The sequence below is a fragment of the Pyrus communis genome, chromosome 15, assembly GCF_041283825.1.
Source record: "Pyrus communis isolate YQ-2024b chromosome 15, ASM4128382v1, whole genome shotgun sequence".
Lineage (NCBI taxonomy): Eukaryota > Viridiplantae > Streptophyta > Magnoliopsida > Rosales > Rosaceae > Pyrus > Pyrus communis.
In genome coordinates, this window is record NC_142579.1 from 36,453,347 (window position 1) to 36,522,187 (window position 68,841).

At 37.5% G+C, this 68,841-nt stretch overlaps 11 protein-coding genes and 1 pseudogene across 14 annotated transcripts in view; 7 read left to right on the forward strand and 5 right to left on the reverse strand.

The window, feature by feature from the left end:
- Nucleotides 1-4,499: 4,499 nt before the first annotated feature.
- Nucleotides 4,500-12,081, forward strand: LOC137735999 (plasma membrane ATPase 4). Its single transcript, XM_068475351.2, has 17 exons — nt 4,500-4,634; nt 4,780-4,874; nt 7,126-7,245; nt 7,334-7,570; nt 7,663-8,424; nt 8,518-8,640; nt 8,731-8,835; nt 8,919-9,063; nt 9,194-9,358; nt 9,746-9,984; nt 10,137-10,169; nt 10,258-10,339; nt 10,422-10,582; nt 10,695-10,868; nt 11,109-11,291; nt 11,390-11,571; nt 11,750-12,081. The coding sequence occupies exons 2-17, from the start codon at nt 4,818-4,820 to the stop codon at nt 11,844-11,846; spliced, it is 2,865 nt and encodes a 954-aa protein (XP_068331452.1). The 5' UTR covers nt 4,500-4,634; nt 4,780-4,817; the 3' UTR covers nt 11,847-12,081.
- Nucleotides 12,082-12,776: 695 nt separating this feature from the next.
- On the reverse strand, nt 12,777-14,758 carry LOC137736005 (peroxidase 16). The gene is made up of 4 exons (XM_068475357.2): nt 14,474-14,758; nt 14,164-14,361; nt 13,448-13,613; nt 12,777-13,344 (listed from the first exon to the last, which is right to left on the reverse strand). The coding sequence occupies exons 1-4, from the start codon at nt 14,741-14,743 to the stop codon at nt 12,938-12,940; spliced, it is 1,041 nt and encodes a 346-aa protein (XP_068331458.2). The 5' UTR covers nt 14,744-14,758; the 3' UTR covers nt 12,777-12,937.
- Nucleotides 14,759-17,262: 2,504 nt separating this feature from the next.
- On the forward strand, nt 17,263-18,369 carry LOC137716995 (uncharacterized). Its single transcript, XM_068456321.2, has one exon. It carries the CDS (start codon nt 17,311-17,313, stop codon nt 18,367-18,369), a length of 1,059 nt encoding a protein of 352 aa, XP_068312422.2. The 5' UTR covers nt 17,263-17,310.
- Nucleotides 18,370-23,121: 4,752 nt separating this feature from the next.
- Nucleotides 23,122-24,593, forward strand: LOC137715600 (uncharacterized). Its single transcript, XM_068454943.2, has 3 exons — nt 23,122-23,598; nt 23,921-24,053; nt 24,157-24,593. The coding sequence occupies exons 1-3, from the start codon at nt 23,435-23,437 to the stop codon at nt 24,211-24,213; spliced, it is 354 nt and encodes a 117-aa protein (XP_068311044.1). The 5' UTR covers nt 23,122-23,434; the 3' UTR covers nt 24,214-24,593.
- A 343-nt stretch (nt 24,594-24,936) lies between these two features.
- On the reverse strand, nt 24,937-30,891 carry LOC137715585 (uncharacterized). Of its 2 annotated transcripts, none has more exons than XM_068454928.2 (13): nt 30,737-30,891; nt 30,553-30,597; nt 30,310-30,358; nt 30,149-30,197; nt 28,960-29,030; nt 27,827-27,885; nt 27,572-27,661; nt 27,192-27,249; nt 26,689-26,825; nt 26,548-26,604; nt 26,197-26,294; nt 25,550-25,752; nt 24,937-25,205 (listed from the first exon to the last, which is right to left on the reverse strand). In XM_068454928.2, exons 1-13 carry the CDS (start codon nt 30,815-30,817, stop codon nt 25,138-25,140), a joined length of 1,065 nt encoding a protein of 354 aa, XP_068311029.2. In that variant the 5' UTR covers nt 30,818-30,891; the 3' UTR covers nt 24,937-25,137. The 2 variants fall into 2 exon arrangements, with proteins under 2 accessions (XP_068311029.2, XP_068311034.2); XM_068454933.2 differs by having other exon boundaries at nt 30,553-30,594; nt 30,737-30,883.
- A 1,659-nt stretch (nt 30,892-32,550) lies between these two features.
- On the forward strand, nt 32,551-35,377 carry LOC137744992 (uncharacterized). The gene has a single exon (XM_068484836.2). It carries the CDS (start codon nt 33,576-33,578, stop codon nt 34,824-34,826), a length of 1,251 nt encoding a protein of 416 aa, XP_068340937.2. The 5' UTR covers nt 32,551-33,575; the 3' UTR covers nt 34,827-35,377.
- Nucleotides 35,378-37,447: 2,070 nt separating this feature from the next.
- On the reverse strand, nt 37,448-42,111 carry LOC137741572 (uncharacterized). The gene is made up of 6 exons (XM_068481269.2): nt 41,878-42,111; nt 38,922-40,124; nt 38,741-38,791; nt 38,562-38,660; nt 38,153-38,314; nt 37,448-37,817 (listed from the first exon to the last, which is right to left on the reverse strand). Exons 2-6 carry the CDS (start codon nt 40,098-40,100, stop codon nt 37,656-37,658), a joined length of 1,653 nt encoding a protein of 550 aa, XP_068337370.2. The 5' UTR covers nt 40,101-40,124; nt 41,878-42,111; the 3' UTR covers nt 37,448-37,655.
- An 8,041-nt stretch (nt 42,112-50,152) lies between these two features.
- Nucleotides 50,153-53,326, forward strand: LOC137725606 (uncharacterized). 2 transcript variants are annotated; one of them, XM_088685431.1, is made up of 2 exons: nt 50,153-50,416; nt 51,692-53,326. In XM_088685431.1, the coding sequence occupies exon 2, from the start codon at nt 51,780-51,782 to the stop codon at nt 53,097-53,099; it is 1,320 nt and encodes a 439-aa protein (XP_088541557.1). In that variant the 5' UTR covers nt 50,153-50,416; nt 51,692-51,779; the 3' UTR covers nt 53,100-53,326. The 2 variants fall into 2 exon arrangements, with proteins under 2 accessions (XP_088541557.1, XP_068320455.2); XM_068464354.2 differs by having other exon boundaries at nt 50,179-50,416; nt 51,701-53,326.
- A 482-nt stretch (nt 53,327-53,808) lies between these two features.
- Nucleotides 53,809-54,222, reverse strand: LOC137732083 (uncharacterized). Its single transcript, XM_068471412.2, has one exon. The coding sequence runs from the start codon at nt 54,220-54,222 to the stop codon at nt 53,809-53,811; it is 414 nt and encodes a 137-aa protein (XP_068327513.2).
- A 1,142-nt stretch (nt 54,223-55,364) lies between these two features.
- On the reverse strand, nt 55,365-57,135 carry LOC137715623 (uncharacterized). Its single transcript, XM_068454969.2, has 2 exons — nt 56,754-57,135; nt 55,365-56,097 (listed from the first exon to the last, which is right to left on the reverse strand). Exons 1-2 carry the CDS (start codon nt 57,011-57,013, stop codon nt 55,641-55,643), a joined length of 717 nt encoding a protein of 238 aa, XP_068311070.2. The 5' UTR covers nt 57,014-57,135; the 3' UTR covers nt 55,365-55,640.
- Nucleotides 57,136-65,566: 8,431 nt separating this feature from the next.
- Nucleotides 65,567-67,840, forward strand: LOC137738274 (F-box protein AFR pseudogene; annotated as a pseudogene). The gene has a single exon (XR_015956476.1). The product of XR_015956476.1 is annotated as an F-box protein AFR pseudogene (transcript).
- A 953-nt stretch (nt 67,841-68,793) lies between these two features.
- LOC137738289 (uncharacterized) overlaps nt 68,794-68,841 on the forward strand; it is a 603-nt gene continuing 555 nt past the window's right edge. Inside the window, exon 1 of the mRNA XM_068477929.2 lies at nt 68,794-68,841. This exon is cut by the window's right edge and continues 555 nt beyond it. The gene's annotated coding sequence lies outside the window, so the exon portion shown is untranslated.

A 68,841-nucleotide genomic window follows, 5' to 3' on the forward strand; every position in this document is an offset into this window, starting at 1 on the left:
CCATTGAAACTAATCCATTTGCAGCCAAGCTTTGTTTAGGAGCAAGAGAGGAATTTGGCTTTCTTGTTCACAATAATAGTAGAAGCATATCAAGGGAATCTTATTAGTTTGGGGTCGCCTTGTTCACAACAGGTCTCCTTGACCCTCGCAAACCGAAGAGAAATTTGGTCCCGATCCTCGCAAAGCGGGAAGCTTTGTTAGGTTGGGGTTGCCTTTTTATAGTAGAAGCATATCTATGCAAAGAAAAACCAAACAGATGTTTCATAATTGGTATTAAACCATAATAAATTGGAAAAAAACTACAATGACGATAATCTGGCCCTTTAGGATACATAATTTTGTGAATTAACCTTCAAATAATGCTCAAGTTTTGTATGGTCAAATTGGCTAAAGTATTATTTTTATCTAGAAAATAGCCGAATAACTCCGAAACCCCTATTCTGTAACGCACATAATGCAAGGGTATTCGCACACCATTTTTACCCTCCACACACCCTTGTTAATTTTTGTTCATTAATCTTCTTCAATCAATTCGATATGACGGAAAAAAAAATTAAGAGGGGATGTGTGAAAGATAAAAATGAGTGTCTGGATAGTACTACCCAGAATTAAATTGTTAAAAAAATACACATATAAACTAATAAATTAATATGAAAAATCTTTTGTGATTGTCTTTTGAGGATTAGGAGGATAAATTTTTCATTGTGATCGGAATACGACATAAGTGGTACACCACGTGTTTTTATATAAATGATGGAAAATTTTATATTTTAATTTATTAACTTTTTAATACACATATCTCACCATTTGTATAATGACAAATAGTGTACTATCTCGTGTCTCGGTTACATTAAAAAAAATCTCTCGACCGGGAGGGCATGGAAGCTTCCAGCCTTGAGCAACCGCATTGGACACGTAGTCCCACTAAAAAGGCCGGATTAGAGGATTAATTGACGGATTACGATCGAGATAGATTTCCGTTAGGCGCAACATATGTCACCCACGCGGGCAGGTTGGGCGCGTCCTCGTCACGATCCAGTCCGAGTCACACATTAAGGCGTGCAGGGCCTAATTTCTTATATGACAAAGAAAATAAGAGTAAATTGCCCAAATACTTCCTAATTTGGTATTTAAACTTCCCAATTTTTATTGTAAATTAATGATTCAAACCCTTTTTTTTTTAGCAAATTTCTCTTTAACTGTCCATTATTTTATATTTCTTTCCAATATAGTTACGCGCATAACATAATTTTTTTTTATAATTAATCATCAATATACGTGTTTTCATAATATAAGTGTAGTTGTAACACTTTTATGTATTTAAAAAAAAGTGTACTTGTAACACCTATTAATATTCTACATATGTACACCTATATTATGATAACACATATATTGTCACATCCTAATTAATACAATATTGTCCGCTTTGGGCCCCAACCACGCCCTCATGAATTTGTTCTGGGAACTCCCACGAGAACTTCTCAGTGCGTCACCCATCCTAGGAATGCTCTTGCCCGAACTCGCTTAACTTCGGAGTTCCGATGGAACCTGAAGCCAGTGAGTTCCTAAAAGGCCTCCGAAACCAGTGAGTTTCCAAAATGCCTCGTGCTATATAGAAGTGGGCATGTACATATAAGGCTCATCACCCCTTCTCTGTTGGTCGATGTGGGATGTTACAATCCACTCCCCTTAAAGGGCCCGACATACTCATCGGCACACTCGCACCACATGGCAGAGTGGTTTTGATACCATTCTGTCACATCCCAGTCTCGACTCCGCCGTAGCATGATATTGTCCGCTTTAGGGCCCGACCACGCCCTCATGATTTTGTTTCTGGGAACTCACACTAGAACTTCCCAGTGGGTCACCCATCCTAGAAATGCTCTCGCCCGAACTCGCTTAACTTCGGAGTTCCGATGGAACCCGAAGCTAGTAAGTTCCTAAAAGGCCTTGTGATATATGGAGGTGGGCATGTACATAAAAGGCACATCACCCCCTCTTCGTTGGTTGATGTGAGATGTTACATATACTATATAGGCACATCACTCCCTTCTCCGTTGATCGATGTGGAATGTTACATATACTATATATTACTCGTATTTCGTTGAGGGATTCTTCAAATAAATTTATTTGAGAAACAGCAAGTGATGCTCAATCTATAATGAATTCTAATAATTTAACCGTTGAACATACATTTCTGATGCATAAATCACCTTGCAAAAATTCATCAAAATCGAAAAGCATTTTGACAACTCAAAATGAACTCCTTGATCTGACTAATATTGATGGTACGAGGTATTTTATGTTGATAGATGATATTTCTCTAGTTTAACTTTAGAAGTATCTTTCTTTTAACATTAGTTGATGTCTAAAATGTACGCTGGTTAACAAATATTTTTTTAGTACATCAATAACATCAGTTTGTTAGATATTTAATCGTTAGAAAGAAGAAGAATCGGTGATGATTGATCAATACAAAGTCGCATATTTCGTCACTGCAAAAGATTCATCTGTCTCATTAACTAATATTATTCTCCAAATAATATATATGTTAAATTTGACCTTTCTTCTTCGATTTTAAAACCTGCCACCATCTTTTTGGGAAGAATAATGCGTAAAGAAACTCTCTTCAAGACGAAGAGGAAAAGAAAAAAAATATTTCTGAAAATTGTCGGCCACTTTCCAATTCCCATGCTTCTTGCATACGTTAGTGATTAAATTATATGCTTATTTGTTTTCGAAAACAAATTTTATTCCTTTTTTTTTTGTTGAGCACTACTGTTTTTGAGGTGTGATTTCTGCATGTTTTTTCATTTCATTTGCTCTTCTATTCAATGTAGTTGGTAATTAGAAGCCAAAAAAAAGTGTGGAAGGTGAAAAGAGAGTTAAAATCACTTGTTTTTAGACAATGCTGATACATTCTAAGGTTGACTAGGAAGAGGGTTTCAACCCGAGACAAATGAGATCAAGAAGAAAGTTCTCCCCACCAAGAGAATACATCACTTACAGAAGAGTAGCATCATAGAAAAAAGTTTGGATGTCAATTTTCACACTTTTTTCGTTTTCTCTACTCGCTCTCGTATTTTTAAATTTCGGCAGTTGAACGGATCAAATGAGCATAAAGACATAAAAGCAATGTAAATACACAATATAAGAATATGAAAATAACTTTCCAATTAATTTTGGTAAGCAAAGAAATAAATGTTCAAAAGCTACCTAACATGATTGCAATTAGATCTCTACATAGCTTGGTTTAATTAAAAGAAAAGTAAATTGTATAAGAGTTTTGTGATGACTGTGTCACTTAATTAACGCTCGGAAGCTGCGCCTTTCATAGTGGAACACTAGAACCACAAATGGATGATGATGCGGTTTTTCGATTTGGATTTTGTGATATTTTAATTGTCCATTGGTAGTACATATGAGTCAATTTCTAAATGAAAGACCAAATTATTTTGTGATAGCAATTTATAACATATTGGATGACCTAAAAAATGAAAAATTATTTTGTGGTATTGGAATATTATTTTGTGTATAGTCCATTCATGTTATAAACTTATAATATGGATAAATTACGATTTAAAAAAGGTGACCAACTATTATCTGCCGCATCATGCGGTCTTCAAAAAATAATTTAAAATTTTAGTCTCCCCAACTTATCTTAAAAATAAAAATAAAAAGTTGGGTTGAAAAAACCAGAACAAAAATTGGGACATGTTTATGCTTGACTATTTTCAGCATAGAGACGGCATGCAATAAGCTCGTAACGAGCACCATATGCTGACATGATGGAAAACCTTCAACATGTTGGCATTATGTTTGCAAATTAACTTTGAGCATATTATCACCACAAATTATTGGCATCCATCGATCAATGTTTGTTCCCCCAATGCATGGGGAAAAAACTCAAAACCCCTTTTTACTTTACGATTAAGCAGTGAACTTTTTTTTGGCAAACATCAACGTTGACACCAGGGGCGGCGCCTCATGAACGCCACAATAGCCATGGCTCATATGGAATTTCACCCATTTACGTATATTGTACGCTAATTTTTACAATAAATAGTATATGGTATCAACAGTCATGTGAGCATCTCTAAAGTAGGCAATTAAATCTCTTAGATCGTGTGAGTTCCATCTTTAATAAAGAGCATAGATAATAATTTACCACTCACTCATAAGGTTAGAGAGATTAAATTTTTTAAAATTAAATTTACAAATAAAATGATATGGTTGTAGATAATTGAATTATTATTTAAGTATCAATTAATATGTTTGTTTCTGATGATGAGACATCATTTAATTTAAAATTTTGATATCTTTAACATTATCGCGGCTCAACAAATAAAAAGATAACAAAACAAAAACAGAAGAAAAATGACCGTCACGGACTCCCCCACACTATTCCTCCACGCGCCGCATTGCGCAAAGGGGTGGCAGGTCAAAGACGCTCGAATATGGGCCCACTCGTGGATCCCCACCTACAACCAAACTCAGATGTATATAAATCAAGCCAGTGTGGACTCCCTAGCTCTCCTTCATTCATTCATTCACTCCCACCATTTCACCCGCCCCAGCCGCGGGCTTCGAGACCGGAAAACCCTCCTCGCCTCATCCTCTGTAAACTTTTCATGGTAGGTGGCCTTACGTCTTCTCTCACCAGGACTCTCTCTCTTTCTCTCTCTAGACTCTAGGGCTTTATATTTTTCAGACTACATATACTCCGCCTCCTTTCTCCGATTTTTGCTCAAAAACTAATCAAGTCCTCTCTCACTGCAGCTCTGACCTCCTCCGAGCTCCCCAGCGACTCCTCCACCATGGGCAGCGATAAGGCCATCAGCCTCGAAGAGATCAAAAACGAGTCCGTCGATCTGGTATATACATATATCCATATCTATATCCTGTCCTTTTCTCTCTTGAACTCTGCTGCATGTGTTTGGTTTCCGGGGAAAAAAGCTAAAAGGAAAGCAAAATTCCGATCTAATAGAATTTTTGGGGAATTTTGTTCTCTGTAACAGTATAGTGAGTTCATCTCACTCGCTTCGAAGATTTTTTTTTTTTTTTTAAATTTTTTCTGCTTTCTTTCTCAATTTTTCTCGGCATTTTGCTTTTATTTATTTATTTCGCTAATTTTCTCGCCTGCCAAACGGTTGTTGATATTTGACGATCAGAGTTTGGGTAGCAGGAGATTTCGCATCGTCCTTTCAATTCTTCGAAAATAAAATATTTATATTATAAAAATTTATAAATTATCTCTTATTTTTCGTGGTTAAATCGGCGGCGTGACTTATCTGGTTTTTTTAGTCTGTCATTCCGGCGATGATCTTGGAGAGACGACACACCAAACTTTCAGCCCATCTGAATCGTTGGGGCCGTTTGGTCTCCCCTTCCGGTGGGACCAGACCAGAGCCCAGAACGAACGGCTCAGATGTTTCCCTACCATATCTCAAGCACTTTTTATTTGTTTATAATTTTTTAAAAGAATTATTATTAGTACTGTCAAAATCTCATTCTATAATCCTAACTTTCTATATTAAGAAGAAAAAAAAAACAGAATGAGATAAGTTTTTTGAAATGCGAAAAACATTTTTTTTTTTTTAACACTTTTTCCGTTTTTGCTTTCGGAGGATGTTGTTAAAAAATTTATGTGGTCTGCGCTTTTTGGGGAGTGTGTGTGAGATACGCACCCGAAAATCACATGAAATCAGCGGCTTGACAACGCAACGCTGATGTACCAGAGAACATGGCTGGCAACCGAATATTAAATTACCCTCACGGGCCCTATTTGACGCGTGTTTGATACGCACCTCTTTTTTTGGTGATGCTTAAATAGTTTTATATAAAGAAAAGAATAATTTTTGATTTATCAGATTGAACAATTCCATATGAAGACCTGTGTTGATTTTATTCTATACTTGGGGCGTATTTTATTTGCTTTTTTGATTTGGGATTTGGGCGTTTTGACTGCATTCCTTGTACTACATATTTGATATTTGCTTGGATCTCTCATTTATAATTTAATATATTTCTTTAATTTTTGTTTTTGTTTGGTCAAACGTTAAATGTCTATTGAGGAATAGCTAAATTGTTTAGTAAATGATAATCTCACATTATTTTTTTTCTGGTCGGTGAATAAATAAAGGTTATTGTTATCTGTCACTTAGTATTACGATCTAGTGGTATTCCTCTTCACTTATAAGTTAGAGGTCTTATATTCGATTATTGTCACTTGCCAATTTGAACCGCATTAAGGCTAAGTTCATCCCTTGCTTCTTAGTGTAGATGATTAAATTAAAGGAACTGAAGAAGATTAACGATAAAAAAATTAACACAAAGATGTGTGAGAAATAAAAATAAACATATGAATAACACTATCATAAATATAAAAACAAGTGACATAAACATGGGTGCGTGTGCATAGGGTAAAAAGAGCGTGTTTTTATTATTCATGATTGTATTTGTACCTGTGTTCTGGTTTGGTTTAAGCTGCATAAGGTCAAAAGTGTGTTCATAAGCAGTCGAAATATCATTGTTAACTGTTTTAATTATTTTAATTTACTATTTCTCGAAGTCAACAAGGGAGACAGAAGTGTTTGACTTTTTGTCCTTGAAACAATTGTCTTTTTTGTTTTTTTTTCTTTTTTTTGCCCTTCGGGGAACCTGCGTGTTTTTTATGGTTCACATGAGGCAGTGAGCTAAAGCAGATCCCATCTGTCCACACATGTATTTCGTGAATCTATTGACTATTAATCCGTGAAGCCTAACTGTTGAGGATTTTGTTGACTGAAGAAAAATCTTAAAATATCATCAACTGTGTTTTTGCTAATTACAAGTAAACTATGGTGCATTGGTGAATTCTTACAGTAAGTTTTTAGTTTGAAATAATTGTATGTGTGTAGCACCGAACGTATCATGACAGATGCGATTTAAATATCGGAGCTGCATTCAAACGATTCAGATAAATTTTGAAATGGAAATGTTTTTGTTATAGGAATCATCTGAAAATTTCATGTAAAGAAAATAGGTATTGTTTGAATTTCATATTGTAGAAAACAGTTGGTTGCGTGCAGTTACCCCTAAGAAGTGAGCTGTTGATTCATGTGTATTTGTTCACTTTGTTCACAGGAACGGATTCCAATAGAGGAAGTCTTTGAGCAGCTGAAATGTACAAGAGAAGGTCTGACTGCAGACGAAGGAGCCAACAGGCTTCAAGTCTTTGGACCAAACAAATTAGAAGAGAAAAAGGTTTGTTACAGTTTCTGACATATTGAAATCTTTTGTTCCAAGTTTTTTTTTTGGTATGACATGTGATGATTTTGTCTTCTGTAAACAGGAGAGCAAACTGCTCAAGTTCTTGGGATTTATGTGGAATCCTTTGTCATGGGTTATGGAAGCTGCTGCTTTGATGGCTATTGTCTTGGCAAATGGTGATGGAAGGCCTCCTGATTGGCAGGACTTTGTTGGCATTGTTGTTCTTTTGGTCATTAACTCTACTATCAGTTTCATCGAAGAAAACAATGCGGGTAATGCTGCCGCAGCCCTTATGGCCGGTCTAGCTCCCAAGACTAAGGTGAAGAAGTAAAATTGTGGAACAATGCTTATATTGGTACTGCCAATATTCTTATGAATAGTTTCCTGATTTTTTATGGTCACCTGATGTAGGTTCTTAGAGATGGTCGATGGACTGAGCAAGATGCTTCAATTTTGGTGCCTGGAGACATAATCAGTATCAAATTGGGGGATATCGTTCCTGCTGATGCCCGCCTTCTCGAGGGTGATCCTCTGAAAATTGATCAATCTGCCCTTACTGGCGAGTCCCTTCCTGTTACTAAGAATCCTTCAGATGAAGTCTTTTCTGGCTCAACATGTAAACAGGGTGAAATTGAAGCAGTTGTTATTGCTACTGGTGTGCACACCTTCTTCGGTAAGGCCGCACATCTGGTGGACAGCACCAATCAAGTTGGGCACTTCCAGAAAGTTCTCACTGCCATTGGGAACTTCTGCATTTGTTCAATTGCCCTGGGGATACTAATTGAGATAATAGTAATGTACCCAATACAGAGGCGCAAGTACAGGCAAGGGATTGATAATTTGCTGGTTCTCTTGATTGGAGGAATCCCAATTGCCATGCCAACTGTTTTATCTGTCACTATGGCTATTGGCTCCCACAGGCTTTCTCAGCAAGGAGCTATCACCAAGAGAATGACTGCCATTGAGGAAATGGCTGGCATGGACGTCCTCTGCAGTGATAAGACTGGGACTTTGACCCTGAACAAGCTCACAGTTGATAGAAATCTGATTGAAGTGTTTGCCAAGGGTGTGGAGAAAGAGCATGTTATGCTTCTTGCAGCAAGGGCTTCTAGGACTGAAAATCAGGATGCTATTGATGCTGCAATTGTAGGAATGCTTGCTGATCCTAAGGAGGTAATTGGTCTCTCGCTTTTCTTTACTTTATCATTACTTTATGGTCCAAGCTTTCATAATCTAATCTTCTGTGTCGTATAATAAATTGGGTAGGCACGAGCTGGTATAAGAGAAATCCATTTCCTACCATTCAACCCCGTAGACAAGAGAACTGCTCTGACCTACATCGATTCTGATGGAAATTGGCATCGGGCTAGCAAAGGTGCCCCCGAGCAGGTAACCTTGTCTTAGCTCAATTCTAGCCATTAATTTGGGGAAGAATGTCCCTCTCCGGACATAACAAATGCAGATATTTCTTATCCTCAGATATTAACCCTTTGCAACTGCAAGGAAGATTTCAAGAAAAGGGTGCATGCGGTGATTGATAAGTTTGCTGAACGTGGACTTCGTTCTCTAGCTGTTGCAAGACAGGTTTGAAAGGCAACATTTATCATATGCTTATTGTTGTGTCAACTGAATTCTTGATATCATTTCTGTCATTAATTTATCTCCAGCAAGTACCAGAGAAAACAAAAGAGAGTCAAGGGGCACCATGGCAGTTTGTTGGTTTATTGCCGTTATTTGATCCTCCTAGGCATGACAGTGCGGAAACAATTCGCAGAGCTCTCAATCTCGGTGTGAATGTGAAAATGATTACAGGTAAGCTTCATTGCCCCTTTAAACTGTGTATTAAACTATGACTACATGTAGTCCCTCCTCCCTTTTTTCTCCTGCCTGGGGAATTTCAATGCTTTATTCATTCTGTATAATTTGTCTCCCTATTGTGTAGGGGACCAGCTTGCCATTGGCAAGGAAACTGGAAGGAGGCTTGGTATGGGAACAAACATGTACCCGTCTTCCGCATTACTTGGCCAAGACAAGGATGCAGCAATAGCTTCCCTCCCTGTGGACGAGTTGATTGAGAAGGCTGATGGATTTGCTGGAGTGTTTCCTGGTGGGTTCTACCGGAACTTCTTTGTTCTTTCTGCTTTCTAATTAAACAAGCAACCTGTTTAATGAGAAGCTTTCTTGGTAGTAGTTTGCATTTCCAAAGCACTTGTTATTGGTTTAAATTCAGCCTAGACTCATGATGGTTCATAGCATTCATAATGATTTATAATTTAAACCAATACCAAGTACTTTGGAAATACTCCAGTACCGAGGATAATTGTGAGTGCCGCCAACAAGTAATGAGGACAGAGCAACATTTAATTCAGTACTTGTTGGCGACACAGACACAATTGTCCACTATTTTTTTCATTATTAATTAAATGTGCACAGTATATGAATGTTCTGAACTTGATATTGACCCCTGTTCTAAAACATCTTTTTAATATTATAGAACACAAATACGAAATTGTAAAGAGGCTGCAAGAGAGGAAGCACATCTGTGGAATGACTGGAGATGGTGTCAATGATGCTCCTGCTTTGAAAAAAGCAGATATTGGTATTGCCGTAGCTGATGCTACTGATGCTGCAAGAGGTGCTTCAGATATTGTTCTCACTGAACCAGGATTAAGTGTGATCATAAGCGCAGTACTGACAAGCAGAGCAATATTCCAGAGGATGAAGAACTATACTGTAAGTTACATTTATGTTTATTGAGTGGATATAGTGGTAAATCTTCATGAATATACGTATAGTTGTAAATCTTCATGAATATATGTATAGTGCTAAATCTAGTGTTTTATAAATCTTCCCAGGCCATTCTAATTATTTTGTTCCATTTGCAGATCTATGCTGTTTCAATTACCATACGTATAGTGGTAAGTGAAGCAATGATCGGTATTTAGATGCTAGTGTTTTCCTATTTTAGGCTGTGTGTTGGTTCTCACGTTGCTAAGATTTGTGCAGTTTGGATTTATGTTCATTGCTTTGATATGGAAGTTTGACTTTGCACCCTTCATGGTATTGATCATTGCCATCCTAAATGACGGTAAGATCATCCGCCTATCTGTTTGTATAGGTTACCATTAGAACACTATAGCTCTAAATGAGTCTGATTTTGTTTCTGCTAGGAACTATCATGACAATATCAAAGGATCGAGTGAAGCCATCTCCACAGCCAGACAGCTGGAAACTGAGGGAGATCTTTGCTACTGGCATTGTCCTCGGAGGTTACATGGCACTAATGACTGTAGTCTTCTTCTGGCTTATGAGAGATACCGACTTCTTTTCGGTAGGAATATAATCTTTCTATTTTCCATTAATATATAAGGTATTCAGGTCACAGTTGTTTTGGCAAGTGTGTTCATTCTTCTGATTTTATTTACTTTTTTTTCATAATGCAGGATAAGTTTCATGTGAGATCTTTGAGTAATAGGCCTGAGCAAATGATGGCAGCGTTGTACTTACAAGTGAGTATTGTGAGCCAAGCCCTTATTTTCGTCACAAGGTCTCGCAGCTGGTCGTTTGTTGAACGCCCTGGACTTCTCTTACTTGGAGCTTTCATGATTGCTCAACTGGTAAGCGTTTGTGCCAACCGATTACCTTGATAATGTTACCTAATTGCGCTACTGGATGCAAAGGTTTTATAATTCGTAGTAATTTCCAATAATGTTAAGAAATTTGTGCCTTTTCAAAGTAAAAGTTCCTCTGTTAGCAAGCTTAATACCTGTATGATGTTTCACTTGGTCGCAGCTTTACGCATAGGACCAAAAAGAATTTTCCCTTTTCTTATATTAGCTCATTCTGCAAAATGGCAGGTTGCAACTCTCATAGCAGTGTATGCAAACTGGGGTTTTGCACGGATAGAGGGAGCTGGCTGGGGGTGGGCTGGTGTCATCTGGCTTTACAGTATAGTGACATATGTCCCTCTTGACTTGCTTAAATTTGCAATCCGATACATTCAAAGCGGGAAAGCGTGGAATAATCTTTTGGAGAACAAGGTATGTTGCATTCCACTAGATTGTAAGCGCTACTCTACATTATATAAGTTAGATTCATGTTTCTTGCCACAATTTACCTTATTGTGCCTTCCCAACAGACTGCCTTCACTACAAAGAAAGATTATGGAAAAGAGGAAAGAGAAGCACAGTGGGCTGCAGCACAGAGGACCCTTCATGGTCTTCAGCCACCTGAGACGAACAACCTTTTCAATGAGAAGAACAGTTACAGGGAACTTTCCGAGATTGCAGAACAAGCCAAGCGGAGGGCTGAGGTTGCAAGGTAAGGACCAGTTGTACTCGTACATAGATAAAGAAGCGCACGTGCCTGGATAATGATATCTGCCGGTTCTATGTCTTGTTCCCGTGAAAATGCTTCATCTTGCATCATTTCCCTTTGCTGGTTTGACTTGTTCTTAATTGAAGTCAAGTTCTAAGAGAGTTTTCCATTTTTCCTGCAGGCTTCGGGAGTTGCATACTCTGAAGGGTCACGTCGAGTCAGTTGTGAAGCTCAAAGGACTCGACATCGATACAATCCAACAACATTATACGGTTTGATGAGCCTTCCAAAAGGGAAACACAGAGTGGCTTAAGCTTCTACCTTGGAAGAGCGAGAAGCAAAAATTAATGACGATGATGATGAAGCGCATATCAATAACCTTGTGTCTATAGATTAGGTTGCAACTAGTTTACTTGATGTTAAATATTGGGCAGAGGATTCTCCTCTTTCGTAGCCTAAAAACATGAATTTTACAGCTTCGTTGCTTTTAATCAAATATCGCCCTTTTCTTGTGACTGCTGCTTGCTTTTGCATTATTACTGCACAGAGTAGGAGCATACAAAGCAAGTAATAAGGAAGGATCCAATATTTTATGGGTAGGCCATAAATCTTAGCTTTCACTTTTTTGATGGTCGATATGAAATTTGCAAAATCCGTGTTGGAATTTTACGAGTTTGATACTAAATTATTACAGCATTGTGAGTTACCCAAAAATTGCATATTTCATCTCTTGGAAGCTTTTCTCAAAGCTGTAGAAGAAAATTGTGTTTTAGAGTCGGTATTAATTATCTTATTGGGCAAAGCATGATTTTGGTTCATGTAGTTTAGTGAAATTTTACTTTGTTCAATTGTTGCAGCTTAATTCATGTTGTTTACTAAATTTTGCAATCCAAGGACAATAATTTCAATTTCACAACGTTTGTAATGGAATTAGCAAGTGAGGGGCATGCACGTAACACTATACCTTATAAAATTTGTGGTTTATTAACGTAATAATTATGTTATAAATAAGACGATGGTATACAAAGATGAGCATTAGAGGTCTCGAGTTCAAATATTTTGTCCTCGATATTGCTTGGATTAAAGAAAACAAAAACAAGGGAATGCTATAGTTTATGACAGCCAATGAAAGGGTGCAGCTTTTTCATGGGTTTTACTAATTTATTTATATTGTTTTTTTTCGTGGCAAGGGAAGGGACACAAAAAGGGGAGAGAAATTTGAACCTAGTAGTCGTCGGATAAATGCTCTCTCCCACTAGAGCTACAATCACGGGTAAACCTATAACGATGATTATTATGATAAGCAACTAGTACTTATGGAACTCAGTGGATTAGCCTAGCAAACAAAACCATAAATATACGGAATAATCTAGTTCACTGCAGCGCAATTATGCCTAATCTCACCCTGCTTTCCAGTCTTGATCCCTACTCGTCCAAGCTTTGTCATAGCTGCCACAAAAGCTCGTTCAAAGGCGGCGGCATCCGCTGCGAATTTGTTGACAATTTTTCTTGATTTGGTGTCAGTGAACAAGGACTGATCAGAAGTGAACAACCCTTTCCCTTGCTGAAGGTTCTTGTAGTACACATTGTCGAATCTCTGCGGTGTGGTTGGGTCCATAGTAACTGCAATTCTCGGATCTACATTTTTGGGACACTCTTTTCTGAGCTCCCTTGCATATGCGATGCTCATCGTTGGATCGATTCTGTTCTTGCTCTTGAAGTTGTAGATCCGGTGAGTGAATCTGTTGCAATGTGAGAATCCAATTGTATGTGCTCCTGTTACACATAGATTTTTTATTTTAACTACGCTCTGGCCACGAAAAAATGAAGTGAAAATATTTTTTTCGGATTCAGGGCGTGACAACTTTTCTTTATGTACCTGAGAGCGCGACGAGGTCAGTTAGAGAGAGACCGTGTTTGGCGAACAATGAATCAAGCTCTTCTACCTTAAAATCAGGATGGGGAAGATGTTGTCTCACGCTTGCTTTTGTAGAAGTCCTCCCATCAAGTCTTCCCAATTCAACTTTGTAGAATGGTCCCCCAGTCTGCACCCAAAGAATATATGCTAACCTTTCTCTAATTCTCTACTTAGTATTATTTGATTAGTAAAAACACGCATAACTTTTGACTTAATCAGTGACTTATAGGAAAAAGATATTCCTTTTTCAAGCAGTAAAAAGGGACAAATTGCTTTTGAACTTGATTAGCATAGAGGTTAAACGTTCATAAAAAAGAGGCGACTCTAGACCAACAAGGCTCTCCGCTTTGCAAGAGTCAGGAGGGGGAGTGTGGGAAAGAACATCTATCGTACGCAGCCTTACCCTTGCTTTGCAAAGAGGCTGTTTCCACAATTCAAACATGTGACCTTTTAGTCACAAATGAACAACCTTCGCGTTGCGCCAAGGTTCAACCTCTGAGGTTAAAAGTTCATAATTCACAAAAACAAACCCCACATTGAGGTGAAAATGGATTGTGCACTGAACAGCAGTAGTTGTGGATTTTTACAGTGTATGAACAGATTCTCATTTTTCTCAGTAAAACTGTAAAATTGTGAAGCTTTAAAGCGTTGAAGAGACAATATTGTGCTTATTTTACCAGTCTTATGACATCCCTTGTGGCCAAGGCCAGAATGTCAGCACAAGAAACCTTGTTCCTGCAATTAGGCACTCTATCAACAGCAGCCTTGGCTTTGATCACCGTGTCAAACCCGTCTCCGGCGAGTGAAAGGTTATCCGAATTATCCTTCTCCGCTGAGTTGTTCCGAAACGCTAGCATGATTGAAGCATCACATCCCTATCCAAAAAACAAAATACTTCACACACATTGCACATACATCTTTGATAGCACAAAAGAACTTCGAAGCAACGAAAAAATGTAAGTTTTATGTATGAAAGATCAAAGTTACCTGAACAAAACAATCGTGGAAGAAGAGCCGGAGAGTGGCTGGGGCTGTCACAAAAGTCTGCTCAAACTTCTGCCTGACTGCAGCATGAACAATTGATTCAACATTAGGGCATGATTTTCTGTAGTGCTCTACATGAAGTTGAGCAAAAGTGCTTTTGAGGAGGAGGGGGAGAAGAAAGAGTAAAGGAAGATAGAAGGTGCTTTTAGAATTCATTTGAAATTTTGAATACAGTAGGTTCTTGATTGTGTTAGTGTTATGCATGTGAAGCATGTCTATATAAAGGTTAATTAACGTGAGGTGGCTTTGTCTGTGAAGAATATTCAAAGAAAATAATGAGAAATTAAGTTTAAAGAATAATAAGATAAAAAATTTAAATAAGTAAATATATAAAAACTTATAAAGGAGTTGGATTTAAAAAAAATGATGTGACAAAATGGCAAGCACGCTAGCATGCTGATAAAGATGTTTGGATTTTTGGATGTTTAGGGTTTTCAATTTTAGATTCTTCCATACAATCGTACATATTGTTCTATATTATAATTTTCTTATAGTCCTCATGAAGATCAAGAGGTGATGAGTGCTATAAGTTTATAGGATGATCATGTAACTGAGTGCTATAGGAAAAGAGAAAATATTTCTCGGAATAACTGTCTTTCTCGTTTCATAAAATCTTTAATGGTGGGATAATAAGTATGACAGTTACTTTTACAAATAAAAAAGTTCATGCATATTGAAAGTTGTACTTACGTGTGCTAGGATGGTACCCAAATAAAGTAAAACCCGTTCTTTTGTAAGATTATATGACCATTTAAATAATCAAACTGCCTTATTAAAGTTTTTATTTCAGAATTATGAAAGATTAAAGTAAAGTAATTGGGTTCTGTGGGAGTGTCATTGTCCAATCTATGTGCTATTTGGCACATGAAGCAGACAGTACTCAGAAAAATGCATATAAGGCCATAACTGCTGTAGAGAATATGTGCTAAATCCAAATTTGCTGTCTTTCATTCCTGTTGCCATATGGCCTTTGAGGAACAACAAATGATGTGTATAAAGATTATAAAAATAAAGCTTTAAAGTAAGTTATAAAGAATGGTTTATAATTGGTGTAATTGTATAAAGTAGAAGGAATTCTATCGGATTTAGAAGATTTTTTTTTTTTTTTTGTATTATTTGAATAATACAACAAGATTTACCCATCAAATCTCTCTTCTATAGCCGGCCTCTCTCTCTCTCTCTCTCTCTCTCTCTCTCTCTCTCTCTCTCTCTCTCTCTCTCTCTCTCTCCCCCCCCCCCAATAGTTAGTTTTACAACAAGATTTACCCAACAATTAAAATCGTAGTGAGAAATGTTGTAGTGCTTTTTTTAGAGTGAGATTGTTTATGGGTACAAGAATATAAGTCACATAATATATTATTTCATGTGTTATAATAAAAATAGACAATACTGTTGATATATCATACTTTTGGAGTATATTAATAAAAAAATAAATTTATATATTGTAATTTAAGTGAAACAATAAAACTACGTGATAATATGAATACAACAAAAATTACTCGTTTCTACAATACCAACCTTCAAACATTGCCACATGGATAACCCAGAAAATAAAATATTAGTTACAATGGAATATTATCTTTGTTTGAATATAGGGCAGCCCACGTGGTTCAATAAGTAATATTGTTGAATCAAAGTAAAAAAGCAACCTTTGTTGAAAAGTCTAATGTCTGATGGCAATGAATGCCCACAAAGCAAAAGTCTTCTGCATGGGCAAAGTTTTCAATGCCCATGCAAAGTGAAATTGGAAAGTGAATTGTAATGTCAGAGGATACGTTTTAAATTTCAGGATGCATTAACTGCATCAGTTTGGAGACGCTCTATAAATAGAGCACTCCGCATGTTTGTAAGTAACAAGAAAATAAGAAGAAGAAAGAAAACTAGAGAAAAATATCAGTAACATCATCTACTCCTCTGCCTTTTTATTTGTTATCTGCCTGTGCTATAATTTTAGTGTGGCATTTTACATCTACCTTGCACCAACCACTTAAAAGGTTATCTCTCAAACTTTAATCCTTTTATAACACGTTATCAGCACGAGTCTCTATATATAATTATTCTCTCATCTCTCTTCGCCGAACGAACGAAAGAAAGAAAAAAAAAATGTTTCCTTTAAGGTTTTTACTGTTCATCTTCTTCCTCTGCCTCAACTGCGCCGTGTACCCTCGCGACGAATTGTTTGCTCCGTGCCTGCTCATAGTCCTCCAACTAACGGTTACATACATCTTTGATTACTTGTTTGGTGTAGAGATTGATTATTAACCCAGTATTTATTTATGTTAATTCTACTGCAATCTAAGATGGTGCGGTACAATCGCCCATCTTGAACTGCAAATTTATTCTTACTGCGATCCAAGACGGTGCGGTATCATCGCCTATCTTGGACTGCAGATTTAATTTTACTGCAATTTTTAGGTGGAGCGGTATAATCGCACACCCTACCCTGCATATTTGAATTTACCTGCTGTTTAATTTCATTGCAATTTTATGTGGTGCGGTATAATCGCCCACGCTGCTCTGCATATTTAATTTTCCTGTTACTTGAGTGGTGCGGAATAATCGCACATTCTATATTACATTATTTCAATGAGAATGGTGCGGTACGATCGCCCTTCTCATTCACCCTGAAAATCTCGAGCCAGAAGTTTCGAGTGCTTATCATTTTGGCCTGAAGATCAAAATGAAAAATTTGTAAGAACCAGAAGTTCTAACATCATATTCCTTCAGGAATACATATTATTGCAAGTTCTTACACATCTCATTTTCTTTCAGAAAAGAAAATGGCGAACTTGGCAAAGCTTGAATTTGTTGCCCTGGATATTACCGGGAAGAATTACCTGACCTGGGTACTGGATACCAAGATCCATCTGGAAGCAGGGAATCTTGGAGATACCATCAGGGAAGAGAGCAACTCATCCTCTCAAGATCGGGCAAAGGCCATGATTTTCATTCGCCGCCATCTTGATGAGGCGCTAAAGAGCGAGTACTTAACGGTTGAAGATCCGTTAGCTCTCTGGAATGCCTTGAGAAACAGATACAATCACCAGACAACGGTGATTCTTCCAAGGGCCCGCTATGAGTGGACTCATCTGAGGATCCAAGACTTCAAGTCAGTGGCAGAATACAATTCTGCATTGTTCAGAATTACCTCTCAGATGAAGCTCTGTGGGGATATTATTACTGAGGAGCATATGCTGGAAAAGACTCTCAGCACATTTCATGCCTCCAACGTGCTCCTGCAGCAGCAGTATAGAGCGCGAGGCTATACTGAGTACAACCAGCTGATATCTGTGCTCTTAGTAGCTGAACAGAATGATGAGCTCCTGATGAAAAACCATCATTCCCGACCTACTGGATCTGCACCATTCCCAGAAGTGAATGCTGCTTCCCTTGAAATGAACGCCACATCCTCTGGTGGTGATAATCATAAACGAGGACGTGGCCACAAGCGAGGTCGATGGAATAGGAAAGGCAAGAACCATGGAGTTCAGTTTCACCACCAGGTTCCGAGGCATAATTCAAGCCCGAGCTTCAAAAATGCGAATCGCCACAAAGGCAAAGCTGATATGAATAATGCTCCTAGAAACCCTGAAGGAGCCTGCCATAGGTGTGGTGGCAATGGGCATTGGGCGCGTACTTGTCGTACCCCAAAACATCTAGTGGATCTGTATCAAGCCTCCCTCAAGGAGAAGGGTGTTGAGACCAACTTTCTCGACCAGGCTAGACCAATGGATATACCTGATCCAGTGTTTGACTTATCAGGGCAGTTGAACACAACTCATCTAGATGTTTCAGACTATATTGTGGAAAGGGGAAATGAAGTATATCGGTCTGATTGAATCATTAATGTACTTTTATTATGCTGAACTTGTAATATTTTCAGATTCAATAAAAGTGGCATGTAAATTTCTTGTTATAACTTGCTTTTAATTCTGATTCTCTTACTCAGAGAGCATGGATAAAAATTGTGGTTATTCTCAGAACATGAGAAATGGCGGAGATATTTGTCTTGCAGACAGTGCAACCACACATACAATACTTCGTGATCGAAAGTATTTCTCAAGCTTAATACCTACAAGAGTAGGGGTAACAACAATATCAGGACCTTCAGATGTAATTCAAGGTTCAGGGCAAGCCCAGATTATGTTACCAAATGGAACAATATTGTCCATACAGAATGCATTGTATGCTACTCGATCTACTCGAAATTTGTTGAGTTTCAAAGACATACGTCTAAATGGATACCACATTGAAACAAAAAGTGCAGAAAATGTGGAGTATCTATGCATTACCTCCAATGATACCCAGAAGCGTATATTGGAAAAGTTGCATGGTATGTCGAGTGGATTATATTATACATACATAAGGACAATTGAATCACATACTGTCATGAACCAGAAGTTCATTGATTCAAAGGTTTACATGCTTTGGCATGACCGTCTGGGTCATCCAGGATCTACCATGATGCGTAGGATCATTACCAACTCTAATGGACATCCATTAGTGAGCAGACACATTGCTGCCTTAAATGATAACCCTTGCAAAGCTTGTTCTCAAGGGAAGTTGGTAATTAGACCATCTCAACTAAAGGTTGATGCTGAATCCCCATCATTTCTGCAAAGAATTCAAGGGGATATTTGTGGGCCTATTCAACCATTATGTGGACCATTTCGATATTTTATGGTTTTGGTTGATGCATCTACCCGATGGTCACATGTTTGTCTCTTGTCTACTCGGAATGTAGCCTTTGCGAGACTTCTTGCTCAAATAATTAAGTTACGAGCACAGTTCCCAGATTATCCCATTAAGTCAATCCGACTTGATAATGCTGGTGAATTTACGTCTCAAACCTTTGATGATTATTGCATGACATTGGGCATTGATGTTGAACACCCTGTTCCTCATGTCCATACTCAAAATGGTTTAGCAGAAGCATTGATCAAGCGGCTTCAGTTAATAGCTCGCACTCTGCTTATGAAAACCAAATTGCCAGTCTCTGCATGGGGACATGTCATCTTACATGCTGCATCATTGGTTCGATTGAGACCTGTAGCCAACCATCAATACTCTTCAGTACAACTCGTGTTTGGACATCAGCCAAACATTTCCCATTTACGAGTTTTTGGTTGTGCTGTTTATGTGCCTATTGCACCCCTGCAACGCACTAAAATGGGACCTCAGCGTAGACTGGGAATTTACGTGGGTTTTGATTCACCATCTATCATTAGATATTTGGAACCCTTGACAGGTGATATGTTTACAGCTCGTTTTGCTGATTGTCACTTTGATGAGACAATTTTCCCGTCGTTAGGGGAAGAAAAGACCGTTCCAGAAGAACGGAAAGAGCTGACATGGGTTGTTCCCACCTTGTCTCATTTTGATCCTCGCAGCATTCAATGTGAAAATGAAGTGAGAAGGATCGTTCATCTTCAAAGCATTGCCAATCAAATGCCAGATGCATTTAATGATGCTATGAAAGTGACAAAATCACATATACCAGCTGCAAATGCACCTGCAAAAATTGATGTCCCTGTTGGACAAAATAAAGTGGCAGCAAATGATTCATCTGGTGCACGCCTGAAGCGTGGTAGACCCCAAGGTTCAAAAGATTCAGCTCCTCGAAAGAGAAAGTCGAGGGCACAACTGAATCCAAATGAAATCATTCAGGAAGAGAAAATGAATGATACATCCACAATTCATCATTCTGGACTTCCAGAAAAAGAAAATGTCCTTGATGAGACATCTGTCCCTGAAGAGACAGAAGTACATGAAAGCAAAGAAATCTCCATAAATTATGCATGTACAAATGAATTGTGGGATCGAAATGAAATAATCATCGATGATATGTTTGCATTTGCAGTAGCCACTGAAATCATCTTAAGTGATGATATTGAGCCCCGTTCTGTTGATGAATGCAAACAGAGACAGGATTGGCCTAAGTGGAAAGATGCAATCCAGGCAGAATTAAATTCCTTGGAAAAGCGGAATGTTTTTGGACCAGTAGTCCAAACCCCGCCTAGTGTAAACCCCGTAGGTTACAAATGGGTATTCACAAGGAAACGCAATGAGAAAAACGAGATCGCAAGATACAAAGCACGACTCGTTGCACAAGGTTTTTCTCAAAGACCTGGAATTGATTATGAGGAGACATACTCTCCTGTAATGGACGCAATTACGTTCCGTTACTTAATAAGTTTAGTGGTTTCAGAAAGACTTGACATGCGACTTATGGATGTCATCACTGCGTATCTATATGGAGAATTAGATACTGACATCTATATGAAAGTCCCTGAAGGACTTAAGTTGCCTGAAACAAGTAATAAACCACGAGGTATGCTCTCGATCAAATTAAAGCGATCATTGTATGGTCTGAAGCAATCTGGACGAATGTGGTATAATCGTCTCAGTGAGTATTTGATCAAAGAAGGGTATATTAACAATGTTATTTGCCCTTGTGTGTTCATTAAGAAATCCAATTCTGGATTCGCTATAGTGGCAGTATATGTTGATGATATGAATCTAGTTGGGACTCCTGAAGAGCTCAATAAAACTGCTGAATATCTGAAAAGCGAATTTGAAATGAAAGACCTTGGAAAAACAAAATATTGTCTCGGCCTGCAGATCGAGCATTGTGCTAGTGGAATTTTGGTCCACCAATCAGCTTACATTGAAAAAATTCTGAAGCGATTTGGTATGGACAAGGCTTATCCACTAAGCACGCCAATGGTCGTTCGTTCTTTGGACATTAAGAAAGATCCATTTCGTCCAAAAGAAGATGATGAGCTGGTCCTTGGTCCAGAAGTACCATATCTGAGTGCAGTAGGTGCTTTGTTGTATTTAGCACAATGTACTAGACCAGATATAGCTTTTTCAGTTAATTTGTTAGCAAGGTATAGCTCTGCTCCAACAATTCGCCATTGGAAGGGTATCAAAGATGTATTGCGATACCTTCGTGGGACAACAGACATGGGTCTCTTCTACTCAAAGAACTCCACAGATGACCAGGTCCTTGTTGGATATGCAGATGCTGGCTTCCTCTCTGATCCGCATAAAGCCCGCTCACAAACTGGATATGTGTTTAAGAATGGAGATACAGCAATCTCATGGCGCTCAACCAAGCAAACATTAGTTGCTACATCTTCAAATCATTCAGAAATACTTGCTTTACATGAAGCAAGTCGTGAATGTTCTTGGTTAAGATCAATGATCCATCATATCCGGAATTCATGTGGTCTAACTTCGAAGACAGACAATCCAACTGTCATCCATGAAGATAATGCAGCCTGTGTTGCCCAAATGAAGGAAGGATTCATCAAGGGCGATAAGACTAAACACATATCTCCAAAGTTTTTCAGTGCACATGAGCTTCAGAAGGCTAAAGTTATTGAAGTCAGACAAATCCGTTCAAATGAAAATCTGGCAGACTTGTTCACCAAATCTCTACCAAAGTGCACATTTCAGAAGTTAGTGCAAGGCATCGGATTACGTCGACTTACCAAATAGCTAAATTTGGAAAATGCGGAATCAGGGGGAGATACATATCAGGGGGAGCATCCCTAATACATGCTTGTTGTACTCTTTTTCCTTCGATTAGGATTTTTCCCACTGGGTTTTTCTTATCAAGGTTTTAACGAGGCAACATAAGCATACTTGACACTATATCAACGATCCAGGAAAAGTTGTACTCTTTTTCCTTCGCTATGGTTTTTTCCCACTGGGTTTTTCCAAGCAAGGTTTTAACGAGGCAACTCATGTTGATATGTGGGCATCCAAGGGGGAGTGTTGAAAAGTCTAATGTCTGATGGCAATGAATGCCCACAAAGCAAAAGTCTTCTGCATGGGCAAAGTTTTCAATGCCCATGCAAAGTGAAATTGGAAAGTGAATTGTAATGTCAGAGGATACGTTTTAAATTTCAGGATGCATTAACTGCATCAGTTTGGAGACGCTCTATAAATAGAGCACTCCGCATGTTTGTAAGTAACAAGAAAATAAGAAGAAGAAAGAAAACTAGAGAAAAATATCAGTAACATCATCTACTCCTCTGCCTTTTTATTTGTTATCTGCCTGTGCTATAATTTTAGTGTGGCATTTTACATCTACCTTGCACCAACCACTTAAAAGGTTATCTCTCAAACTTTAATCCTTTTATAACAACCTTCTATGTCTTGCCAAATACTATTTGCTAGTAATTGCGTCAGGGGCATATCATATGTAATAAATTTCTCATATTTCTTACATAGAAAGGGCAAAAAAACTTGTCATAGTTTCAAAAAGAGGAGAGGAGATGCCAAAACAAATATAGACAAAGTTTTAATAGGTATATCGAAGTAATTTATTTCTTATCCATATGTTAATATCTGATATTTGGATTGATACTGATTTCTCACTTAGATTTAAAGATACAATCATCCAACACTTTTAAGAGTTCAACATGAAACATAAGCTTGTAGAATCTCTTAATACCCTAAACGACGCAATCATATCTAGTATTAGGTCAAAAATTAGAAAAGAAAATTTATGAAAATAGGAGTCGAGCGAAAATAAAATGCAACTTTGACCTTAAAATATAACGAGTCCGTTGATCGGCCATGGAAGTTAGATGAAATTCAAAACATTAACGTTCAGATAAAGAAACTTCTATATCAAGAATTATCTCAACAGTTTAGATGTGAGATTTAAATTCGATAGTTTAAAGGTGAGACCACTGTGAGGCTGTGGGCTGAGCTATACCTATATAGATTCGGGCTCATTCATAATTTTTTAATCACCCATCTAATATTAGCCCTAATCTGACTTTGGGACCCTCAAAGCGGCGTGTCGTTTATATCAGTCAAGACAACGACAACCAGTGAGAGTGAGTCAGTTTCCCTCGGTCAGCACACAGCCTAGAGAGCGAGGGAAAAATGGCAGCGGCGTCGTTTAGGTGGCTACTGCAGCTGCACAAGGACGTGCCAAAAGCCGCTCGGTTCTACGCCGAAGGGTTGGACTTCACCGTCAATGTCTGCACTCTTCGATGGGCGGAGCTCCAGTCCGGCCCACTCAAGCTTTCCCTCATGCAATCCCCCAAGTAAATTCTCTCTCTCCCTTCTCTGAGACTCGGTGCTCGATGCACACCAGGTGTTTGATGATTTGTCTAAACCAACTGCTTACACGTTCTTTGCCGCAAATGTTACAGTTCGTTCGTGTTTTTCGTAAAAACGGTATAGTTGAAAGAGACCCAACTCAAGTTTGTGTCGATTGAAAGCGTAAAACATCAAAATTTCTTGGTTTTTTTTGTTTTATTTATTTATTTTATGGTTCTTGTAAGTTTTGGTAATGTGGCACAGTAATTGGATTTGAGCTTTGCGTTTGGAATGAAATGGCATCTGCTAATGATGAATGTTTGACAGGGATCATGTCATGCAGAGCGGAAACTCTTCACTGTTGTCCTTCACAGTGCCAGACATTAATCAAACGGTGACCAAGTTGATGGCGTTGGGAGCTGAACTCGATGGCCCTATCAAATATGAAGTTCACGGCAAGGTGATGACTAAATTTCTGAACGAAACCATTGCGATCATTTATTCATCTATCATCGCTAGTCGGGTACTCTGGATGCAGAGATTTTAATACGATTACATTACAGGTTGCAGCCATGCGATGTATTGACGGGCACATGCTAGGCCTCTATGAACCTGCTTAGGAGTTTCAGAAGCAAACCCCTTGAAAAAGTGCCACAAGCTGAAGACCAAAAATAGGGTGCTTGGAGCTTTCGTTAGTGAATCATGAAAATTTTACCCCATTGAGAAGATTTGAGAAATTGCCAATTCTCTCGGATTCCCTTCAACGATTGTTTTTGTTTGATCATCCAGATATTGTGCATAGCGTGTGAATAGCGGAAACCTGCATCAGGTTCGCCACTATGACGCTATCCCAGACCAGTAATGCAATGTCATCCGGAGAGACACTTACACATTGTGTAATTGGTCTAGAACGTCATTGTGGCATCTGAAGGTGTGCATGTAAATCCTTCCCCGAGATGAAAACAAGCGACTGCAGGAATTGCTGTTCCTTTTTCTGTCACTCTTTTTGGTAGAAATCTAAGAATATGAAAGATGCTATCAATTGATTCAAGTAAAATAAATAGCCTTCGATTAAACAAGCTGCCTGAAGGGGATGTTAGAAGTCTCTGACCAATCTTCCCCTCTCTGTAATCGTCCTTCTGGCAGAGGAGATTGCTCCAACTCTACGATGCTTCTCTTAAATTTTTGTAAACTCCTATCATTTGTGTAAACCCGGTGTCTCAGGACTGGCACTGTTCAGCAGTTCATGAGAATGCGACGGGTGGTGAGATGACGAGGATATTACAGGGAAAACGGAAGTCAATTAGAACGTAAGAAGCTGTCAAAGTCTAAAATGGCCTCAATTAAAATGATGACACAATTTAGATAGATCAAGGCAGCAAGATACAGAATTCCAGTGGGAATGAGCAGGTGAAACTCAGATATACAAATTGCCGAAATTGAATCTGTTCCTATTGTACTCTACTGCTAAACAACCAGAGCTATTCCTGCACCACTTTTGGCTATGGCTTTGTACAAATCCAGATGTTCCGACTGGTGTAGCATTACGAAGAGTTCCCCTCGCATATTTCCCGAAGAGTTTGGGGCAAATTCAGCACTATGTCAGCGTATGCTGGAGTGGGATCACAAAACAAATACAAAAAAGTAACAATCAGAAAATGTAGATGCTCACAAAGCATACATATGAACTGTTCAGTAAACCGTCCACGATCCATAAATCTTGTTTATAAGTTTCCATAGAAAATTAGCACCTTACTGACATTAGCAATAAAGTTGCAGCGGTTTTTTTTTTTTTTTTTTTTTTATATTTCAAATGTAATCCTAGACCAAAAACTTTATCAGAGCTTGCCAAATATCATCAGGTAGGGTTGAGAAAAATGTTCATCGAAATTTGAGATGTCATTTATATTGGCAGAGCAGTAAGCGAGTGAAAAAGTCATCAACCAGAAAGAATACCTTCTGGTAAGCTCTTAGTTCGCAAGGCATCCTCTGCATAGAAGAGGGTGGTTGGACCTTCCAATGTTCCGTTTTCCTTTTTGTTCATGGATGATATATTTAGACTGCTTTTTCTGGGTTGACACACTGGCCACGCTACCACACTGACATGAGTTGGAAGCACAGAAACAAGCTCTGCATATTTAAGCTTCACAACCACCTTGCTGCAAACAGAAAATCACATTCTTCAGGATGATGGAAACACATTTACTCGTGATGATGTATACATAACCATGCCTGCTACCAAGATGGCACTCAACCACACGTAAACTAATAATTGATTCGATTATATAATAGGATAATGGATATAAAAAGCAAACGCTATCATCAACTACTTTTGTCTTGTCAAAAGAATACATAGAAGTGAACAAATTTATCATTGTCCTACTCAAGACAAAGCTATATTAAGTGCCAGATAGATTAAGATATGTTAACTCAGATGCGTTAGTAACAAATTACCGAGCTCATACAAGTACTCTAAAAGGGACTGGCAAGGAATATGAATACGCTGACATATAATTACAAATGTGTTTAGCACATCAAGATATTATTCTATTGATGCTTAAAAATCCAAATACACAGTATAATGCAGGGAACAAAGCACCAACCAATCAAAATCAAGTATTGAAAAGACGATTAAGCTGTAGGGAAGGGTAAAATGAATTTCTTTGATCTGATTCCCATATAACTCCTTGACAAGCCTAACCTGCATGACAATCAGTGAACTTAGAGTAGTAAACAATTAAATAAATAGGTGTAACGGAACAAAGCTATAGTATCCAACCCACCCACCCCTCAATCCCATGTCTCTAATTTGCACATCTCATCCAGCATATGTTTATCTCTTCAATATTTGGCAACAAGGCAGGTAACCCACCCTTCACCCTCCTCTAACCAACTATTTTTGCATATTCTAATAATTACAAATTCGTTTTAGCTTACATAAGCCAACAGCATACCTGTTCCCTTCTGTCCACATAAGCCTGTAACATCTCTCCAATGTAATCTATAAATTTCTGAAAGCACATCATAAACGACAAATAATCAGACCAGGGCCACAATATTGAGTCAGCAAGGCTAATGCACAAACCCAATCATACCATAGCATTGGAGGAAAGAAGATCATTTTCTGCTTCTCGTATTGGCAAGAAGTACGGAATGGTGTGTTCAAGGACTGTCATCTTCTCAAGAAATGACTTGCTCTCAAGCACACAATGGTATAGGTCACAAGGTTCTCCTGCATCATTGCAGATACATATGAGTCAGCATCCCCACCGCTAAAGGCCAAAGTGATGAATGTGTTACAACCTTACAGCACACTTTTTTTTTTTTTCTTCCCAAAAGTAAAGTATTTTTCTATAACCTATCTTGATGAATGTGTTACAACCTTATTGGAGACTGATCCAACTGTTACACCAATCTTGATAAATAGAATTATCAACTATTACCTTCAGTTCACTTATGGAATATTTTACACCGCAGAACAATGATCTCAGATGGGAAAATGATGTTTTTTGTGCATACATAGAAAAATGACATGATACCGTACTAGACACTTAAAATACTAACTAATTGAAAATAAATTAATTACTTTGCAGCACACCTGCATAAGATGTCTCATACAGTATGCCAATTCTTGCCCCTTCCAAACAGCAAATCACCTGTCCACAGATTAAACCAATATTCAGGAAACTTCTCACAAAAACAATACTCAATAAGTTTATGAAATAAAGATTACCATATGCATATGCTATATCTAACATATAAACTCTACAATTAGATTATAACCAAATAACCTTGAATCCTGGCATTATTGTTTGTATTTATATTCACTCTTAATTAGAAATTACATCTACAAGAAATTATTAAATTATCAGGCACCGATTGACAACAATGCACAGTTATTCTACTACCAGAGAAGCTTCTTTGCTGGCAAAAGGACAATCCTCCTGTTACTGATTGAAACAAACTTCTCAAAATTACCTTATTTCCGGTTTTATACGTAATTTTTTCTTGACCAGGCAACATGTTTATGTCTCCCGACATTGCCTTTCTTTCAGCCTCCATGTGAACCTGATTAAAATCTAGACCAATTAGATAACGCAATTTTTCACCTATATTATGAAAAAATGAAACACAGGAAAACGAGATATCAATTCCATCACCAAATTCTAACACCAAAGCTTAAGGAAGCAACAGTAAATCTCAATCACTTTAAAGTATTGAATGGAACCGTACCCGCTCTCTTACTGTTGCTAGTAGTCCATCGTTCCATTGTTCACCATCCAAATACGTCTCTACAACAAAGAATATATTTCAAGTCTTACTCAAACCAAAGTTTTTGCACAAGTCAACCCAACCAATACACAACTCCTTAATGAATAGGAAAACTTGGTAAAAAAAATTCAGAATATTCAATAAGTTATATTGCTTAAATCAAGCTTATTATCACATCGGTTATTTATACACACTGGCGGATGCATTGAGGGGCAGGGGGGGTCAGCTGACCCCTCGAACTTCGGTGAACGTTCATGGATACCTTGGGTGCTGGCACTCCGAACTTCAGCGAATGTCCATGGATACCTTGGGTGCTGCCCTTTTGAAGATTATAGTTGGCTTCATACATGCCCTCCAACATCATCATTTTTGGACAAACATATTAATGGTATGCAATGATATCAAACATTATTAGTATGTTCAAGATAAGTGTGTTTCTTTGTTAAGCATTCATATGGGAGCAGACTTGGAACATGTTAGTTACCCTTGCAAATGAAGCATTAACAGGTGTGCAGTATGCCTTTCCAAATAACTTCAGGACTACCAAGACTCAATAAAATGGCGATATGCATGCTATTTCTGGTAAAAAAAATTTGCGCGCTGCGCACACTATTCTTACTGCCCCCCCCCCCAATATTATTTCCTGGATCCACCATTGTTTATACATTCTGCTTAAGTTACCTATAATAACCATAACTTTGAGCAATACAATAATTCCAAGACGGGTGAGCCATCAAGATAGCGCACTAATTTGTCCCTTGTAGGACTGGGGCCATAAAAGTCTTCCCCTTCAGTCACTGGTATCCCCATCAGGAGAAGGTTCAATCACACACTGTCATGACAAGCTTTTGGTCAACTAAAATACCACAACCTGATAGCGGTTGGGTTCCTTAGGACTGTATATACTAAAGATGACTACAGTGCACAGATGATGTGGGACTTGAGGTATCACACCACATATGTGCTCTCCTCCAACAGCATTTAGGAGCACAAGAAGAAAAGAAATGGTAACTTGACATAATGCGAAGCTAGATTCTACTGAATCCAATTACATTTGAAATGAAACATTAAACAATACACTTTTTTAAAGATACCTTGAGTTTGTGAAGCCCGTGCAGCTTCAAATTCCTTCTGTAGACGCTCATAAATTATCTTGTCAGCATCCCTGTTAAAACAATAGAATCATGAATAAATTAGTAGTAGTAATATACAAGTCCACCAATAATGTACTATTTCTAACTGGAGTAATGATGAACAAGGGCTCCTTTTTCTTTGGAGGCAGTCAGGCAGACACACAGAATCGCCTTCGAATTCTTAGCCTATTTTATTAAGGCATATATCCACACCTCATAAAGAAATAAACAAAGACAGGTGCATGTGCCAAGTATTTTTTTTCACTGGTGTGTTTAATAAGTAAGCATGTATATACACATGCGTGTGTCTGCAATATATATATGCACAATTGCGCACATATGCTTACACATACAAGATAAATAATACTAAAGTTACTTGCAAACGGATTAAACAACTCTTTACTATAAAGTCAGTAAGACATCTTTAACATTTAATCACAAGAAGCCCGACAACCGTAGTGTGGTTTTTTATATTGAAATTTCATGTGGATATTTCAAGAACATAAACTTGCATTACCGATTCCAGACTCCAGAAGTAGCTTGTTGTCCCAAATTCACAAAAATCACAGGAGACCATCAGGTTATTCAGAAAACTTGTTAGTCTTTTTAGAAAAGATACTTGGAATTTCAGTGACCTACGAATCATAATCAAATTCATACTCAAAATAGAAATATATGAAGAAACAATGCTACCCACATTTTTTAGATAATCAAAGGAACAACTGGACTTCATTTGGGGTGAGGCCAAAGCATATAAAATGCCTGCAGTTATAAACATAGACATACAATAAGAATTCTTAGTAGATTTGTTACTTCCTTCTTCCACTCTTCGGTGATATTCTTTTCTCCTATTTCGTTGCACACGTAATCTCTAAATACGATTTAGTAAGTGAAACTCTACGAAAACATGTACCAGAAAGAAAAGGAAAACAAAGAAACAAAGTTTACAAAAAGCATATATCATTGAGCCTCGAGGAAGCATCGCCAGAAGGGCCTTGAGTATTTGAAGTCACTCAAAAATAAATTCTCAAAATACAAGCACTCCATAATCTTTGAAAGCAACGGCAGTTCCATAATATACCATGATCTCACAATAACCAAAAACGGCATGGTGAATAAAGACCTAACAATTGCTCCACGAATACTTTACCTAGAAAGACGCTCCGCTAACTCACTATGCCTTTTGAGAACATTTGTCCCTGTCAAATACAAGAAAAGCTTCAATGGCCTTCACAACAAGCAAGAATTCTTGTAAACGTTTGTGATAAAGAACAAAGACAATAAAATACGAATACGAAAAGGGTTGCTCACATCTAGCTCGTATGGCGTCTAAAGAATTATCTTCCTCTTGCATATAACCCTGTTACAAAACAACACAAAAGTATAATCTTTGTGACAAAAACATACAGAGTTCCGGAGCACTAATAAGTAACAACAATTTGACTGTGACCATCACCAAAAACACACTTCAACTAACACAAAATTTAAAACTTGAAAATTGAAAATTCTACACCGCAAAATAACATAAATTGAGTAATAAATGATAATTAATACCATTTCTCCTAGGGCATAGGAACGTCCGCTCAGCGATTCAAGCTGCTGCAGTATTTAACAGAAATTGGAAGCAATTCGTATAAAATATGAAGAAAAAATTCGAAAAATCCAATCAATTTCTCAGCAAAAATAACAATTTAAAGTAAAAATAAACGGAGAATTGCAAACGAAAGAAAAAACTGACCCTGCGAGATGGGTCTCCGAGATACGCCATCTTCCTCGGTCTCCGCCTGAAATGCTCTTCTGCGTCGTCGCTGTAATCCATTCCTCACAGGAAAGAGAGAGATGAGAGAGAGAAGAAGAAGAAGAAGATGCTCAGAATGGGTCGGACTAACCCGGAATCACAAAAATTAGGGATTTTGTAGAAAGTCGGGTAAAATTACTTGACCCGAACCCGAGAATAAAGTCAGGTAACGAACTGGGCCGCCAGGTTAAAACTTCCATGTCCTTCGCTCGCAGACGGGCCGCCAAGAAATTCACCTTATTTTCTTACCTCCGTTATAAATATATTTTTTTGTTGAAAAATGAGTTTTCTTTTCTAAAAAAAATAAACATATTTTGTTGACCTAACCAAGAAAAACAGAGTATTCAGTGTTTTTAGACAACAAAAAGAAATAGGTACAAGATTTGGACAAATTCACAAATATTGTAAGATTAAGGTTTCGAATAACATCATATAATTTAGATAATTTTGGTTGAATTCTAATTTTTATTTATTTTTTGATCAGATAATACATTTAAATTTGAATTTGAAAAAGTTGTTAAAAAAAGTGAGGTGCTAAATATGCATTAGTAGTAAGTCACATAAATAATGAAATTCATGGTTAAAGAAGGTTTATTCATATTTGGACGTCATTGTTGCTCGTCATCTTGACATTTCTTGTCGCTAAATTGATCAAATATTTGTTTTTCAAATTATATTGTTTTGAGCATTGTAATTATTTTTGTTTCAAAAAGTATATGTCACTCATTTTAAAATATAAGTAACGATCATCAATTTACGTTCCTAAATTACAAATAGTTCATATCGTATGTACATTTTCTTAAATAATTATTTCGTTTTCAAATTTTTTAAGAATTAAAAGTTTAAATTTATACTAAAAATAAAATTATTATCAAACAGATCTTTTTGTAACTAAGAGTGATACGTGGACCTAATTTTTTTGTTAATACAAACGAGAATGCTACTCTAAGCTACACTAAAGAGAGAGAATGATTTGAACTCGAGATGCAATGATTTTTGTTTTGACAAACGATAGCATCAGTGGGTTAAATAATTAATTATTAGAATAGGGGAATTGGTGAATATTGACACTGCATCATAGTGCATAAGCATAGTTACTTTCCGTTATTACGGCAAAACGTCATTGCCACCAAAGCAATTTACCACTCCATAGATAATTACTTTTCGCTACTAAGGCAAAACGTCATTGCCACCAAAGCAATTTACCATTGTAACATCCTATATCGGGCATGGGAGTGGATCATGTAAGCCTTATATGTATATTCTCATCTCTACCTAGCACGAGGCTTTTTGAGAGCTCACTGGCTTCGGGTTCCCGTAGGAACTCAAAAGTTAAGTGAGTTCGAGCAAGAGCATTCCCAGGATGGGTGACCCACTAGGAAGTTCTGCTTGCGTGTGTTCCCAGAAACAAAACGGTGAGGGCGTGGTTGGGGCCCAAAGTGGATCAGTAGGAACTCTGAAATTAAGCGAGTTCGTGCGAGAGCATTCCCATGATGGGTGATCCACTAGGAAGTTCTGCTCGTGTGAGTTCCCATAAACAAAACCGTGAGGGCGTGGTCGAGGCCCAAAACGAACAATATCGTGCTATGATGGAGTCGACTTCGGAATGTGGTAAGGGCCGGACCAGAATGTGACAACCACTCCATAGACTTAATTCTTAAAAAATAAGATTTCAAATTTAATGTAATAAAACCTCCTAAAACACAACAAATATGGCAAGTATTTTTTTTTAAATAAAACTAAAAATCCAGAAATGAGAAGAAAACAACACCGAGAAAGAAGAGAAGGAAGAGAGAGAAAATCAAAAGAAGGAAAGAGAGAGAGAGAGAGAGAGTATCAGCAGAAGCGATCGAGCTACACAGAGCGGAAGTTCGAATATAAATCAGCAAACACCAAAAAAATACAAAAAAAATACAAAAAAAAAAAAGCAGTGAAGAAATTTCTAAAATAAAAAAGCCCAAGAGAGATAGAAAGCGAAAGGCAAAGTTCCGAAGTTACTGAGGTTCGATTTTTCTCTGCAATTCGTCGAAGCTCGATAAGGTCAGAGTTCAATCAATCTCCCAAAACCCCTCGCTCACAAACACTCTTCCAGCTTTTCACTATTTGATTTGTCTGTTTTTTATTTTGGCGCTTCATTGCGCTTTCTCCTTTTGTTCGAATTCGATTTTCCTGCAATTCGAGCTCTGTTTCTTCACTTCAATACGCCGAAGTCACTGATCTCGCTCCCCCGACTTCAAATTTCGCGTCTTGAAGTTGAAAGCTTGCGAATTGGGGGAAATTAAATTCTGGGTTCGGATTGGCGGGGTGGTGTAATTCAAGTTTGCGAGGAGTTCGAACCCGAATTTTTGGTGATTCCAAGTTAGGGTTTTTTATTTGTAATGGTTATTTTTATTAATTAAGCTTGATTGTGTATAGTTTTGTTGGGATTTAGCTAGCTTTGTTACTTGGGTTGATCTCTAGGGTTTTGGGATTGAGAAGATGGGATTTGGGTTTGCATTGTATGGCTCGTGGGTGGGGCAATTTTGGGTCTTTTGGATACAGGGTTAACCGAAGTCCGGTTCGAGATTGGGGGTTCTGGGTTTTTTTTTATATGGTAGATGGTTTGCCTCTGTTTGTGGGGATATGCAGAGTTTTGAGGATTGATTTGCAATGAAGGATATGGAGGAGTGCAAATTCTGGGTTTTCTGGAAACAGTAATAACGGTAATTTTGGCTTCTGGTGCGATTTCGGGGGGATTAGTTGTTTCTTGTGGATGGTGTATGAATCTGTTTCTTGAGAAATGCAACCTCAGCAGTTCTCTAGAATTGATTTGGGTGATCTGAAAGCACAGATAGTGAAAAGGATTGGGGCCGAGAGGTCAAAGCGGTATTTTTATTACTTGAACAGGTTGTTGAGTCAGAAGCTGAGCAAGAAAGAATTTGACAAGTTGTGTCACCGGGTGCTCGGGATTGAGAACTTGCCACTGCACAATCATTTCATACAGTCAGTCTTGAAGAATGCATGCCAAGCCGAGACCCCACCACCAGTCCATTCACCAGTTCCTGCGAAACCTGGGATACAAGCTGCAAACAGTTCTCCAAGTAGAGAAGATGGGCAGGAACAAAGCCTCTTTTCGCATCAAAATCAAAATGTACCTACTTGGTCGAATGGGGCGTTGCCAGTGTCCCCACGAAAGGGTAGGTCTGGGATACGCGAATGGAAGCTAAGGGATAGGCCAAGCCCACTTGGACCAAATGGGAAGGTAGATACTGTATCACTTCATCCGACTGGTGCCGATGATAATGGCGGTAAGTTTATTGTCGAAAACGGGGATGTGCATGCATTTGATTATCAGAGACCAATGCAACGTTTCCAACCAGTTGCTGAGCTACCTGGCAGTGAAAGAGATGGTGCAGTTCGGCGGCCCATAGAAAAACTGCGGATACACAGCAAAGACCAGACTGACTTAGCTGTTATTGATCAAGAGGAAGAGGGAGAACAATCAAACCGCATGAGTTTCTCAAGAAGTCCTCTACTTGCGCCACTGGGGATCCCACTCTACCCAGCCAGCGTAGGTGGGGCCCGCAAAGCTTTTCCAGTTGGGAGCAGCTGTGATTTTGTTAGTTATTATGACAGTGGGGGATTGTCCGATACGGAGACACTTAGAAGACGCATGGAGCAGATTGCTGCAGCACAGGGTCTTGGAGGTGTTTCTACAGAATGTGCCAATATGCTGAATAATGTGTTGGATGTGTACTTAAAGCGATTGATTAGATCCTGCGTTGAGTTGGTGGGAGGAAGGTCTACATCAGAGCCAAAAAAGAATGCTGCACCAAAGCAGCAGCAGATTCAAGGAAAGATTATCAATGGCATGTGGCCAAGCAATCACATGCATATGCAGAGCAGCAGTGGGCCCGTGGAAGAGCAAAGATCTCGGTGCTCTATATCTTTGCTTGATTTTAAGGTTGCAATGGAGCTAAATCCACAGCAACTTGGAGAGGATTGGCCATTGCTGCTGGAGAAGATTTGTATGCAAGCATTTGAGGAATGAAAGATCCTTATGACGATAAGTTCATCCCAAACACAACTTTGGGTCGGTCCGTTCTGGTTCAAAGGTCCTGAGATCACCAGTTGTTGGAGATCATTGGTTCAAATAATTATAATCCCATTGCCAGGATGCACCAGATGGTTCCTGAGTGGGTAAAGTTCCGGGTATTGCACGGTGAAATCATCTGTTTGAGCATCAAATGTCTGTAATTTCTTGCCACTGAGCCAGGATCCATCCAGAATTATCTAACTGCAGCCATTCAGGGGTGTTTTCAAACTGAATCCCCATGTTTGGTTGTTCTGTTGTATGTTTAACATAGATGCTGCTGTATTTGCTGCCGCTCCAGATCTCACGCTTTCGTGTAATTGCAGCCAATGGAAGAAATATAAGAAAATTTTGCAGGGACTGTGTTCTGTAGCTCGGTGAGAGGTACAATTGCTTGTGTAAGAGCTGCAGTATGCTCTGTATGTATTTTAGAATCTTAGATTGATTTAAATTTCAATATCAATAACACATCGACATCAATTGAGCTGTCCTTGACGGCATTAGTTTAACTTCCGTGTTCATAAATGACACTCAAAATATTTAACTGCCAAATTATCGTTCACTGCTCGTGTTCTGGTTGACATCTGTGAATGTATATTTAACCTTTGATCAAGCAAAACAGTTGTGGATATATTTCTGCAGGTACACACAGAAACACAATCACTCACATTCTAAATCTTAATTACTGTCAATTTGATTTTAATTAGTAAGCTGTTTTATATTTCCTGTTGATGAAACGAAACATGTTTACATATGTCCCATGCGTTCTCTTTCATTTCCATTTCATCTGTAATCCTTGCTTATCAACACGCACTGTTTCTGTCTTCTTTTCTCCTACTCTTCTTTTTCAAGCTTCAACTTCGATCATCCTTTTTGTGTTAATTTCTCGTGGTAATTCTGATCGATCGCTGTAAATTAATTTTGTTATTTCCATTTTTATCTTTTATTTCATTTGCATCTATTGTTTTCTGTAATCATCTTGTAATAAAACTTTGTAATCATCTTGTAATAAAACTTACTGACCAATAACAGGACGTTTGAGGCATAGTTTTCTGCATCTTCATTGTTCTGCAATTTCTGGGAAGCTTCAGATTCATAAGTAGCACAACCTTGGTATTAACCATTAAATCTTGGTTATTGTATTTTTGACCAATGACTTGACGGTTAAACCGTTTTCACTTTTCTGTTACAAACAATGAAGCAAAAGTAGAATTTCAGAAACAAAAAAAAAAAAAAAAAAAAAAAAAAAGGGTTTCTTCAACATATTTGATGTGGCTGTTGGGATCATTTTCATAGGTTTCACTTGTCTTTGGAACTGTTGTCATTGGTTGCTTTTTATGGGTCCCGACACATCCTAGGACTTACGTCCCTGCTGCTGTTAGGTTTGCAGTGGTAAGAAAAAGACCAGTCTGAGATACATGTGGCTTCATTTGACGACACCCATGTTTACCTGAGAAAGTAGAAGCTTATGGAAACCCCTCAGTTATTGCAGTTCCACAGTGGATAAAAGGGCTCTGGATATTTTCCTGAAATAGCATCACAGGATTTTGCAAACTGCTTTCGACTTTTGGGCTGTTTCCTGGTTTTGCACCATATTTGCATTATTCTTCTTATGTTGCTTTCTCTTATGTATCATGTGTCGCACAATCTCTTTGTTTCTCTGGTCACATGACTATAAATAGTATAAGGTGCTCCGGAGAAATGGACACTTCGAGTTTTTTGAACTGTTAGATTTTAGTTTTTGTGTTTTTAAACGAAGATCTAACAGTTAAAAATTCAAAGTATATAATACTCCGGAGCATCGTAGAAAATCCCCACTTGACTGACCATGAGATGAAAGAGACTTAAGAGTATACAACTACGAATTGAGTTTTCTTTTCCTTTTTATTTATTGGTTACAAGTTACTTATGTGGACCCCAGGGTAAAAATTCGAAAATTCTAAAGTATAATGTACTTTCAAGTTCTACTATTGGACGCGTACTCAAGAATTCGAGACATCGGAACGGGTGGATATGAGCCACTTAAAAGGACAAGCTCATGAGCATGTGATTGAACATACAAACGCACAAGTACAGTGCAGGACCAGATAACTGTTGGCATCTCTTGTAGTTTGGAAGATCAAATGTTGGCCTTACACGTGACCTTTCTGGGCGGTACCAAAGTTGCCTGATGGAGACCGAATCGTAGGATCTAACTTTTTCCCATGTCACTTGAACAAGCACATGACCGCATCAAAATTGTTCTGTCGGACAATCTCATCAAATTACTTACTCGAATCGGAATTTTCAGTCGCTTTACAACCCCCTTTCAAAATTTGTCCAAGATCAGATTCCGGTGACATTCGAATGCCATGACTAACAGACGGCAGCCATCTCATCCGATAATACGCATCGGTTTAGTAGAATGAAGTTTGAAAAACGAATGGTAAATTATCAAACTTTACTGAAAAAATGAGCTCTGTTGTAGATTATGGAGAAGTCTATAACGATCATTGCCAAAAATGGTTGGGATAACTAAAACCCGACATCTTGAGCATCAAAACGATGCCTTCTAAACTGAAAACCGAAAAAGAAACACGTTTGAAGAAACAGCACCACTTTGTATAATTGTATGCATTCACAGTTCCACAAGTGAATGCGGATTCCGGCTGTAAGCCCGACTGCTTGGATTTATTAGTTGAATGAGACGAGGCGGAAGAGAATCAATATGTACATGGAAAGGGTAAACTTTATAAAGAAGAAAGATACAATGAGGAAGTCTTTCCTCCAAATGATTTAATGACTTAATTATGTGGAGGGTGGCGAAGGCGAGGGTGCTGTTGCTGGTGCTGCCGCTGCCTTGCAAATTGGGCACCAATTCTTAAGCCGCAGCCACTGGTTTACGCAGACAATGTGAAAGCTATGCTCGCAGCCCAATCTTCCAACTTCATCTTCAGCCACATACTCTTCCTATGAAAAGATAGACTGATAAGTATTACTCTATATATAGAGAATTAGATTCAACTAGTACGACCCGAAACAAATCTAAAGTATATCTGATTAGATCCACACTGAATTTTATGACATGTTAAACAACATTTGGAAGCATGCTGAGCTAGTTATAACTTCTAACTTATCCGAGGAACTGCCTTGCACCAGTGTAGGTTCAGGGTGAAAACTAGGCAACCCCTCTACGATAGCATTAAATAATCATCAGGTGCCCAATTTTCTTAAACTTAGAGGTGCTGCTACATAATTACACTTGGTTTTAAAAGAAAAAAAGATCAGAGCTATTGGAAAAGGACCTGGCAGATACTGCATTTGACATCCTCCTTCCCATCGCAGCTTACAGATGCATCTTCTTGGGGTGTGGACTGATAGATACTTTTCTTAAGGCAATCGGACAATGCTTCTTCTGGCAATGCTGTGCTGACAGTACCCATCCTCTCTTCTAGAGCTAATAATTCCTGACATCCAAGTAGGTGAATACCGTATATGAAACAGATGAAGATAAAAAAGTTACACCTATTATAGTATTTTAAACCGAGCACTAGTTGATTATTCGAATTGATTCATTACAGAGGAACTGATCATAACAAAAGGTTCAGATGCACCCTGACCAGGTCAGAATATTATTCAAACATAAATGAACAATGAGACATACTACGGATTATTTCTCTGTGAAATGAATCGCAGTGCACAACAATAGCAAACCTCATATGTCATGTTGTCGATATCCAATCTCATGTCTCTGTGATGATCGTAGATGTTTAGGCTATTCAGGAACAAATTGGTCTCGAGAACAAGTATTTGCTGAAATATGAAAAAAGATCAGTTAAAGAACAAAAATTCAATCATGCAAACACAAAAATCTATAATAAGTTAATAACTACCTCAAATGATAGCTCTTCCTCATGTTCAATTCTCTCGAGTGCTAGCAATACCTGCACAATTGTTTGAAATAAACAGATTAAGAAATGAAGGCACAACTACGTAAATTCTTTAGTGCTCCTTCCTATACAAGGCAACACATTGTAAGACCACAAAAATGTTCATCAAAATTTCATACAATACCTCCGCTATCCCATCCATGTTGTAGCGTCGCAGTCCATCCTGATTCATTAGAGAGCGGGAAAACCCAACATCTGAAGCACCAGCTCGCAGAATGCCATGTAAAGTACCACTGCTACTACCTGGCCGGCTATAAGAATTCTGCCGAATTAAAGGAACTTCAGCAGATAACTGTTGTGATGAAGTAGAAGCATTTGAGTTGATAGACATTTCAGGTTGCGACGTATGTGGGCCAACTGCAGAGAATCCATTGGATGACGAGTTGTTTCCACTTCCTTGATGAGGAAGCAGCTTTCCCCTCGAGTGACCAGTGACAGTTCTCCGAGTCCTAACTGATGCAACACCATTGTTATCCCTGTTAGGAGGCATATTTCTAGCTCTTCTTGAATCAGAAATTGAGATGCCATGGCTAGAATTGGAATTTTGTGCTGACGATGACCCATTCATCTTCTTCCCCTTAGCAGCAGAACTACTTTCTCCTTCGGAAGTTCTTTTCTTTATGGTCTCTCTCCGACCAAGGCTTGAATCTGATGATGAACAACTGGATGGGACAACGTCAGATACTGAACTGCATCTTAGACTTCTTAAACCATTCCTGGCTGTGCTAGCCCGTGTCTGGATGGTGCTTTTAGGTCCCGTAGAAACACTGGAACCCACTATGGAATCTGGGCTGCGCAATCCAGATCTCTGATTAAAACTCCTTCGAGGCCTTGTATTTGATGCTACACCGGAGCTTCCAACTTCCATCAAGGTGATTTCACTAGACACAGAATTTTTAGATTCAAGGTGCAACCCTCTTTGAATTTTTCCCGGTGGCGGAGCGATTTCTGAAACTTCTGGATCATCCTGAACACTACTGGTTTCAGATGAATCAGTATCCAAATTAGAAGATAGCTTTTTATAAGGTTCTGCAATGGAGTTTCTTGTGTTGCCAACACCAACGCAAGACCTCGAGGAACTTCCAATTATCTCTTTCCCACTTGACGAAGAGCGAAATGTTGGCCTTGAAGGTTTGGCCTTTTCAACTTGAGCACTTTTCACAGAGTTCAATCTTCCACTGCATCCCAGTCGGCTACAGAGCTGAGCATTGCGGTCTCTATTGGGGGTTTCCCTCAAAACAAGACCAGATCCCTTTTTAGAGATGAGCCCATTCTCAGCTCTTTTACCCGAAAATTCATCCATGTATGTTGGTCGTATGTTTCAATTCTGTAACAACAGTAACAAAAAAATTTATGATCATTGATGCCATTTTACAAGTAAAATTACATCAATTTCCAAGTTCCATGAAGAATGTTAGTGATAGACAATCTAGATCTAGATGGTGAAGTATCATATGGTAGTCAAAGAAACTTTGGTGCTCAAAATTGGCAATTTTTTTGCTAGGGGGAAAAACAAGGAAACAAAATTGCAGACATTTCAAAACTAATAATCCTAATAAAACTGTAACGGACAGGTATAAACAAAACAAAATATGTTTCATATGTTACATGTACAAACACTATGTCACATATGTAGGCAAAACTACACACAAAAATGTTAACGGAGAAATGAGTCACTCATTCGTTGCGGAAAGAAACAAGAATCCAATGTAAACCAAAACGTTACGAAGAATCCGACAATCCTTCGTGGCTCCAAAACTTGGAATCTGATTAAGGTTCTAACTTCAACTATCTCTAACTTCAACTATCTCATTAAAGTTTAAATTTCCAGATCTTTTGATGACAAAGTAAGCTGGAGGCCAGAAATACTGATGCATTTCCTCTGCTGGAAGTAATAGTCCCCACAAACAAGTTTCCTAGTCAGAGGCATGGAATCCTTATTCTACTATAAAGGATAAGCCTTTCTTTCACCTTTAAAAATTCGACAGCGGCTGAGATGTCATTGACATTATAAGAGAATTTTCTTACTTTACCATAACCGTTTCGTTGATTATTCCATCATACACGAATAAAACTGTCCTCGACAAACTATTTTGGAATTCATTATCTGTACTCATCTCTACTCTATAAAAATGCATAAACGTCATGACCATTATCAACAATTTTGTATCCTAACTCCAAACTACATCACAACAATTCCAGAACTCAGAGCACTAGCAATACATGAAACATCGAAACAAGTATGATTTATATGCAGAGAACAGAATAATAATTAGACAAAGAAAATACATATAACATGCACCAAAACAGATGATTAGAAGCCCAAACACGCAGGATTAAGCATTAAAAAGCAACAATAAGCAAATTAAGACCTCTGTTGGGATTAGCTATGTCATTGATGATACAAAGAGAAACCCAATATTTTATGTTGTCCTGTGAAAGAGAACCCAAAAACCCAGAATTCTGATTGTGTCAAAACATAAAAAGGAAGAAAAGCAAGGAGTAAAAAAAGGACTCCAGATGGCCACATGCCCCATAATATCATCCCAAAAAAGTGGCCACAAACCACTTTTTTTCTTGAATTATTCTCCACACAATGATCCTATTTTCTATTTTGATCAAAGACTCCCTCCCCGTGTTTTCAGGACTTGAAAAAAGAGAGGAAAAAGCTGAATATTTTAGAAAATAAAAACCAGTAAAAGGGAGGAGAAAGTTTATCATCATTTCTCCTCCATATATATTCCAACAAACCCAACAGAAATTTTCACTTTTGGACTTGAAAAGTGCTTATTTTTATTGGTGAGGAAGATAACCCAGCTGAAAAAAAAATGATCAGAATTCAGAATTCCTCACCAAAAATTATATATTTAAAAAAAAATGAAAAAGTTTGGAGTAAAAAGGAAGAAGATGACGATGAAGAAGCAAACGCAGCAGCTACCCAAACCAGAAACGATAACCAGAGATAAAACCCAGATGGAATTTAAAAAAAAAAGTTGAAGAAAACCCAATACAAGTCAACAATCATTGAGTTTAGATAGGAGTTAAAAAGCTAAAATTGGTTATCCTTTGTTCTAATTTACCTATTTCCTTCTCCTCCTTGTTCTTCTTCTTCTTCTTCTTCTTCCTTCCAATGCCCAGAAGCCAAAAGTTGAAGCTTTTTAAAACTCTAGAGAGATAAAGGAAAGAAGGCTTTTCCTTTTAGAGAGAAGAGAGAGAGAGAGAGAGAGAGGCAAAAAGGCCCGTGTGAATTGAATGATTCAAGGCTTAGAGAGAAGTCCCTTGAAATATTGGACTTTCGTTTTATTTATTTATTTATTTAATTTTTAACAATTTTGGAGTTTATTTCTTTCCTCCTTTGGAAGCTTAATTCGAACAAACAAACAACAGCCAAAGTGCTGTGCCGTCCGAATGAGAAAATGAGTTCGGAGAATTATGAGCCTTTGGATCAGATAAAGAGTCGACGATCGACGGCTGTGGAGGCGTGTGACGACATGGTCCAATATTGGTTTACCATGTCACCCCTCACCGGCCCCCGCACCAACTTCGCCACCTCAGCCGCCGTCCAACGTCAAATTATAGTTTTTTTTTTAAATAATTAAAATTAGGACTTTTTTATTTAATTAAAATTTTTTTAGGTCCAAGTAAATTACAATCCGCCTTGAGATTGAAGACTTGAAGTGGGTCTCTTTCACTTTGCTTATCAGATTCAGATAGATGGATTTTGATGTGTGTGAATAAGTGCGTGAACTTATGTGGATGAAAACTACATATTCATAGAAAAATACACTATTTATCCATACATATCTAATACGCATTCATAAGTCTATATTCTAATAGTAAAGAATACTAACTCGTCAGCGATTGAACAGTAGTGTACATATAACTTCATGTTATGTCAAAACAAACCAAATACAAATTTATATGTTGAAAGTTATTTCAAAGTCTAATCTTTTTTTTTGTATAAAAAGTATCCTTGTGGATCGAAGTAAGAGCGCAATAAAAAATAAGTATAAGCGGTTTAGATTAAATTTGCACTAAGAATAGAAACACCATAAACGAACTATTGAGAACAAGTTTTAAGTCTTAGTTAGAACTCATTTGGAACTATTTTTAAAATGGCTGAAATTGTTTTTTTTTGTAATAATATTTTTGGAAATAATCCTTAGTAAAAATGCAAAAGTGAATTCTAGAAAAGCACTTGAAATGCTTCCTATAAAAAACACATAACTAGTGCTTATTGCAGGAAGCACTTTAAGTGCTTTTGGAACATATAAACGTTTTTATCAAAAATACATAATAATCAAAGAAATTAAACATTTTTCCTAATAAATAAAAAATTTGAACTTAGAGTATTTGTCACATCCCGGCCCGGGTGGGACCACTTCCCGGGCCCGCTCCACCACCGTAGCACGATATTGTCCGCTTTAGGCTTACCATTCCCTCACGGTTTTGTTTTTGGGAACTCACGAGCAACTTCCCAGTGGGTCACCCATCATGGGATTGCTCTAGCCCCCTTCTCGCTTAACTTCGGAGTTCCTACGGAACCCGAAGCCAGTGAGCTCCCAAAAGGCCTCGTGCTAGGTAGGGATTGGAATATACATTTAAGGATCACTCCCCTGGGCGATGTGGGATGTCACAATCCACCCCCCTTAGGGGCCCGACGTCCTCGTCGGCACACACGCGACCAGGGTTAGGCTCTGATACCAAATTGTCACACCCCGACCGAGATCAGGGCGTGTTGGCCGTCACACGAAGGTGACGTAGCCATGTGCACGTGCGGAAGCTAATGAGATAGTAATGTAAAAGTACGAATAATTTAAAAACTAGCATACAAAGTACTAAGACAAGTGCTAGCGTAAGTGATACACTAAGTTCAGAGCAAGACTACAGCAGTCCAAAGAAAATGATACGATAATAGTACACCCAAAGGTGACCCTACAATGGTGAGTGTCTGTCAGAAATGCCGGGACGCCCTCTGGGAAGACCACCGAAACTGCTAAGCAACTAGAACCTGGAGGGGCGCAAAACAAAGGCGTGAGTGGGCAAAAACAAAGCTCTTTGAAAATCATTTAGCAAAATACATTCTAACCCCTCGCCGTAAAACCTGTATACTTCCCAGAAAATGAACATATATACGTATGTATAGATATGCCAATCATGCTCCAAAATATGCCATTCATGCTCGAGAATATGCCACATCGGAGTCTCATAATAAAATGTAAGTGCTCACGCATAATTCATATCAATAACATATAATCTGGCAGCCGGAGTCACCTAACGTGACCTGTACGGCTGCATATAGAGCTCAAATCTCAAACTCAATAACTGAATCTGCACACGAGTCGGAACCACCTAATGTGGTCTGTACGACAGGACTGGGTGTAATATATACGCTCTAGTGCTACGATCACGTGAAGACTGTGCGAATAATCGCGGGTCACCTACGAGTCGGAACCACCTAATGTGGTCTGTACGACAGGACTGTGCACCTAACTTGGATCCAAGCTGAGCGTGTGGTGCGGGAGGTGAACATCACGTGAAGGACTCTGCCCTACTCTGGGCGGGAGCACTAACACCGGGGGTGCAGATTATGAGCTCTCTAAGCATCTCAAGCTACTACTGAGTACAACCATGAATACCACTTACCTGTCACTTACCTGTGCGTCCACAGCACCAAATACACATATATAAATGTATGCCGCTACTAATGCATGTGATGATGCATAAGTGATAATAATAAAGTGCATGGCATAAATCAATTAACCCTTTTTAATCTATTTCTGGGAATATAAATGTATATAGGTATATACGGAAAACAAAAGCCCACTCACTGATAAGTGGAAGGGTCGTAGCCCCCCTGCCTCGAGTGTGCACGCTCGTCCTCGGGATACGAATCAACTATATGCGAAATAGCTACGAAAACGTTAATTTAAAAGCACATAACCAACTTCTCGTAATAACTTCTCATACATAGCCCAAAGCGGACAATATCGTGCTACGGTGGTGGAGCGGGCCCGGGAAGTGGTCCCACCCGGGGCGGGATGTGATAGTATTACTCAAATATAGTAACATATAAATAAAAAATTATACGCAAGTTACTTTTTATATTACATAAGATGTTACTACTTTAAGGTACGATAATGGGCTACTTAGATTCATCTTCACTTCTAAATATGAGGTTATGTTTGAATCTCGTTAACGGCGAGTTCAATATCAAACTATATTGCATGTTCATTGAGTGACTTAATTCAAACTCTCACATTTTAATCTAAATATATCGTTATACATAAGTTACACTAAAAAGAGAAAAAAATGCCTCAATACAAAACATAGTGAGTTGATGGAAAAACTCTTAACCACTAATTTTATTCAGAAAATTGGATTGGAAGTGTTGTGCATTTTTATTTGCTACTCAACTCATTCATTAGAAATTATTTTTGAGAAGAAGAGGAGGATAATCAAAATTCATCAAAATTAAAAATAAATAAAAAGAAAAGAAGATTTGAGTACACAAGTTTTTTATCTACAAAAACAAAACCCGTGAATTTGGCAAGGATCGAATCCACAGAATCTTGAAACTTGAAAGGGAAGGAATTTGGTGATCACGACGTCGTTTATATTTGTGGATCCACACTCATCACTTTTTCGACCCCCAATTATATATATATATATATATATATATTTTTTTTTTCTCTACATATTAAAGGATATTTGGCAATTCCACGAAAATACTGTTTCAAAAAAACTCTTTTCATGCAGTTTTAAAAGTTTCTTTTGACGAAAGAAAGATAAATTGAATAAGGTACACTAAATTAATTTGAATTATGATTATAGGAATTCAAACTTGACAAGCGTAAGTTTGAATGCAATTCAAATTTTCATTTCAAGTCTTTTGGTTATTTTGGAGAGATTTTTGAAACGTGAGATTTTTGAAACGTGATCATGCATCGTAATTTAAGTGAAATAATGATAATATGTGATTTTGTTCTCAATATATTGAAAGATTGCTCCAAAATGAGAAATATAAGTCATGTTATTCACCCATATTATAACGCGTGCAATGATACATCACGTGACAAGTGTTCATGTTGTTACATGTAAAAACTTCTTGTTATTTTGAAAAATCAAAGCACATAAATTGAAGCAACTTGTTTGTAAACTCATTGTGTATATGATTGTGATGTTTTGCTTGCACATCTTTCGTGTGTTTAATTTCCGCTTGTATTTTTCTCTCATCCATCGCAATAATAATAATAATCAATTACGCAATGAAGAAGATGAAGTTAGGTTGCCAAATAAATACACGTACTGTGTCTCCATCTTAATTTGTTATACGAGCAGATCTGTTTAATGTACATCTTTGTTGCAACATTACGCTTGTAATTTGTATTTTATGAATATTTTATGCATGGCTGATGGCCTGCGCGAAATGAGTTAAATCAACAAACGTTTTTAAAAATTTATTTTAAAAGAAGAGTTTAAATAAAGGTAAATTTTACGTGACATTGCAGTCATTAACTTTGAAAATCTGTTAACTTGTCATTAAATCTGAAATTGTCTTCTTTATTTTATTGAGACACTCGTATTTGAGATATATATTGGTTTGGAAGATCATAATTTGTTCGTAAACTTCAATCTTTTATGTAGTTTGTAGGATATAAATGATTGTGGTACAATTTTAAAAATATTTGTCATATCAAGAGATTTTATACTTTTATTGATTTTTGTTGTAACCTATAACATTGCGCGAGCACCCTTACTAGTATGTCGCTCAACACCAATTTTAGTGGTAAGAATGCCACGTTGTGGCCGTGGAGACCTGGGCTCGAACCCCAGCAGCAGCCACATTTCCAATAATTCTTTTTTATTTTTATCTCTTGGTCCTTCTAAGAACTCACAAAGCTTGGATTTCCTATTTTTTAATTTACATACCAAAACGAACCTCAAATTTTGATAGTTAATTTATTTGCCATGTGTAGCATGAAAAGGTGTCCATCATCTCATACCACACCACCACCTGTGAGGCTGTGATGTAACTTTATGTTCCTCCTATTGTTTTTTAGCAACTAAATAAAATTAAGGGGGTTTTAATAACAAGTCTGTGGTACTATTTACTTTAACGAAAAATCATATTTTTATATTAAAATGTCAAACTTGGTACTATTTACTTTACCCTTTATTTTATCCTTATCGTTAAAACTCAAAATTTTCAAACCCTTTTTATTAGTTTTTTTATAAATTTAAATATTCTTAAAAGTTAAAACCATAATATTACAAAAATAGTTGATTACTTATTTATTCAGTTAATTTAAGTAAGAACAATTAATGGCCTGCAGAAGAAAAGCAGGATGTGCCACAAATGGACTACACAGAGCAATTGCCATATATTATAGTTTAAATAATAAGAAAAAGCATTCGGGTTTAGACTTTAAAACATAATGAACACAGCAGGGATTAACGCTTTATTCCACAACATAATATAGGGCCACATCAATATTTTTTATATGTTGCTTTTTCTTGTTGGGGTTTTATTTTTATTTTATTTACATTTTGCCAGGTAGTGATCTGATTAATTATTTAATGGACCTAATATTCTTTGGTTTTTATAATATTTGTGCACGTACGTAACAAACTTTGTTTAGGTTTGGAACCGATAATGATCCAACAGCACACTCTTGTCCAAATTATAAGCAGAGCAAAATTAAATTTATGGAAACCACTTTTCTACGTTCGAACTACTTTCGACTTCCCATCCAACCCACACACAACAACTAATATACAAAGCAACTGCTAACAACTTACACAATTATATAATTGTAATCAAAATTAGATGAAAATTGCTCCTAGGTTAATGTATCATATGATGAGGTTTTAGGGTTTTCTCTAGTACGAGATAGATTTTGCGAGAGAGTTGCGCAGTTTGAGTGAACATTTGATCATAATAATATAGCGGGTTGACGTGACACTCACATCTCACAACTATATATTACACAAGATTTGTCTCATAATTGAAAAATCTCTTATTAATATAGATAATATAAATTGATTTTAAAGATCAACGATTGAAAATGAACCACTAATTATTGCCCATGTTCGTCGTCAGGCTAATGATTTGACCCATCGCCTTGCAAAATTTGCTCTGCGCGATACTGGCACTTGGTCTTGGTTCGAGGAACCTCCAGACTTTCTGACGGATCTCTTTGTAATAGATTGTTAAGGTTGACTTGTTGGGGCTACTTACACCCTTTTGTGCTTGTATTGTGATCTCAAACCTTATTCATTTTTTATGAAATCTATCGTTGCTTTTCCAAAAAAAAAAAAAAAAGAAGGTTATTTTGACAAAAAGAAAACTATTGATTTATTTACAAAATTTCTTTCAATGTAGAAAGGTCACAGGTTCGATTTTTCATCTAAACTACATATTAATAAAACATTGTTTGTCAACCAAAAACTAATAAAATTACTATTATACCCTTTAATACAAGACTGAAATAAGATATTAGAAAAGAAAACAATGTGGGCATTAAAGTAATTTTGTATAAATAAGTTTTTACTTTTTTTTTTAAACCTCATAGCTATGTGACTATGTCACTTTATTAATACTCTCTCAACTCATTATCTCTCTTTCCTACCTGCCAACCCCTATTTTTTGTTGGAATGTCTGTCAACCTGTTAAAAATAAATAACTCCTCTCATAAAAAAAATTAAAAAACAAATATTTAAAAAATATATTTTTCAACACAGAGTGTGTGACCTTTGTTTTTTCTCAATTACGAAAACCATTGAAGGGGCGATCCAAATTAAAAATGTTGTTCTACGTTAAATGAAAATAAATATTAATGACCTTTCCTTTTTTCAGAAACAAATATATTGCACGAACCGTATTCAATTTGATGTCATCCATCGATGATGAAGCTGGCCCTTCCACATGTTTTATGAACAAATTGGTGGAGATATCATTAGTGCCATTCTTGCGCACGTTTAGATTTTGGTTGATCACGTCTTTACAGCATCCACTCATTATTTCAGATTATGAGCAAAATAATGCGGGCACATAGATCGTTCTGACATTGTTTTTATCTTTGCCTGTGATTTTTAAATCACAATTTCTGTAATTGTTGAAGGATTTTTTGGTGTTCAACTCCTTAATGTTAACTTAAATACTCAAAGGAAAATTAGAAGTTGATTGATTGTAAATTGAAATTATTTTGATTGATTTTGGCCATGACTTTTAAACTTAATTTGACCTGATACTGACTCATCAACGTTTTTATATATTTGACAGTATTGTGCATATAATGTATACAAATTTCTCATTCAAAAGTTCTGATTAATTCGACAAGGTGAGCTAGCTGTATTAGGATATGAGCATCGAACTCAATATCAATATGTATATTAATACAAACCCGTGTTTAATATTGGGTTTAAGAACTAATATATGGTTGATCCACAATATAGATAGATACCCAACAAAATATGAATACTTTATTTTTTTTCGTTATCATTGGGAAATATTTGAAAGAGAGATTTGAACTTGAAACCTTACAACTTGACCAAGAGCTAACTGTAAATCAAAGGGGTTGTGTACTTCTTTTTTATATTATTTTTATAGAAAACTTCGACGGTACGAAGAGAATTTTATTGATATCGAAAAAGGGTATACAAGAAAAAAAAGATAAAAAATGCATGAAATGAATGAAGGACATAAACATTACCCTTCTAGAAACAAAAACACCAACGATACAAGGAAAAGAGGGAGAACATAAAACCTAAGCCCTCTAAAGCCAAACCTAAAGGTCTAAACCTGCAAAACTGAACAAGCAACATCACAAGGTTAAGGAAAAAAAGAAAGTGAAACAAACATGTATGCCGAGATGTACATTAATTTGAGAAGCGGAAGCCAGGAAAACCAACATAGTCTAAAAACAAAGCAGCACAAACCGCCACTAGAGGAGAATCATGTCATACCAAAGTTGGAGAAGACAAGCCCATATTAGCAAAATTAAAATTGTTGCATGTAAGAGAGAGTTTTTATTGTTTGAAACAACATAAGAAACTTTAACCAACGAAAGTTGAACTCATGACCTTCACAAACAAAGTAAAAACTAAACGCCATTAAAACGAAATGATCGTTGACAAAGCGAGGTTTTGTATGGCTGGACAATTTATTTTGAGCTAGAAACCCTTTACTTTATAGAGACACTAAACTAGATTAACGTCCACACTTAACATCTTCTGTTACGTTAATACCAAGAAGATCATATTGTAATTATCAATTAAATTATTAGTTATGAAACAAAGAAAAGGTCAACTTCTGCCACATGTCTTGAATAATAGTATTCGATCTGATAAAAACAAAAATTAGAATGTTTAGATGGTTTGATTTCATGGCCTCCAACCAACCCTAATTAGCACCACCACCACCACCGCACCACCACCCAGTTTTGAGTCGTGCGCACGTAATTTTCGCTTCTTTTTATTTCTCTTCCAACCAATGTCTTTCTCTTCCTTCATATATTTCATCACCTTCCCCACCATTTTCTCATTTTCTGTGATTTTCTTATAAATTACGTACCTTTGGATTGGTTTACTCTTCCTTCAACTTTGGATTCAATCAAGGTACGTTATTCTTTTTGTTCCTACAAATTTACTCTTTCCGATCATGATCATATATTCCTTACGCCATATGCTTTCCTTTTGTTTTAACTTGCAATCTTGGTTTTTAGATAGTGGAAGAATTTTTGTGAATGATGACCCTATAATATGCTTGCAATTGTCAATGTTGTATTTGTTTGGTAATTAGGGTTGAGTACAATTCGTATTTGTTTGATGGATGTTATGTGTTTGTATTAGTGTCTGGCGCAATATTTTCAATTGGTTTGCCATTTATACGATCTGAGGTCTTAAAACAAACCAACCAAAAACCATATGAGATTTGTTTAGGCAATCAAATTAGGTAGCGTTTCTAAATGAAATGGCAATACATGCACCGGTTACAGAAAACATGTGGTTCCTTTAACAAAACAAATTAAAGAAGGAAAAGAAGTGGTTCATAAGAAAAGAGTATAGACCTAAGACAAATGCATGACAAACAGGAACGGGAGAATCCACAAAGACATGTTAGCCCACACACAAAAATGTTCTCTCATTGAATGATTGGAGAATGCCATTCATGGTATAGCACGAGTACATTATCACCGTTATATCTTATCACACAAGTATATTACCGTCGAATATTTCATGGTGGTATCTGACTTCAGCCCCGTTGGTAACTTTTATATATGGACCCGGATTAATCATACGTTCTTCCCCATGAAAGGTCCAGCGCTTAGATTCATATTTGATGCAGTTGGATTTGGTCCAGGCTTAGGTGAGCCGGAACTGCGTGTTTATTTGCTATGTGGATCACAACAGTAAATGACATTAAACATCTAAGGGGGGTGAAGGGCGATTCAAGCCCACTTCCATCATTTCTTGAGATACAAATATTTAATTATGACAATACGTAATACGATGTAGCATTAAGTATTAAGTGTTACCTATTCAAAGATGTTAAAAATTTGATACCTATTAGCTCTATTTCTCTTTCTTCTGATGAGGATCTCTTATGCTGTTTGAAGACTTTATGATGTTAAATTGAAAGACATTATATTGTGAATTAAGTTTTCTTAATAACATAATCGATGTTTCTTAAACCCTTATTACAATAGTAAATGTTTGGACATACTTATAATCAGTCTTGTGTTTAATTTAAAAAATTTCCTGCTGTTATTCGTGAATTACAATTTAATATGTATGATTTTAAGATCCGACATGGTTCTTCTTTGTAATGTTCTTCAGCTTTTAGTTTTTAAGTGCGTCTTAATACTCATTTCTAACTTCTGTTTTCTTTAGATAATGCAGGGAGGTAGTGGTAGCATCTGAAACTTGTCATCTCGATATATCCGTAAATTGAATTGTCGATCTTTAAAACCTTGTATATATGGCGACAAGATCTAAAGATCGTAGCCCTACTCCAGGGAGGGAGAAGAAGAGCACATCATCCCCATCAACCACCAAAAGGCTCACCAAGTCCCAAACTACAGTCACTGAAAAATCCTTGTCAACCTCATCAGCAAAACAAGTCCCAAACTATCTCAGGCCGACGTTAAGCGCCTCGAGGCACGAAAATTCGCTGAGGTCATCGTCCGCCGGTGCCAAGAAACATGGCCCTGAAGATCATGCAGCATCTCAAAACCCTACATTGAATAGAAGAAGATCTTTTGACAAGCCACCATCAGCTTTTAGGATTCAGAAGGCATTGATCTCCCCAGGAAGGGACGCGCCACTGCGATCTTCGTCATTTTCAGCGAAAATCTCCTCTAATGCTCCGAGACCAAGAATAGAGAGGACGAAATCGAGCACTTTTGGGTCTGGAAAGCCGCAGCTTTTGCCTGCAAAGAGTGTGAAGAAGAGCAGCACAAGCAGTTCGGTTAAGAAGGAGAGTTCATCGGGTTCAACAAGAGCTCCGAAGAGCAGGGACATAACGCATACACTTAATCTCGAAGCGAATTTAGATGCTATAGTGTCTTTGGAACATCATGAGGTTGAAGAGGTAGGTAAGATTTCGACTGAGGAGCAAGATAAAGTGATTCTTCCGGATCCAAAAGGCGAAGAGAGTGAGCACGTTGGTGATCATGATGCTGGTGTTTCTGAGGCTGAAGCAAATAGCGGCGAGGATGAGAAGGTGAAGGCTAGTGAGGGTTCAAATGGTAATACGGAGGAATTGAAGGAAAATGTGGAGGAAAGAAACGAAGGAAGCGGAAGTGTATTGACCGAAAAAGAAGAGAAGCCGGGGGATAATGATCAACAAGATGGGGAAGAGAATGCAAAAAAAAAAGATGACAGCGGCGAGACAAAGGCGGAAGAGGGTGTGGAAAGTGAAGATCTGGAAACAAAAGTTGAGATGAAAGAAGAACAGGAAAAAGAGAGTGATAGTAAAGAAGAAAATGAAGGGGAGGAAAGCAAAAATGTTGAGGAAAAGGCATTGGATGAGAAGGAAAGAGAAGTGGTTGTGGATGGTGGAGTTGAGGAAGCAAAGCCAACGGAGGCAGGTGAGGCGGCTGTTGAGGTGGCAGAGGAAACACTAAAGCCGCGACAAGCGAGCGGGGGATCTTCACAAGGAGGAGGGAAGAAAGACTCAGCTCCTGCATACAATGATGTGATTGAGGAGACTACAAACAAGTTGATGGAGAAAAGAAAGAACAAGGTGAAAGCATTGGTTGGGGCCTTTGAAACTGTCATAGATTATGAATCCAAATGAAAAACCCTAATTTCATAATATGATGCTGTAAAATCTCTGTACATTTGACACATAGTTTGACATGCTGTGGTGAAGTGAGGTCAAAAGAATTGAGAAGAGAAAAAAAAGTTGGACTGGATTGAAATGCAAGAAAGATGGGGAGGGTGTAATTGGGACTTTCATATTTTCTCTGCATGAATTTGTTCATATTTACCTGTATTATGATATACCATACATTTTGTACATTATTTTTTATTTTTATTTTTTAGTTTTTAGCTCAAGTTTATTGACTCCCCTTTTCCTCACTTTCAACTCTGGTGTAACCTTACCTTCATTCTTTGATGTGAAACTTACAAAATTATTGCACAAAACATTTTGAAATAACCAGCGAATATCTGCCACGTGTCATTCGAAAATTGAAATGTGTGCTATGGTTATTCGTGGCATAGAAAATTCTTTTCTCCACCAACAAAAATGTAAGAAAAAATCTGCAAATTATTCATAGACGAGTACTTGTATATATATTTGTAAAATATATGATATATCAAATACAGAACTGAATTATTGTATCCAATAACCACCAACAATTTTATTATTCAAATTTGGAATAAAAAAAATTTGAATCCAAACAAGAACAAATAAATAAATGAATTTTTCTATATATAAGATATTTTCTTGGTGCCTAAATATAGGCCAGGTCACCCTTCTCTCTCAAGCTAACTAATATCCTCTAAAAATTATCCCGTCTGCAGTACCTTAGCTGCAAAGAAACTTGTCTCTCAAACATCAGCTGCCGGTGAAAATTCGCTATGAAAACATCAGCCCTGCGATCGACGTCATCATCATCACCATCGTGATCATCCAAAGACTGATCCTTCGGAAGATCACGGGCCGTTGTGCTTTGAACCCTTCTCAAACTGCGTTGATTCCCATCAGTACTAGTATTTTCATCTTCAATGCAGCTGTACAGCCCCAACCGGTCATTGAAGCTCAAACAATGCCTCGTAGAAGCTCGAGAAGAGCAGCAACCGAGGATCGAAGCCAAGCGCAATCGGTTTAATTTGAAGCTGAGTAGAATGAGGTTGATTTTGTTCACCGCCCTCTTGAGGCTGCGGCTTACGAGTGTCAAGGTTTCCCTAGCCATTGCTAGCTAACGGTGTTGAAGTGAAAAAGTTATGGAAAATGTGAGCTTGGTTTTATAGACAAGTAAGAGAGAAGATTGTTGAGCAAGCTAACTGCTAATGTGGTCACTTGAAAGCGCGTTGGGAAACTATTTGGGCGTGTTTGAAAGTGAAGGCTGCAGTTTACAGCTATTTTTAGTGAGAAATTACAGCTATGTGATTTGTGTTTTTGTTACATGGAACTGGATCCCCTCTGGACCTAAAAAATCTGAGTTTAAGGATCAAATGATCCGGACCGTTAAAATTTGATCTAACGGCTACAAACAAGGACCCTCTAAAATTTATAATAATTGTAGCCGTTTGATCAAATTTCAACGGCCTGGATTATTTAATCATTGGGCTCAATTCCTTTGAATCCAGAGGGGATCCGGTTGCTTGTTACATGGGAAGTGTGACAGAGCTTGTGTTTTTCTTCTGTTCTTTTTGGTTGTTTGCCAATCAAGAAGAAGAAAATGGTTGTCGTGGGGCCCACTACTTTGCTAATTGAGTCTTGCACTACAAGAAATTGAAGGGTTTATGATGGCAAAAGCCTAACTGGTGGTCGCTTAACTGCCCTAAATTTTGAAGTTACAACAGGAAGATTGAATTGCAATTGATTTGAAATAGTTTAACTCTTCAAATGCTAGGTGGGTATAAAATTAAACAAAATAGCCAAGTTAGATGAGTTCATTTTTGCTCACCCCTTTAATCAGGTGTAGCTTTTATTTTTTTTCACTGTTGTCTACGGATGACATTTTTTATGTTATTTACGCACAAAATTGACATACTTGTTAGCACTCTCTAATATAGATGAGTTCCACACATAATAATAGGGCACACATGTATTAAAGAGAATTAGAGATTCTTGTGTCTAAATAACATTTAATCGACCCACTACTCCACCTCTTCTAAGTTTTGTGCTTATCCCCTTAAAGACTTGTGCTTTAGAGGTTCGTTAAAAAGGCATCCATGTCCTGTTTTTCTTTAAAGTCATGTTACTTTTTGAATTGGCGTTTCTTGTGTTCCACTTCAACCAAATAAAGAAAAACAGAACATGAGCACAACCTTGAGCTGAAAGAAACACGAAAACATGAGGACATCAAAAACAGAACAGACGAAAGACAAGTTCTAAAGTGCATCATGGTTTAATTTAATTTTCCTTAATTTAATGATAAAACAGGGGGGCTCGATCGAGAGCAGATTACAGAAATTATTTCGTGCAAAACTGTATATGAAACCAACACGAATGTCATATGAATTTCCGTGATCGGAAAACATGAACAAGCTCTGCTACTGCTAGAATCTCTCTCTAAAAAACCTGAAGAGAAACAAAACTCTGAAAAACGGGGTGTCGCTGACCAAAACCGAGAACATCCCAAAAGCTGGTTTAACAGTTCTAAACTCAGGAGTTTGCGACCAACTGCTCAGGAACATCAACATGAGAGCTTCCTACCCCAACCTTTGCGTCCACAACATCAGCTACTTGTTTGTCCACTCCGTCCTCGATCTGTTTTAGCTTCTTCGACCAACCATACATTTGTCTCTTGACTTCCCTCTCGTCTATTTTTAGGTTTTTGAATCCCTGTTCCAAGTTGGCTTCGGCTTCAGCTTCAGGTTTAATAAATGCAACCTGCCTGTGCCCAGCATCTTCATATAGCTTTTCGATTCTGGCTTTCCAGACAAGGCCCATTTCTGTATCCATCTTCTGGTAAGGAGTTTTCAGAAAATACTCATCAATCCCACCTGCCTTGTCTATGCAACGGAGAGCATGGGTGGTGACTTTGACTCGAATGTGGCGGTCTAGGATGTAACTAAAGAGCCGCTTCTCCTGCACATTTGGTTTCCATGTCCTCCTTGACCTGTCACCACCAAGAAAGGAAAGTTCTGGTGGTTAATATAACCCATTCCAACAACTCAATTAAAAGATTACACAACCAGATGATTCAAAATTGCAGTCACATAAGTCATCCCTGTTCTATAAGTTGCACGTCATATACTCGGTTCTGGTGGTTAATAACTTAGCATAACCCGTTCCCATCAACACATTAGAAGATAACAGAACCAAATCATTCCAAACCTACAGTGATCTAAGTCGGCCCTGTTTTATAAATTCGAATACACTCGGAGAATCTGTATGCTATGTCAAATTCTTAAAGGAAACCCAACCCATAACTTTTGAGGCAGCTCAGGCCTCAGCTGAAATAGCTCTGAGAATACAATTAACACCGCGAAAACGGTTCAAATGGTAACACAAACCCATAACTTTCATAATTTCAACTTCAAATAAAATGTTCGAACGTATACAATGTAAGACATCCAAAAGAGCAACAACCCAGCTAACTAAAACGAAACTAAATCAAAGTCACTGATCAAGCCCAAAATTATACACATTTCATATAATTTTTACCATTTTCTTTGTCATTGTCAAAAATTAGGGCAGAAATTTATTTCTAAAGCTCAAACCTTTGGCATTGAATTGAAAAACGAAAGAGAAATTGAGGAAATAAACACGCACTTGTTGCCGCCGTCTTCGCTGATTTGGTTTCCGAACTGGATGTGGCGGCCGGCGTAGATGCCGCGCTTGGCCCGACCCATGATGATATTCGAATCGGGTATGCCCTTCTTCTTGAGCTCCTCTCTCAATCGGGTGGGTAGGGTTTTGCTTCCCATGGTGCCTTTCTTCTTCAGCTCCTCCTTCAGCCGCGGCGTTAGGGTTTTGTCGCCGAACTTCTTCATTACGCTCTTGATCGTCTCCTTCCCCCTCACCGACGCCATTTCTGATCCCACTGTGTCTTCGAATCCTAATTCCTAGGGTTTTGCAGTGGCGATTGAGTTCAGTTCACTTCCTCTGTTTTCTGATATATCCAACGCGCTGCGTTTTGAGAAGCAATAAGCATTGCAGGTGCAACCTTAATCTACGTTCCAATTTTCCATCAACGGCTCTGATGATTTGATTATTTGAAAACGATAAACACTTGATTGAGTTGATTCCACAATAAAGGGAATTCATCCTCAAAACACTTCCATCTTACGGAGCTTCATATTTATAATTAGATCCGCTTATATTAATTTTTAACATTAATAACACTGAATTTTGTAATCTACCACAAAATGGCCAAGACTTTTTTTATTACAAAAAAATTATCAACAGTAAAATAGTGGAAAAGTGAGATAAGTTTCACAATATGCTAGTAATAATGTGATTTAAATTTGCATTTGGCGAGAATCAAACTTAAAACATCTTATTTACGAGTAAAGAAAAATATCATTATATCGTAGTATTAAGTGACAATAAAAAATATCTTTTGAACAACTTATCTTTTTCTAATTATTTGATTATGATGAATTCCAAAAGATGTGGTTAATTTAGTTCTGCTATGGGCTTTTATAGCTACAATTCCCACTTCGGCCCACCATGGCCCAATGTACATTTTAGAGAAAATTGAATATTTGTTTTTTGAGTTAATTTCTGTTTATTACCTTGAAATTTAATGGTTTTCAACATTTGGTACCTGAAGTTTTTTTCATCCCAGAGTCATACTTCAAATCTTAATTTTAAGACAATTTCATACATCCGTTAAGTTTTCCGTCAGAAATTCTGTTAACGGATGACGTGACGCTTACGTAAACAATAATTAAACGTCACCTGTCAAATATGAGCCTAATTCACTATTTAAAAAATTAAAAATATACAAAAAACAAAAAAAAAACACAAAAAAACCCAAACTTCCCTCACCCCCGCACCCTCACCCTCCCTTCTCTCTTTTGCAAATCCCAGCACCTCACCCAAATCCCATTTCCCTTAAACCACCCATCGGAAAACTCCGACCCGTCGGGGGGCGGCGGCAGGACGCACACGAAGGCTGCGAAGGCCAGGTCGTGGTTGCCGGTGAGGAAGACGTGCTTCTGATTCGGTTTCCTGGAGGGTCAGGCCAGGCCAGGTCATTGATGTCGTACAGGACCTCCACAAGTGTCTAAGCAAAGGATCGGCCATTGATGACTGCTTCATGGGGCTTTTGAACCCTGGCAGCCGCCACGAGCTTAATGGCTAATGTGATTTTCTGGGTATTTTTTATGGAATCAATTGGGACTCAGAGCTTACGCAGACCACAGCGGGTTGCTGAAGATCGAGAACGGAGAGGTTGGGGTGAGATTTGGGGCAAAAGGGGTTTAGGGTTTTGGAGAAATGTGTTGGAAAATAGGGGTTTTGCAGATACCCACATGATTGAATTGGACATCGTCATTGGGTTCTGGTTTTGGTTTTGCAGAAATTAAGCGAATTCAAAAGCTCTGCAAAATACCCAATTGGATTGAAGCTTTATGAAAGCATCAAAATCTCTGCAATCTGATTCACCATTAGAGATAGAACCGGATCTGGGTATTTGCACGGTGCAGAGCTCAGATCCGTTCACAATCAAGCCATTGCAGAAAAAGGCTTGAGGTTTGGACTTGCAGGCGTCAGCGTTGTCCAACGTCCACAAGTTCTGGCAGAGGCTGGTGACCTCGGCGAAGATCGGGATGGAGAGAATGGCGGCTGCGCTGTGCGATGCGACGCAGCGACATGTGACGAAGATGAAGAGTGTGATGAGGACGACGACGACGGGGGTGTTGTGGGCGAGGAGAACAGAGGCGTGGAATTGTAGAAGAGAGAAGGGATGGAAGAGGTAAGGGTTGCAGAAAAGAGAAGGGAGGGAGAGGGTGCGGCGGCGGCGGGGGGGGGGGGGGGTGGGAGGGTGAGTGATGGGTAGTGTGTGTGTATATATATATATATATATTTTTTTTTTGTGTTTTTGTATTTTTTTAATTGTTTAATATTGAAGTGGACCCATGTTGACACGTGGCGTTCAGTTATTGTCCACGTGGATGCCACGTCATCAGTTAACAGAATTTCTAACGGAAAACTTAACGGATGTATGAAACTATCCCAGAATTAAGACTTGAGGTATGACTTTGGGATGAAAAAAATTTCATGTACCAAATATTGAAAACGAAACTTCAGAGTAGTAAACAGAAATTAACTCTTGTTTTTTTATACGATGAAGAATGAAAATCAAAATTAGAAGAGGATTGTAGCTCGACTTGTTCTCTTGCATTAGAGATTTCAAATTTGAATGTTACTCCGACTTGTTCTCTTAACCAAATAATAAGATTTAAGTTCAATGATTAAGCTTACAATTGTGAGAGTGACTACTATTTATACTAAACAATCTTAATGAACTTCCCATTAAAATCACCCTACTAACCCTTCCATCCGCCATGCCAATAACTTGTCACAAAAGCCCTAAAAGTTTATTTCGAAGATCAAAGAAAACCAATGTAGGAATCTTACATATATAGAATTCCAGTCAAATTCTGAGTGCTAAGTTTTACGATTCAAACAAAGTTTCAATCCTAAACTAGTTATGACAACTTAAAACTATTCAAACAGACTTTTCCATACCAATTTGATACACAATAGTCAGTCTCTAGCACTCACACATACACTAATGTGTTTAAGTACTTGTTGTATATAATATAGGCACAAAGAATTACATGTTCATGTACTTAAGAAATCGTTAGCTTTCTGGACTAGGTTTGTATGTTTTGTTCATATTTTACATATATGCTTCACTTTTATTTCTTTAGCAAACTCTTTAGCCTTTTTTCATCAGCAAAGCTTGAACAAAGGGTTAGGGTTTTACTAAAAGTAGGATATTCCGTACGTTTTTTTATTTTTTATTCTGCACTTTATGTTGCTATTTGCAGGTGATTCAAAGCTAGTGCAACGGCTATCTGCCCTAACATAGTGAAGCGGATTGTGCCAATATTGGCTGTGGTTTCAACTTTATTTGGAATATTTTCTGGCGTTTGCTTCAATTCACAGGGTACGTACGTACGTAGATCGCATAATTTTGGTCCATGTTTGTATTTGCATACTAATTTGAAAGCCTTGAACTGCATTTTTTACTTTTCATCTTTTTGTCGAAAATCTTATGGTAATCTGCTTATTAAGTGCTTTTTGGTCCCTTTTTTGTCCCTCTGAAATTGAACTCAATTGAATTTGGTTGCTTTTTTTCTTTGATTGAAGTTAAACTGAATTGAATTTGGTTATCGTAGCCTTCTGTTATCCCCATCGCAAAAAATGCGAAAGGCGTAGTCGTCACTTGCAAGTACCCGTGTAATCCTCGGATTGTTGTTCCTGGGTACCTATCCATCGGATTCCTCGTCGTGTTTTCTTTGATTGCATTCCCGTATATGTTTTACCGACACGTTATGTGGAGTCGTAAAACATTCGTGGCTCTGTAAGTATCTCATGCATGCATGTCCATATTACCGTACGTACGTATTTCGATCCTGAAAAGCACTTTCGAGTTTGCAGAAATGACTGAAAGTTTCTCTTTTTCGAGTTTGCAGAAAAGCACTTACCGTACGTACGTACGTACGTATTTTGTTCCACGGCTCCCCTGTCTTCATCCTTCTTGTGGAGCTTCGCAATCAAATACTTTGAAGAAGAGGATTCGAGTCATAATAAATTCAGCAGCAAAGTAGCACCTACATCAGATGTAGCTTAATCTACAGACTCTAGTTCCCATTATTTTTTATCGAGCAATGTTGTAATTTAATCTTAAGTCATAAAAGGAGACTCAAATTTAAATATATATTAAAAAAAAAATGTATTTTAGTTATTTAAAAGCGTTTTCAGAAAAAATGAAATTGATTGTTTTAGAAAACATCTTTGGGTTACGCTTCTAGTAGCAGTGATAATAGTTAAGTAGAAGAAGCAGAGGTGGCGTTGAAGGGGAGCGAAATGTGCAATCGTACAGTCCCCTAAAAATTTTTGGTATCTTATATTTATATGTAATATTGTTATATATTAAAAAAATACTTTTATTAGCATTTCAAAATCTTATAGTGCACTTTTATAAGTGTAAATTTTTTTTTTTAAATATAAAAATTTGGAGTGCACAATAAGATATTATAAGTGCTAATAACAACACCTTAAAAAACATTTTTCTTTTCAATTTTATTATATAATAATGCTATATACTCAAGTGAAACTCTAAAGTTAGTGTTTTTGTAGCTTTTTTTTTCTTTATTTGGTTGGTTAAGATTGAACTGCTTTTTATTATTTAGTGAAGGTTATTTTTGTAACTCTGTTTACTTGTTTAATAACACTTGTAAACTTACAATCAGTGAGTCATACAGGTTGTTTTGATTTAAGTTATTATTTTCTAGTACCAATATATTGTCCTACTTAAAAAAAACATCTTAAAAAAAGGCCATTTTATAAATTTTGCACAGGGCCCCGAAATCTTAGAGACAGCCATGAGCAGAAGCTATTCTAGTAAAATATAATGAAAGCTTAACTATTTAAACCATGAGTTTTTCTCTTATTAGACTGTATGGCATATTACGTTGTAAAGATTATTAATCTAAAGCTATAAGGTAAGCATGCATGTCTTCGTTTTTTCACTGCTGAAGTTATATTCTCAACTACGCCTTTAACCCTTTTCTCACATTGTTTCCATTTCTAATGTTCCCTTATGTTTTATGAACTCATCAGTTTAGTCCTTTATGTTTTAAACTGATCAATTTAGTCCCTTATCTCTTACTTTGGTTATCAATATTGTCCTTAACGTCTAACTTCGTTAAAAAATCCGTTAATGTGTTGGGGTGGAACCCATATAGGATCCACAAAACCAATAAAAAACCATTTGTGATTATAAAAAAAAAATAATAATGATAATAAAATAAAAAACCTTGTTTCCATTGATAGGCATCATCCAAATCTTTGTTTATAGTACATGCCTGTAAAAAACCACACATCATAATTATGAACTGGGCGGTGTTGGATGGTCCTTCATTCGAGAACGACTTATCGTGATGTTTTAGACTAATAATGCGATGTCATCTGTTTTAATATATCTAAACAACGTTGTCTTGTTGATTTGGGATGTTGCAGTAGCGTAATGGGAGTATAATAAGCCTCTCAATCTACTATTCGTTGTTGCCATTTCGAATGACTAAATGTTGTTTTTAAGGTGCTCAAATTGGCCCAAATAACCAGCAGAAACAGCTCATGGAAACCTGGAAAAGATAAGCCCATATGTTCTTTGAAAACAAGAAAACGACATTATACTTTCTCTTTTGGTTTAAGTCGTTTTATTTTATTTATGGTGGACCGCAAATTCTTGACTTTATATGCAGATTAATGTACAATTTTCAATTCTGTGTTTGCATCTTTCTATGAAAATTCGCAATCAGAAAAGTTTTAGACTTGCATAGATTGAATACTGTTTTGTTTTTTATATACTATGAATGCGTATAAAATCGTTCTACAAAATAAGTGGGTCAGATTTAAATTTTGAATAATAAAGTATTCAAAATTAGTTAAAATAGAGTGTCGTTAGAGATTTTGACACAAATCACTTGCTAGTTTAACAAAATTTTAAAGTTTTTCTTAGAGATGATGTTAGAATTGAGGAAGAACTTCTTACTTGTAAGAGACGGAGTATTTTACATTAAGAGAATTCAGTAATATATTAATTGCAAACTCATCATTTTGTATGTTAAAACCTTTTACTTATAAATAATAAGAAATATTATTAATCTGTAGTACTAGAAGAGAAATGCATAATACTGCAATTACACCAATTACAACTAATCGGGATTATACTTGAAAACCCAATATTACAAGTATTTCACAAAAGTCAACAGTAATGAAATTGAGGACACGTATTAGTGTGAGCATGAGGTTTAGGGCAAGGTGCTAATGAAATTTGGGATCTGTCCGAAGGGAGGACCCTTCGGCAGTTTTAGGCCACAAACTCCATATGTGATTAAATCATGTATATGGATGGGAAATGGATTCCCTCACGAGCATCTGCTCAGGATCTTACTGACTCACACACAAGCGCCGTTTGATGAAAATCTAACGACTACAATTATTATAAATTAAAGGTATCCTCCTGTTTGTAGTCGTTGGATTTTCTTTCAACGGCCCTTATGTGTGGATCAATAGGATCCTGAGCAGATGCTCAGGAGAGAATCCATTTCCCATCCATGGTTGGATTTTCATTGCTGAAGTGATATTCTCAACTACCCCTTTAACCCTTTCCTCACATTGTTTCCATTTCTAATGTTTCCTTATGTTTTATGAACTCATCCGTTTAATCCTTTATGTTTCAAACTGATCAATTTAGTCCCTTATCTCTTACTTTGGTTATCAATATTATCCTTAACGTCTAACTTCGTTAAAAAATCTGTTAGAGTGTTGGGGTGGAACCCATATAGGATCCACAAAATCAATAAAAAAACCATTTGTGATTAAAAATATATATATATATATATAATAAAAAATAAAAAAAAACCTTGTTTCCATTAATAGGCATCATCGAAATCTTTGTTTATAGTACATGCCTGGAAAAAACCACACATCATAATCTACTTTTTTCAGTTTCCTGTCCCTCCCATTCAAGGTAAAAGCAACTTTTCCACCTTCCACACTACAAAGAGCAACATGAACTGGGCGGTGTTGGATGGTCCTTCAATCAAGAACAACTTATCATGATGTTTTAGACTAATAATGCGATGTCATCTGTTTTAATTTATCTAAACAACGTTGTTTTGTTGATTTGGGATGTTGCGGTAGCGTAATGGGAGTATAATAAGTCTCTCATATACTATTCGTTGTTGCCATTTCGAATGACTAAATGTTGTTTTTAAGGTGCTCAAATTGGCCCAAATAATCAGCAGAAACAGCTCATGAAAACCTGGAAAAGATAAGCCAAATATTCTTCGAAAACAAGAAAATGACATTATACTTTCTTTTTTGGTTTAAGTCGTTTTATTTTATTTATGGTAGACGACAAAGTCTTGACTTTATATGCAGATTAATGTACAATTTTCAATTCTGTGTTTGCATCTTTCTATGAAAACTCGCAATCAGAAAAGCTTTAGATTTACGTAGATTGAATACTGTTTTGTTTTTAATATACTATGGATGCGCATAAAATCGTTCTTGAAAATAAGTGGGTCGGGTTTAAATTATGAATAATAAAGTAATTAAAATTTGTTATAATAGAGTGGTGTTTGAGATTTTGGCACAAATCACTTGCTAGTTTAATAAAATTTTAAAGGTTCCCTTAGAGATGTTGTTAGTATTGAGGAAGAACTTCTTACTTGTAAAAGGCGGAGCATTTTACACTAAGGAAATTCGGTAATGTATTGATTGCAAACTCGTCATTTTGTATATTAAAATCTTCACTTACAAATAATAAGAAATATTATTAATCTGTAGTACTAGAAGATAAATACATAATACTGCAATTACACCAATTACAACTAATCAGGATTATACTTGAAAACCCAATATTACAAGTATTTCACAAAAGTCAACAGTAGTAACGATAATGAAATTGAGGACACTTATTAGTGTGAGCATGAGGTTGAGGGCGTAGTGCTAATGAAATTTGGGATATGTCCGAAAGGAGGACCCTCCGGCAGTTTTAGGCCACAAACTCCATAAGTGGTTGAAACATGTACATGGATGGGAAATTGATTCTCTCCTGAGCATCTGCTCAGGATCCTATTGACCAAAACATAACGACCGTTTGATGAAAATCTAACGACTATAATTATTATAACTTTAAAGGGATCCCCTTATTTGTAGTCGTTGGATTTTCATCCAACGGCCCTTGTGTGTGGGACAGTAAGATCCCAAGCAAACGCTCATGAGAGAATCCATATCCATATGGATGAATCCAAATGCCTTGACGATAAAAGCACCGAAATGTTTGACGAATGAGGATCCTCTGAGTTTGGTTATTTAAAAAAGTTTTAGATTGTTTTAAAAACAATCTAAAACTTTTTTAAATAACCAAAAACATTTTATACCGAGTTAGCACAAAAAAATAACTTCTGAGTTTGTGTTTTATGGAGACCTTTCGAGAAGTACTTTCATGTGTTTTGTAAAGACACAAGTACTTTTTACATCTCCAAAGGCCAAAAAGTCTTATAATCACATACATGTGATAAAATTGTGAACCAACGCCATATATACGTGATCAGTAACATAACATATTTCAAAAAAACAAAAAAAAACATTTCTCATGAAATGCTTATACGCTAAACCAAAATATCACGACATTAAGGTACCTAATCAAAACCACAAAGAGGAGGTCCCACTACAATTATCATAGTCAAATTAGTCATTAAAGTAATGGGATCATTAGTCTCTCTCCATAAGTTCATATTCACACCTATATACATACCCCACAAATTGACCTTTTTATATTCCAATCAATCGTCATGCACCACCATGTAACTCAATTGGATCCATCTAACCCAACTCAACTCATACCCTCCCCTGCACCAAACAAGTCTCTATACATCCTCTTCCTCATTTCTTTATTCTTTAAAACCCCACCAAAATTCAATTATTTTCAAGAAACCAACCACCCCTCCATTCCTCTTGGCTCTAAGATCCGTTTTGGTCACTGTGTTTATATTCAAACCCGCAATTCTTGTTCGGGTTAAAAATCTTTTTGGTCACTCTATTTGCGCCCGATTTTACTCAAACTTTCGTTTCATTGCTCATTTCTTTAATCCCACACAAGTCTCTTTCGGATCTGCTGCTCTCTGTGTTCTCAAGTTTTGTGGCGTCACTTTTTACCTTGTATTCCGGTTTCTAGATGCACACCCACAAAACAACAAACGAAACCCTATCACAGCCCCTAAACACTTTTAACCAAAATTAATCCGATTTAATTAGGCCACCCTTTTGACCAACCAATAATTCTTCCACAAATGTGAATCTTTGCTTCGTCATCACACTTCTTAATTTGATCTCCATGATCTCTTTTTCCCCACTATAAATACTCATACATACAATATGCTCTGCAACTACTACAATCCTTCAGCTAGACCATGTGTCGAACACCTTGCAAACTCACTTTTCGATTCATGAATTCTTCAAGAAACTCCAAGTTTTCGATCATTTCTTCATCAAACCCAGGTTCTTCATCATTTCTTCCACAAATGTGAATCTTTGCTTCGTCATCACACTTCTTAATTTGATCTCCATGATCTCTTTTTCCCCACTATAAATACTCATACATACAATATGCTCTGCAACTACGACAATCCTTCAGCTAGACCATGTGTCGAACACCTTACAAACTCACCTTTCGATTCATGAATTCTTCAAGAAACTCCAAGTTTTCGATCATTTCTTCATCAAACCCAGGTTCTGATCATTTCTTCATCAAACCCAGGTAGTTTTGTTTTACGTGTTTGTATTCGAATTTCGGCAATGGCGGCTCCGAGAACGTCGTCTGCATCAAACCCAGGTTCTGATCAGTGTTCTAAACAAGAAATCAGAATGAGGAAATCTGAGCCGTTGATTCCCGGATTGCCGGATGAGGTTGCTGAGCTCTGCCTGCTTTATCTTCCATATCCGTACCAGGCTCTGGTGCGTTCGGTCTCTGCTTCATGGAAAAGAGCCATTACAGACCCTAGCTTTGTTCTTTGCAAGAAGTCCTTGTGTTTGCCTTTGCCTTATCTTTTCGTTTTCGCCTTCAACAAATCAACGGCTAGGATGCAGTGGCAAGCGTTGGATCCGCGATCTGGCCGTTGGTTTGTTTTGCCTCCCATGCCGTGTCCCAAGGCCGCTTGCCCGCAGGGTTTCGCATGCGCTTCCCTGCCACGTGAGGGGACGCTCGTTGTATTGGGCGGCGTGCGGGCAGACAGGGAATCCTCTACGAAGACAACCATCGTGTATCGTACATCTACCAATCAATGGTCAACAGCTACTCCAATGTCGACCCCGCGGTCATTTTTCGACGCGGGAAATATCAATGGAAAGATCTTGGCCGTTGGAGGCGACAAGGCTGGCTATGGCAGTTCGATCAGGGCCGTAGACTGTTACGACCCGCTGAAAGACACGTGGGCGCCATGTGCCACCCTGCCAGCTGGATTGGCCAAGTATGACTCCAACGTGGTGGGGAACAAGATGTACGTGACCGAGGGGTGGACGTGGCCGTTTATGCACTCGCCACGTGGTGTGGTCTACGACCCAGACAATGACACGTGGCAGGAGATGAGGCCGGGAATGAGGGACGGGTGGACGGGCGTGAGCGTGGTCGTGGGCGGCAGGCTCTTGGTGATATCGGAGTATGGGGACTGTCCGATTAAGGCGTACGACCCTGATAAGGACACGTGGCAGTACGTGGGTGGGGACAGATTCCCATGTGAGGCACTGAGACGTCCCTTTGCTGCGAGCGGGGTGGAAGGGAACATATGCGTGGTGGCATGTGGGTTGAATGTGGGAATTGGAAAGCTGTCCGAGTGGGAAGCAGAGCTAAAAGTTGAGTGGCAGCTTCTGCCAGCTCCGAGTGCTTTTAGGGGATTTTCTCCTTCTAGTTGTCAACTTCTTTTCGCCTAAATTATTGACTTGTTCAATTATATAGGCAATTTCTAAGTTATAACTATAATATTGTTCTACAGCTAGCTAGGCCTAGTATTTGCTTTGCTCTTCCGCAGACATGGAAGCACTTTTGTACCTTTGTATGAACACTTAATTGACCCAAATTACTATAATCTGACCTATAATTAACTTATTAACCCTCTTGGTGGGCTATGAGATCACTCATATCTTATCCAAATCTTTGTGCGATATTTTGCATTGGTTCAAATTAAAGTTTCTGAATTGATGCCATATTTTATAGTAAAAAAAGAAAAAAAATATAATGGATGACAATCGTTTTTTGACAAAGATAAAAATTTCAGCTACAATCAACTAAGAAAAATGACTTATAGTTTAGGTGGTTATGATTGTTTAATCCAAACTGAGATTTTGTGCTCGAATCTCCTATCTCCAATATCGCTGGTTTGAAAGATGAAATACAATCAATCAATCATTTGGGTTGGTTTTCTGTGTTTTGAGTCGATTCAAATTGGTTTTCGTACTGTTAAAAGTTGAATTACTTATTTGAGGGGGGTTGAGAGTTGCAACATCTTTTTCTTGCTTTCGATTATTGGATAGAAAATTCAAAGCAATCCAATTAAGGCCAAGGATCTTTAAATAAGATTGTGAAGCATCCACTTGAATTGATTTATATTGACAAGCATCAAGATGTTTTGATAAAGCAGAACGTGACAACAATATCTCGTGACTTAGTGCACGAGAATATTAATGAGATAGATGAAAATGATGAGGTACATGATTTTTTTAAAAAAAATTATCATTCATTTCACATTACAACGCCGTTGATTTTTGCACTGAGTTTCATGGAAGTTGTCATCAATAGAGCAAAAAGCGTGAGTGCTACGATCGATCCAGCATCAGCATGGAAACTGCACATGCACGATGGATTCTAGTATTTTCGAAAGTCACTTGCGTCAAAAAAGAGAAGTCATAAATGTTGACACGCATTTGAGGAAAATAAGGAACGCAGAAGACAGAATCAACGCGTATATAATAATATCTAGATAAGATAGATTTAACATAAAGTTGTTATCTTATGCAAATTGTACTTGTCACCTTTGGGGTTGGAATCTTCTACATACGCGGTTTTTGCATAACCGTTGGACCTGCCTTCCAAGCTTCCAGATTAAGCTACGTT

Bases quoted from the DNA above. Each gene is read 5' to 3' on its own strand.
- LOC137732083 (XM_068471412.2), bottom strand. From the start codon at position 54,222: ATGGCTAGGGAAACCTTGACACTCGTAAGCCGCAGCCTCAAGAGGGCG.
- LOC137736005 (XM_068475357.2), bottom strand. From the start codon at position 14,743: ATGCTTCACATGCATAACACTAACACAATCAAGAACCTACTGTATTCA. The intron at 14,362-14,473 runs GTAACTTTGATC...TTTTTTGGATAG, and splicing joins TCCACGATTGTTTTGTTCAG to GGATGTGATGCTTCAATCAT. The intron at 13,345-13,447 runs GTACATAAAGAA...TATGTGTAACAG, and splicing joins TGACCTCGTCGCGCTCTCAG to GAGCACATACAATTGGATTC.
- LOC137716995 (XM_068456321.2), top strand. From the start codon at position 17,311: ATGGCGAACTTGGCAAAGCTTGAATTTGTTGCCCTGGATATTACCGGG.
- LOC137715585 (XM_068454928.2), bottom strand. From the start codon at position 30,817: ATGGATTACAGCGACGACGCAGAAGAGCATTTCAGGCGGAGACCGAGG. The intron at 29,031-30,148 runs GTAAAGTATTCG...TTGTTTTAACAG, and splicing joins TTAGCGGAGCGTCTTTCTAG to GGATGCTGACAAGATAATTT. The intron at 27,662-27,826 runs GTACGGTTCCAT...GATTTTAATCAG, and splicing joins TAGCAACAGTAAGAGAGCGG to GTTCACATGGAGGCTGAAAG.
- LOC137741572 (XM_068481269.2), bottom strand. From the start codon at position 40,100: ATGGATGAATTTTCGGGTAAAAGAGCTGAGAATGGGCTCATCTCTAAA. The intron at 38,792-38,921 runs GTATTGTATGAA...ACAATTGTGCAG, and splicing joins ACATGGATGGGATAGCGGAG to GTATTGCTAGCACTCGAGAG. The intron at 38,315-38,561 runs GTTTGCTATTGT...CTTGGATGTCAG, and splicing joins TCGACAACATGACATATGAG to GAATTATTAGCTCTAGAAGA.
- LOC137744992 (XM_068484836.2), top strand. From the start codon at position 33,576: ATGCAACCTCAGCAGTTCTCTAGAATTGATTTGGGTGATCTGAAAGCA.
- LOC137715600 (XM_068454943.2), top strand. From the start codon at position 23,435: ATGGCAGCGGCGTCGTTTAGGTGGCTACTGCAGCTGCACAAGGACGTG. The intron at 23,599-23,920 runs GTAAATTCTCTC...AATGTTTGACAG, and splicing joins TCCCTCATGCAATCCCCCAA to GGATCATGTCATGCAGAGCG. The intron at 24,054-24,156 runs GTGATGACTAAA...ATTACATTACAG, and splicing joins AATATGAAGTTCACGGCAAG to GTTGCAGCCATGCGATGTAT.
- LOC137725606 (XM_088685431.1), top strand. From the start codon at position 51,780: ATGGCGACAAGATCTAAAGATCGTAGCCCTACTCCAGGGAGGGAGAAG.
- LOC137715623 (XM_068454969.2), bottom strand. From the start codon at position 57,013: ATGGCGTCGGTGAGGGGGAAGGAGACGATCAAGAGCGTAATGAAGAAG. The intron at 56,098-56,753 runs GTGCGTGTTTAT...TGGTGGTGACAG, and splicing joins AGCGAAGACGGCGGCAACAA to GTCAAGGAGGACATGGAAAC.
- LOC137735999 (XM_068475351.2), top strand. From the start codon at position 4,818: ATGGGCAGCGATAAGGCCATCAGCCTCGAAGAGATCAAAAACGAGTCC. The intron at 9,064-9,193 runs GTAAGCTTCATT...CCTATTGTGTAG, and splicing joins GAATGTGAAAATGATTACAG to GGGACCAGCTTGCCATTGGC. The intron at 11,292-11,389 runs GTATGTTGCATT...CCTTCCCAACAG, and splicing joins ATAATCTTTTGGAGAACAAG to ACTGCCTTCACTACAAAGAA.